At 33.8% G+C, this 72,089-nt stretch overlaps 1 protein-coding gene across 1 annotated transcript; it reads left to right on the forward strand.

The window, feature by feature from the left end:
- Nucleotides 1–19,114: 19,114 nt before the first annotated feature.
- On the forward strand, nucleotides 19,115–45,283 carry LOC149153607 (uncharacterized). The gene is made up of 5 exons (XM_089443869.1): nucleotides 19,115–19,344; nucleotides 42,972–43,169; nucleotides 43,412–43,465; nucleotides 43,632–43,741; nucleotides 44,765–45,283. The coding sequence occupies exons 1-5, from the start codon at nucleotides 19,115–19,117 to the stop codon at nucleotides 45,064–45,066; spliced, it is 894 nt and encodes a 297-aa protein (XP_089299995.1). The 3' UTR covers nucleotides 45,067–45,283.
- Nucleotides 45,284–72,089: the final 26,806 nt, after the last annotated feature.

The raw sequence follows: 72,089 nt of genomic DNA on the forward strand, positions 1-72,089 counted from the left end.
TTTATGGTTTATAACACTTTAGTAATTTCTTTTAATAAACACATAAATAAAAGTTACAAAACCGTTTTTAAAATGCTATAAAATGTTAAGCGTTTAGGGTTTGCGTTTTAGGGTTTAGGGTTTACAGTTTAGGGTTTAAGGTTAAGGTTTTATGGTTTACAGTTTAGGGTTTAGGGTTTATAGCTCATTAGTAAATGTTTTTAGTAAGAACTTAAATAAAAGTTACAAAAAGTTTTTAAAATTGTTATAAAATGATTAGGGTTTAGGGTTTAGAATTTAGGGTTGAGGATTTAGGATTTGTGGTTTAGGGTTTAGGGTTAAGCATTTGTGGTTTAGGCTTTAGGGTTTAGGGTTTATAACACTTTATAAAATGCTCAGGGTTTATGGTCTTCGCTTATTATAGATATCGAGAAAATTCTTAGTGTTTATGGTTTAGGGATTAGGGTTTGGGGTTTAGGGTTTAGGATTTAGGGTTTATAACATTTTAGTAAATTCTTTTAATAAGAACTTAAATAAAAGCTATAAATAGTTTTTAAAATGTTATAAAATTCTTAGGCTTTAGAGTTTAGGGTCTAGGGTTTATAACAATTTATTAAATGCTTTTAATATACATTTAAATAAAAGTTACAAAACACTCTTTAAAATGCTATAAATTAATTAGGGTTTAGGTTTTATGGTTTAGGTTTAATGGATTAGGGTTTAAAGTTTATAACACTTTAGTAAATTCTATTAATAAACATGTAAAAAAAGTTACAAAACACTTTTTAAAAAGTTATGAAATGCTTAGGGTTTAGGTTTTAGGGTATAAGGTATAGGGTTTAGGGTTTGGGGTTTAGGGTTTAGGGTTTAAGGTTTATGATGGAACCCAACCCACAATCCAACGTATAACTTGACACAAGTTTGTTGAGCGCTATTGATGAATTTGGGTTTGGTTGATGATTTGGCTTTTGATTAATGTTATGATCAATGGATATTTATGTTGGTGGTTGCAATCATTTAATAAGGATCGTAAATATGAAACTGACCTATCCTCCTGCCTCGGTCCTCATTTCCCACTTGGTCATTATGCAAAACCCTTTGGAATTTGGTCATTTTCGCCATTTCATTCTGCTGTGAGAGCTCTGCAAGGGTTTCTTTGCAGATGTTCTGTTTTGGTTCTGTTTGCGAATGACTGTGGTCCGTGAGCTTGCCTATGTTGTTGGCAACTATATTCCTTGCTGTATGGTCCTGTTATGCATTATGGAGGTTAGTTTGCTCATTTTCCTCAGCACAATGATTAATTTCGTCTACTGGTACCTGGAATCAATTTCTACTTTGGTTTTTCCGACTTTCAACCGTTCCCTTCTGCTGTTGGTTATTTTTGTTACTGGTCTACTGGTAAAATCATTTTACTACTATTCCCCTGTGCATAGGTTACAGGCACAATGGCTCGCTTGGCTATGTCTTTCAAGTATTTTCGTCTTTCCTTGATTTATCTTTGCCTTCTCCTAGTTTAAAAACTAACGATGTCTGCTCCTTTTGTCTCAGTTCGTTTCCTGTGTTCTGTGGCTCTGTAGCATGAGGGTTCTTGTTCAATTGCACTCCCAGGTGAGATTATGTTCTTCCCTTACTCGTATTGTATCTCTGCTCATTCTTTGTTATGCGTGATGTGCTTGACACTGGTTTGTTCTGCTTAGTCCAAATCAAATAACCAACCATTCATACAGTCCCTCATTTGTCTTAAAGGTTGTCTTCCACTCGTCCCCCTCTCGTCTTCGGATCTGATGATACCCGCTCTTCAAGTCTATCTTAGAAAAATATGCTGCCCCGCTTAAACAATCCATCATGTCGTCCATCTGTGGCAGTGGAAACCTATATCAGATGGTGATTTTGTTGATGGCCATTGAGTCTGTGCACATCCGCCACTCTCCTCCTTTCTCGGGAGCGAGAACCATTGGAAATTCACAAGGGCTCAAACTCTCCCTTATTAATCCCTTATCTAGCAGTTCCTACACTTGTTTACTAATATCTTCATTGTCCTTAGGGCTCATCCAATATGCTACCTTATTCGGCAAAATAGATCCGAGTATGAAGTCAATATGGTGACTTATGCTTCTTTTGGGGGGCAGTTTATCTCGCAAGTCATCCACTACTATGTCTGTAAATACCTGCAACATCTGTTGAATTTCTAAGGGTAAATATGATGCCTCTCTATGCAACAGTATTGTTTTTGCTCTTTTTACAACTGCATAACTCACCTCACTATCCTCAACTTGATTCAGAAACTGTTTTCTGCTGACCAAAAATGCTCTTGGCTCACTTGTCCCTGCTGTCACTTCCTCATTGATGGGCACAAGCGTGTGTTTGATTCCATCCTTGACAAACTTATAACAGTTCGTCAATACATCATGTACCACCTTTCTGTTGTACTGCCATGTCCTGCCTAGTAGTATGTGACATACATCCATCAGCATGATGTCACAAATGACCCTATCCTTATATCTACCTATTTGAAACTCCACCTCACATTGTTCATCCACCAGCAACTGATGGCCTTTTTGCAGCCATGAAACTTTGTAAGGGGTGGGATGTTTCAATCGCTTCAATTCCAACTTTTCCACCATCTCTATGGCCACTAAGTTATCTGTACTACCGTTATCAATAATTAGCTTGTAGCACTTACCATGTGACTTACAAACTGTTAGAAACAAAGCCTTCCACTGCAGTTGTTCGGTGGCTTCCTTGGTTGGTTTTAATAACACCTTGTTCAACACCAGGGCTTACCCTATTTCTGGAGCATTCTCTGCTTCTTGGGGAGGTGCCTCTGCTTCCTCTGGTTGTGCAACATATGCACCCCTCTGTCCAGCTTGGTCTACCTTAGGACACTAAAATGATATGTGTCCCCACTTATGACACCTGTAACATTGATAACTAGCTCCTCTACCTCAGCCATTTTGCCTACCTCGCTGATATGCCCTACCACCTCTCGCATTATCACCTTTATTTGCTTATCCAGAAGCTCTAGAACTGTTGCCTTCCTCATTACTACTAGCAGTCTGCCCTCTACCATATGACTAGCCTCTTTCCTTGCTGGTTCCTTGTCCTCTCCTGGCATTATGCCTTTTAGTAATTTTCTCTTCAGCTTCCATAGCACTCTAATATGCTTCTTTAATGTTCTTTGGAGACAGAATACTAATTTCATCTAAAATTTCTAGCCTTAAACCATTTACATACTTGGTTGTCTTTTCTGTGGTATCCTCTATATAACTAGCCCTTAGGTTCACTTGATAAAACTCTTCAATGTACTCCCTTACTATCATTCCTTTCTATTTTAGATTCTGCACTTACTTGTGTAGTGCAATCTAATAATCTTTCGGCAGAAATCTACCCTTCAACTTGGCCACCATCATTTACCAGGTCTTGATCGGCAACTTGTTCAATCCACTTCCCTGTGTTTGGACACTATCCCACCAGAGGGCTGTGTGTCCCTTCAACTTCGTCACAACAAAATTAACTTTGCGGTCTTCACTGACCTCCTCACACTCAAAATACTTATCTAGCTCACTGATCCAATCTAATAAAACCGCTATGGATAGGTTGTCGTCATAATTTGGGATTTCTGGTTTGGGTTTATTGGTTGCCACTAAGATCAATTGCAATAGTCTCATTTTTGGGCCCTCTCCATCCGATCCATCTGTTGTCGCTTCAGCTTCCTCTTCACTATCATCGCCTACCTCTGGATCTCTTCTTCTCCCTACCTCAACTACCTCCAAACAGGCAGCAAGAATCCTGATCTCTTCTCTCAGTCCTTCCTCTTACTATCCTTCAAACACCTCTACCACAACCTTACCTTCCTACCTCCATTTCTCTAATTGACCTTAAAAAAAAAAATCTCTGATACCACTATGATGGGACCCAGCCCACAATCCAACGTATAACTTGACACAAGTTTGTTTGGCACTATTGATGAATTTGGATTTGGTTGATGATTTGGATTTTGATTAATGTCATGATCAATGGGTATTTATGTTGGTGGTTGCAATCATTTAATAAGGATCATAAATATGAAACTGACCTATCCCCCTACCTCGGTCCTCATTTCCCTCTTGGTCATTATGCAAAAACCTTTGGAATTTTGGTCATTTTCGACATTTCGTTCTACTATGAGATCTCTGTAAAGGTTTCTTTGGAGATGCTTTGTTTTGGTTTTGTTTACAAATGAGTGTGGTCTGTGAGCTTTCTTTCCTGTGTTATTGGCACCTGTATTCCTTTTTGTATGGTCCTGTTATGCATTCTGGAGGTTAGTTTGCTCGTTTTCCTTGGCACAATGGGTTATTTCGTCTGTTGGTACCTGGAATTGATTTCTGTTTTGGTTTGTCGGACTTTCAATTGTTCCCTTCTGCTATTGGTTATTTTTGTTACTGCTCTGCTACTAAATCATTTTACTACTGTTCCAATGTGCAAAAATTACAGGCACAATGGCTCACTTGGCTATGTATTTCAGGTATTTTCATCTTTCCTTGATTTATCTCTACCTTCTCCTGGTTTAAAAGATAACGATGTCCGCTCCTTTTGTCTCAAGTAATTTCGTGTGTTCTGTGGCTCTGTAGCATGAAGATTCTTGTTCCATCGTACTCCCAGGTGAGATTATGTTCTTCCCTTATTTGTATTGTATCTTTGCTCGTTCACTGTTATGCGTGGTGTGCTTGACACTGGCTTGTTCTACTTGCACAGATCAAGAATTCTACCTCAGGCGTGGCTAGCTTCAACGCTTCGGTTTGCAAACCCTTCCGTGCCTTTCCGGTAGGCTCTTCCACCACGGTTTTGTTAAACTATAGTTAGGGTTTGTAGTTTTCTAGTGGCCATGCCTCAGCATTCGTTTGTTGTCTCTTGTTTGAGTCGTTACATGACCTAGGCACATCTCTATTTACAATTTCGATTTGTAATTTGTGTCGGTTGAACTTTTTGGTTAGGCTCGAGGGTTTCACGATGACAAACCCTTGACTAGGGTCTGCCATATCTCGTGGTCACTGTTTATTCTATTTGCCTTGACAATGTAACGCTGGACTCTTATATAATAACAATTATATGTTTTCTTTATCTATGTTTTGTTTGGAAAAGAAAAAGAAATGGTATATAGCAAGTTGTAATGAAATACCCTTGTTTGGTTTGTCCAATCGATACTCGGATTCTATTTTCTTCATTCAATTGTTTCGCTGTGTGGACATTGGCCGCGAGCTTGTTTACTCATTTGAATCGGTTAAACAATAGAGAAAATATAGTTGCACAGTATGTAGACGATAGTACAGATGGATGAAAGTTAAATTTGTGCTTTGCCTCTTTTTATTATTTGTATCCAAAAATGTTGAACCTTGTCAATGATTTTCATTATTACATTTATATGCTTTGTCTACAGTTAATGGAATTGTGTAGTTACTTTCAGTTGTAGACCTTATAGTTACATAACTATTAAGTATTCGGTTCTTCCTATATGGCAAGATTCTACATTAGACACTTTTGTATTTTTCCTTTTAGAATGACAAGACAATTATTAATCTGTTGTTAATTAAAGACAACAAATAAATGACCCTAACTGACCAAACTACCCTTGACTAATACTGAAATTAAAAAATAAAACAAAATCCTACACCCTACTTTGACAAACTGAACATGAAGAAAACCAATATGCTAATTCGACTTTCCACCCTGGCAGAGACCAAAACCTAGTCATGGTGCCTTAGCTGGATGCTCCAACATTAGTTTATAAAACTTTAGTAAATTTCTTTAATACAAACTTAAATAAAAGTTACTAAACACTTTTTGAAATGTTATAAAAGGCTTAGCGTTTAACATTTACGGTTTAGGTTTTTTGGTTTAGGGTTTAGACTTTAGGGTTTAGTTTTTATGGTTTAGGGTTTGAAACACCTTAGTAAATTAAATCGATAAAAACTTAAGTAAAAGTTACAAAACTTTTTTTAGAATGCTACAAAATGCTTAGAGTTTAGGGTTTATAAGACTTTAGTAAATTCTTATAATAAACACTTGAATAAAAGTTAAAAAACACTTTTAAAAGGTTATAAATTGCATAGGGTTTAGGGTTAAGAGTCTAGGGTTCATAATACTTTAGTAAATCCTCTTAATAAACACTTAAATAAAAGTTAGAATTTTTTTTAAGATGTTATAAAATGCTTAGTGTTTATGGTTTGGGGTTTGGTGCTTAGAGTTTATGGTTTAGGGTTTATAACACTTTAGTAAATGATTTTAATAAACACTTAAATAGAATTTACAATATTTTTTTTAAACGTTATAAAATTATTAGGGTTTAGGGTTTAGGGTTTAGGGTTTAGAGTTCAGGGTTTATGGTTTCAGTTTTAGAGTTTTGGGTTTAGAGTTTAGGGTTTGTGGTTTACAGTTTAGGGTTTAGGGTTTAATGTCAATGGTTTGGGGTTTAGGGTTTAAGGTTTATGGTTTGGGGTTTCAGGTTTCAGGTTTAGGGTTTAGGGTTTATAAGACTTTAGTAAATGATTTTAATAAAGACTTAAATAAAGGTTTCAAAATACTTTTTAAAATGTTATAAAATGATTAGAGTTTACGGTTTAGGGTTTGGGATTTAAGGTTTAGGGCTTAGGGCATAGGGTTTAAGGTTTGGGGTTTGGGTTTAGGTTTAGCTTTTAGTGTTTAGGATCTACAACATTTTAGTAAATGATTTTAATAAACACTTAAATAAATGTTACAAAACAATTTTTAAAATGTTATAAAATGGTTAGGGTCTAGGGTTTACAGTTGAGGGTTTAGTGTTTGGGGTTTGGGGTTTAGGGTTTAGGGTTTACGTTTTAGGGTTTATGGTTTATGTTTTCATGTTTAAGGTTTAGGATTTTGAGTTTATGGTTTAGGGTTTATAACACTTTAGTAAATTCTTTTAATAAACACTTAAATAAAAGTTACAAAATTCTTCATAAACTCTTATAATATTCTTAGGGTTTGTGGTTTAGGGTTTAGGGCTTGGGGATTAGGGTTTTGGGTTTAGGTTTTGGGGCTTAGGTTTTAGGGTGTATGGTTTAAGGTTTATAATGATTTAGTAAATTCTTTTAATAAACACTTAAATAAAATTTACAAAACGCTTTTAAAAATGTTACAAAATGCTTAGGGTTTAGGGTTTAGTTTATAGGTTTTAGCGTTTATTATTTAGGGTGTAGGATTTAGGGTTTAGGGTTTATAACACTTTAGTAAATTATTTTAATAAACATTTAAATAAAATTTACAAAACTCTTGTTAAAATGTTATAAAATTCTTATGGTTTAGGGTTTAGGGTTATAACTCTTTATTAAATTGTTTTAATAAACACTCAACAAAGTTACAAAAATGTATTTTAAAATGTTATAAAATTCTTAGTATTTAGGGCTAGGGTTTTTGGTTTAGGGTTTGGGATTTATAACACTTTGATAAATTCATTTAATAAGAACATATAAAAAAGTTACAAAACGCTTGTTAAAATGTTATAAAGTGCTTAGGCTTTAGGGTTTAGGTTTTAAAATTCTATAAAATGTTCATGGTTTAGGGTTTAGGGTTTATAACACTTTAATAAATTCTTTTAATAAACACTTTAAAAAAGTAAGAAAATGCTCGTTAAAATGTTATAAAATATTTAGGGTTTAGAGTTTAGGCTTTATGGTTAAAGGTTTTGCGTTTAAAATGTTATAAAATGATTATGGTTTAGGATTTAGGGTTTATAACATTTTAGTAAATGCTTTTAATAAACACTTCAAAAAAAGTTACAAAAATCTTGTTAAAATGTAATTGAATGCTTGGGTTTAGGTTTAGGGTTTAAAATGTTATCATATGCTTAAGGTTTAGGGTTTAGCATTCACAAGTCTTTAGTAAATTCTTTTTATAAACACTTTAAAAAAATTACAAAACACTTTTTAAAATGTTATAAAATGTTGACGGTTTAGGGTTTAAAATGTTACAAAATGCTTAGGGTTTACAGTTTAGGGTTTAGGGTTTATAAAACTTTAGTAAATCCTTTTAATAAACACTTAGAAAAAGTTAAAAAACACTTTCTAAAAAGTTATAAAATGCTTAGGGTTTAGGTTTGAGGGACACTTTAGTAAATTCTTTTAATAAACAATTTAAAAAAAAAGTTACAAAACTCTTGTTAAAATTTTATAAAATTCTTAGGGTGTAGGTTTTAGGGTTTAAGGTTTATAACAACTTAGTAAAATCTTTTAATAAACACTTAAAAGAAGTTACAAAACACTTATTAAAATGTATAAAATGTTTAAGGTTTAGGGTTCTAAAATATTGTAAAACACTTGATAAATTGTAATAAAATGTTAAGGGTTGAGGGTTTATAGCAATTTACTAAATTCTTTAAATAAACACTTAAAAAAAAGTTACAAAGTCTTGTTAAAATGTTATAAAATACTTCGGGTTTAGGGTTTGGGGTTTAAAATGTTATAAAGTTCTTATGGTTTAGGGTTTAGGGTTTAGGTTGGGGGTGTGGGTATTAGGGTTTAGGGTTTATCGTATATAATTCTTTAATAAATTCTTTTAATAAACACTTATAAAAGAGTTTAGAAATGGCTTTTAGGGTTTAGGGGTTTAGGGTTTTTTATGGTTTATAATTTTTTTAGGGTTTTTAAGGTTTAGGGTTTGTGGTTTAATGTTAAGGGTTTAGGGATTAGGGGTTTAGGGTTTATAGCACATTAGTAAATGGTTTTGTAAACACTTAAATAAAAGTTACAAAACACTTTTTAAAATGTTATAAAATCCTTAGGTTTTAGGGTTTGGGGTTTAGGGCTTAGTGTTTAGAGTCTATGTTTTGGAGTTTTAGGGTTTAGAGTATACAAGAACTTAGTAAATGCTTTCAAGCTTTACGCTTTAGAGTTTATAAGACCTAAGTAAATGATTTTAGGGTTTATCATTTTCGGCTTTAAGAATTAGGATATAGGGTTTTGGGTTTGGGGTTTAGGGTTTAGGTTTTATAACACTTTAGTAAATTCTTTTAATACACACTTAAATAAAAGCTACAAAACGCTTTCTTAAATGCTATAAAATTCTCAGTGTTTAGGGTTTACCATTTCGGGTTTACAATTTGGTGTTTACGGTTTGGGATTTAGGGTTTCGAGATTAGGGTTTAGGTTTTAGGGCTTATGGTTTAGGGTTTATGGTTTAGGATTTATACCACTAAAGTTACAAAATGATTTTTAAAATAAAGTTAAAAAAATTATCGTTTAAGGTTTAGGGTTTAAAATAAGTAAAAGTTCTCTACCCTACAATTCTCTGTCTCACAAAAACAAGTGATATGAACTCGCTAGAAGGGAAGAAACCCCTGTTCAATTGTGTTTCACCTTTGACTAACTATGGCTAGGGTAGAGATCTTTTACAAGCCCTCTCCACCCTCTAAATTATGTGTCCAACATGATGTTGTAGCATCACTTCCTATGGCCTAAATAGAGATCCAAACACCACACAAACGTAGCACAAAAAATCATCCAAACTTGCCTTAGAGCTTTGGCCTTTTCCATCAAGGATATCCACACCCAAACATAAGAGAAACTCCTCAACATCTCGTGCCAAAGTCATCCTCCTTGTTAGCTTGTGATCTACCTCAAGTTCATTATCTATCTCAAAGGAATACCTAATTTAATTTGCACTTTGAATGTGTTCTTAACCTCCAACACTTAACTTTTATTTTTATGCACACATGTGGCTCCATGTATTTTTCCTTGGAGCATACTTTAGCCCATGCTGACATTTATAGCTAGACAAATTATCCACCAACCACATATAAAAATTAATATCTCTTATTAGAGACCTCTATTTTGTGTGACTTTCACTACCCTTTTTTCCTCTAGGTGTCCTATAATATCTTGAAGTGTCAAATTAGTCAAAGTCAAATTGTTTGTTTCTCAACTCATTTAGGGCCAAAACCCCAAGCTCGGGTTCCAATCCCACATTGCGTTGGTTGTGCTTCTTCCTCCAAACACCAATTTCTAGGGCTTCAATTACTTACCAAGCTACTAAATCTCAACAAAATCTTTAAATATAGATCCATAAGATATTTCCTATTAGACTACAATTGACTGTATGTTCATAGAAATAATTCAATAGGCTAACAAAATATTCCCAATTCCACCATAAGCTTGAGAAGGGCAAGGGGATATAGTTTACCCTTTTCAGACATTGGAAAATAAGAAGAAAGGAAATAAAAATTATACACGAGGCCATTTAAATTCTACATATAAGTACCTATCATGGATTCTTCTAAGAAGATTACAAGTTAAGACTCACAATGTTCGAAACTGATTCAAACATGAACATATAATACCAATTGACAAGAAATTTTGATGGGTATTTAACTAGAAGGCCAAAAATACCTAAAAAATTTAGTCTCCATTCCCTGAGAGGTGTTGGAGAATACCCAAGAAAAGGGTTAAATAGAAAAGAAGCGTAGAATTACAATAATTTCTAGCATCATATATTGGAGGAGAGGAAGCTAGGTCCTTGTCCTCTCCTCCTAGTTTTTTTTTTAGGCTTCTTATTTAGATTTATTTTGTTTGTTTGTTTATATATGTAGGTATTGGTGTCCTTTTTATTTTATTTGTTGTTGATTTATTCTTCATTATAGTTTATTTTCTTGATCCTTCTTGTTTTCTATGTATTTTATTATCCTATTTGTTCTTAACTCTTTTAGTATTTTTGTTATTTGTTTAATGAGCCTCAGCCCCATGATTTATTGTTCACCCTATTTTATTTATTGATTACTTTTCTTTGTATATATATATATATATATATATATATATATATTTCTTTTGACTTTTGCATATTTTTGCTTTATTTTATTTATTTTTTCCATTAATTATTTTATTTATTACAGGATCTTCCCTTGACTAGGGTCTTCACTCCTTTTTATAATTTTTTACTTCCCTCCTTGTGTAGAGTTTGACTATTTTTAAAATAAATTAATTTAAATATTATTTTTCAAGAACTAGTTGTTTAATATATGGGTTACTTATCAATATTTGTTTTCAATAAATTAATAAACTAATATCATTATTTGAATATTATTTTTTGAAAACTAGTAATATTTGGCTTTTAATAAATTATTTTAAATTTTATTTTTCAAAAACTAGTAATATTTTGTTTTAATAAATTAGTTTCAATATCATTTTTCGAAAATTAGCCATTTAATATAGATGATACTTATGAATAGTTGTTAATAAATTAATAAACTAGTCGTTAGTTATTAATATCATTATTTAAAAATTACTTTTCAAAAACTAGTCATTTAATATAGTCGTTAATAATATTTTTTTAATATATTAATAAATTGATATCATAATCTTATTTTATTGTTCAAATATAGTCGTTACTTGAAATTATGTCACTACATTTCTCTCTATTTAAGCCTCTTCCATGGCCTTCCTCTTCATATGGTCCTGATGATGAACCACAATTGTTGGTTCAAAACACGTCGGCCAAATTTTTCTCTTATGTGATTTCTACTGAAAGACTTTGCTAAATTAAATTGATGTGACTATCTCGACATAATATATGGGGAAATGTATGCATCATTTTGTATTTTTTGATTGGATTTTAAAGAGAATATAATATAAAGTAATACTTTGTTGGTTCTATGCTACATCTTTTCTCTTCTTCCATTACTATGTTCCTTATCTTCATGTGATTTCTTGTTTTCCTTTATACTAGTAACCAATGGTCATTGTCTAGTACATTACAACAACTTTATATCAATTTTTTTGGAATATTGTACTAAAATATAAAATATTGTAAAATATTTGTGGATCTTTCAATGAATAGTAAAATGCTATAAAATATTAGCGAATCATTCACTTAATTATAAAATCTTGTAAATTATTGGTGAATCCCTCATTTAATCTTTACATGAAGTTACTTTACCTTCTTATACGTTGATTCTGTAATAGAAAAATAGTTATCCATTTACTTCGCTTCAAATAAACCAACATCTTTAGGATTTTGTGGCTCGTCACCATCTATAAATTTTCAACTCCTTGGTGTCTAACTATTATAGTAACTATTGTGTTTCCTTCTTCAATCAAAACTCTAATAATTATTGATCAATACACAATTTTTTGAAATTACAAAAAATGTGCAATGATATTGACTAAAAGAAAAAATATATAATGAAAATTAATTTCCTATAAGATAAAAAAAATCAATTAACACAAACTCATATAAATCCACAATTTTCTAGTTCAAAAATATAGCCTACGAAGAAAAATTTTCATTGCTTAGTATAACATGTTACAAAATAAGTATCATCATAGGATTTCCACTTCAAAAGTGATAATACACTAAACAATGTCTCATCCTTCACTAATTGCATGTATTTCTCCTTTGGCCTTTCCCTGAAAAGTATAATTTCATTAAAAGAATGTTGTTCCCATGATAATAGATCCCCTTAAATGAACACATAAGGAGCTAGAGCATAGGTAATTTTTCCATAAAAATATCCAAGTAGAACATATTTCCCTTTCCTAATAAATATTTTGAAATAAAATACAAGATAGAGAGTGTATTCTCTAAAAAGTGAAGAAGCTTAGGTCATGCCAAAAAAGTGAACTGTAAATTAATTTTTTTCCTTAAACCATTAGATATATAAAAAATTAATATTAATTACACAAAATATGTGGAATACTTAAAGAATAGAAAAAACCATATATCATTCCTAATATCCTATGTTTCTAAAGTAAACAACAAAAAATAATAACATAAGGCTTCTTAATAAGGAAACAATGCTAATTTTAACACACCACCTTTTAAATCAATGATAATCAGATGAAACAAGTCATTCCCAAACAAATGGTTCATTGGACAATAAAACAAGAACTATAAGTGTTTAAGGTACTAATGGAAGTTTTAAACGAAATAAACACAAAATTTTAATATTTAAAAATGCTTCAAATTGTTTTCCAAGGTACCAGATCTAAATGTTAAAGAAATTTCATGTACTTTAATGACTATATTTGTGCATGGAGGAAATATTCCTAAATGTATTACTTATCATTTAATAGTAGGATATTATGTATGTGAAGAGATATGTTCTCGATTCATGAGACTGTAGCTTTCATTTCCAACTTTCGAGAAGAGAGTGACAATTTAATATTTGAACTTAAGTCATGAATCTTAAATTAACTTGCATATCTCCACCTCCACCTCCATCTCCTCCTCCTCCTGCTCCACCTCCACCACCACCTCCACCTCCACCTCCTCGATCTCAACCTCCACCTCCAACTCCTCCTCCTCCTCCAAACCCACCAACTCCTCCTCTGCTCTACCTCCACCTCCACCACCTTCTCCTCCTCCTCCTCCTCCTCCACCACCTCCAGATCCCCCACCAACTTATCCGCCACCAACTCCTCTCCACCACATTCTCCTCATAATCTTTCTCCTCATCCACCTCCACCTCTTCATTTGCCACCTCCTCTTCCCCAACCTCCACCTCCGCCTCCACCTCCAACTCCTCCACTGGCTCCGCCTCCTCCACCACCACCAACTTGACCACCAGCTCATCCTCTTCCTCCACCTCCATCACCACCTCCTCTACCTCCACATCCACCTCTACCTTCGCCTCCTCTACCTTGTCCTCCACACCCTCCTCCACATCCACCACCACCTCAACCTTCACCTCCTCCACCACCTCCTCGTCCTCCTCCTCTGCTTCCTTCTCCTCCTCCTCCTCGACTTTTCCTCCACCTCCACCTACTCCTCCTCCCCCTCCACCTCCCACTCCTCCTCCTCCACATCCTCATCCACCAGCTCCACCTCCTCCACATCCACATCCTCCACCTCCACCTATATCTCCACCACCTGCTACTGCACCTCCACCTCCACCACCGCAACCTCCACTCCCTCATCCACCTCCTCCTCCTCCTCCTCCAACTCCTCCACCTCCACAACCTCCTCTTCCACCTCTACTTTCTCCTCCCACATCCGCACATCCACCTCCTCCTTCGACACCTCCACCTACACCTCAACCTCCTCCACCACCTTTGCCTCCCCCTCTGCTTCCTCTTCCGCCTCTACCTCCTCCTCCACCACCAGCACCTCCTCTTCCTCCACCTCCTCCACCTCCTCCACCTCCACCACCAACTCCTCTACTTCCACCTCAACCTCCACCTTCAACTCCTCCGCCTCCTTTTCCACCTATACCTCTACCTCCACTGCCTTTGCCTCCCCTCCCCTTGCCCTTCTCCTCAACCACCTCCACCTACACCCTCACCTCCTCACTGTCCACCCCCTCCTCCTCCACCTCAAGCTTCACCTCCTCCTCCTCCTCCTCCAACACCTCCACCTTCACCTCTTCCTTCACCTCGTCCTCCACCTCCTCCCTGTCCTCCACCTCATCCTCTGAGTCCTTCACCTACACCTCCTCCTCAACTTCCACCTCCTCTTCCTCCACCTCATTCTTCCAGTCCTTCACCTACAACTCCTCCTCAACTTCCACCTCCTCTTCCTCCACCTCCACCTCGATCACCACCACCACCACCTCCTCCTCCTCCTCCTCCTCCAACTCCACCTCCTCCACAACCTCCTCCTCCACCTCCACCTCCACCAACACCTCCTCCACCACCTCCTCATCCACCTCATCCTCCTCCTCCTCCTCCTCCACCTCATCCTCCTCCTCCACCTTGTCTTCCTCCACCTCCACCTCTGCCTCTTCCTCATCCTCCACCAAAACCACCACCACCTCCTTCTAAACCTCCTCCTCCTTCACCACCTCGAGCTACTCCACCACCTCTACCTCCTCCTCCACCACCACCTCAACCACCACCACCTACTCCACCAACACCACCACCTCCTCCACCTCCACCAGCACCACCACCTCCTCCACCTCCACCTCCTACTCCACCACCTCCTCCTCATACTCCACCACCACCTCCACCTCCTCCTCCTCCTCCTCCACCTCCACCTCTTCCTTTACCTCCACCTCTGCCTCCACCTTAGCCTCGTCACAAAACCTAAAAAAAATCAAAATTGCGTATCATTTCATTCTCTTTATTTATAATACTTCATAACATATCATTATGTTTATTTACAATATTTATTGATTCATTCTTTAGAGTGATAATTCAGATATTAATATATATATGATAATATAAAAATAACATGTCTAGAAATTTACAATATAAATTAGAAATTATAAAAACAACAATTTAATTAAAAATAAATTGTAAAAAGTATATAAATAGTATTAAAAGCTGTTGACAAAAATCACACCCAATTCAATATTTATTTTTATTGTCCAAAACTATTTAAAATCAATAGATTATCAATATAAAATATTTTAAAAATAAGATAAAAAATAAGATAAACAAAACGTAAAATTACAATAGACATAAATTCTGATAAAATACACACACAACACAAAAAAACTTCATAAAATCTCCACTGGTCATAAGCATATGTTATGGTTTCTATTTTCCTCACGGAAGCCCCTGCGGCTTGAGCTAACAGTTTTAGTTTACATATATAATATATTTTTTTTCAAGAACTTGTGCTATTGCATTTATATGCTGAAAATTCTGATTTTCCAGAAACTAATAATTTACTTTCTTGATAATCACTCCAATGCTTGGAAATAAGAAATTAACCACATCAAGAAATTTTAAAACACAGAAGAAGATCAAATAGTTGATGAAAACCTGTATGGATTCATGAAGAAATTTGACAGCTTCCATGGGATCTTCCTCTCCGGTAGACTTCATACAAATCTTCAATAATTGCTTCAGAGAAATGGAGTAATGCAGCAATCCAAAATTTTTATTAGAAAAATCGATCCACACGATAACGTCCTTCGTAGATATGTTCAGATGCAGTGGTCTCTCGCATATTTATTCCTCTTGCCAACGGTTGTCATGGATCACCATGTGTCGCACATGGTATTGCGCGAGTATAACCACTCGCCACCTTTGCAAAAAGCACAACAACAATGTGGATCGAACACGACCTTCATATATTTTGTGTGACTTATTTTCTCTAATCGGCACATCTTGAAACAATTGGGAGAGATTGCTTCATACAAGAAATTTTAGTGGTAGTATGAGCCCTGCACGAGCGATTGTAATGGCTGTGTCACTCACAATCCTTCACTTTTTCTCTTTTCTTTTCTCTCCAGGGTCTTGACTTTGTCATAACGGCAAGCTCATTAGCTTTTTCACTTTCCTGTCCTTAAATATTTGCTTTTCTGGGTTTTATTTTATTTTATTTTGTGTTAAATCTTTTGACTTTGTCATAAGGGCAAGCTCATTAGCTTTTTCACTTTCTTGTCTTTAAATCTTTGCTTTTCTAAGTTTTTTCGCTTTATTATAAACAGGGTCACTTGTTTTTGTTTTTTTCTTATCTTTGTTTTTGTTTCTTTATTTTTTTATTTTGCTTTCTGTTGTGGTCACCAACAACCCCCCTTCTTTCACTTGACATTAGCAATAACGTCAAGCAAAGAGGGGACCCTCAATAAAAATCCCAAAAAATATTTTTCTAAAGTTTTTTGTATTTCTCTCCCTAAGGCTTAAATCGCATCGCAAAGAAAGGCCGAAGCATTGCTCGAGCGCGAAAAGCAAAACTGCGACGGAGCGATGTGAAGTTCATCGCGTCGCATACATCACACTCGCCCCTTTAAAAGAAGACCTTCGAGAAATGCCGATCGCCGATATGCGATATCGCAAATCGCAAGCATCGCGCTATGCGGCATAACCATTAAACGAGATTTGCGATATCTGCGATCTGCGATATCTGCGATCTGCGATGGCAGCGATCTGCGATCTGAAAAGACTTATCACACGATAAACCCAGGATTAAGTGCGCGCCTTGAAGGAATTTAATGACCGCATGCTTGAGTATCTAGGAATGATTGCATTACATTTATCGAAGAGTCAAGTCATGATGAATGTCAGGGTTATGCATTTATTAGAGTTTAATACTTTCACGTCAAGTCTTTTCATTTCCCTTCTTATTTGCGTAGACTGCAAGACACGCAACTAATATAAGTTTATATGCAGGAAACATTTGAAGGAAAGAGGAAAGCGCCAATCAGATAGCAAAGAGAGAATGCCGCCGCAAATGGATGCCGCATGCAGCAGAACCGCGGATTCCAGACTATCAGCCAACCGGCACTGATGAAATTAGACCATCGAGGACTTAGAGTCAAAGGCGCACAAAAGCGGCATGTTCAGGAAATATCCTGAAGCTCAGACTTGGTAAAGCAGAGAAAGAAGCGCATGAGAAGGAAGACGCTTCAGGAAAACCTGGAACAAAGAACGGAAACAATTCTAAAAATAGGGAGATATCCATACAGCACGACTCCTAACCCACTCAGTCATTCGCACGACCGGAAACCGAAAATAGCAACAGCAAAATCAGTTCGAGAAGAACCTGGGTTATGCTAAAAATACACGCGGCGAATACACCCAGCTAGAGAAAGGTTTTCGAAAATATCTTCTGGTCTGCCGGGAGGAAGTGCCAGCTCCTGTTATTTCCACTTTTATCTCCCGAGCGAAAGAAGGAAGCGGCCAGCCGACTCTTCCTAGGAAAACGTTGCACTGTTGACAGCACTAAAGAGATATACAGAAACGGTCAGAAATTAGATTTTAAGTTTAGAAATAAAGTTGCTTTTAGTAAAAGGGCGGTCATTTGAAGCCGATTCCCTAATTTCATGTAATGAAGATTGATTAGTTAGTAGTATTTAACCCTTCTCGTTGCATTGGAGAAGGGTCCGTAATTTTGTCAAAAAACTTGTCCTCAGAACATGCACTTCTGCACCCTCGGAGGGGGTTTTTGATGAATGGACGGATCGAGATTTATTTATGTTTGCATTTTAATACCTGCTACTGATGTTGCACTTCTGTAATCTTAGTAGATATTAGAAGCAAGTAGAGATAGATCATTATTGCTTAGGGTCTGTAGGTTTAAATCAGTCATAAATGGTACTTTTATCTCTTGACTAGTTTTTACTTGCATCCTTTGAGTAATATACAGTTGATGTTATTTATATGTTAACGTATGAATGAGTGGACTACCATTTGGCACTTTTGTACGGTGGAGTCGTTGATTTATGCTTGATACATAAATAGCTGATTATGCAATATGCTGTTCACAATCGTCTTGCTTAACTTTTTATGCAAGAAGGTTCATCTTTATTGATTTATATTTTCATAATAGCTGAATAATCTTCATTACCAGTTATTCTGAGAAATCTTTCTAGATTGCATAATGGAAAAATTCTGCCCCGGGTTAGTGTAGATTAGAAGTATTGTCTTTATTAGATTAAAGTAATATAGAATCATTTCAGAATTCAGAACTAGATTAGTTAAAGAATAGCTAGAGATTTCCTATTTTCATTCCCCACACACATACATCATTATTTCTACACACACACCCCTTAGAACGGGAAGCTGGTCCCGTCATCCCCAGAGGACCCGCTATACCAAACGGATACGGAGCCGCCAACCAGGTTCCCGACCGGGTGGGTATCCCCCTTGTTGTCGACCCGATTTCGGGGCCCCCAACATATTTGGCGCTAGAAGGAGGGCCTGAACTATGAATAGCACCAAAATCAATATCTAAAAACCATTCTGAGAGTAATACACCCTCATTAACTCCCCCGACTTCTCCTACACGGTTTAATCCGGAATCTGAAGTCGCTCGAGTATCTACCACTGCTACCTATTCACATATATCAGACCAATCTATTATTGAACCCCCTGAAATTCAAACTTTGATTCGTAAACTCCAGGGATTCTCCATTTTTAACCAGAGGTCTGATAGATCTAAAAGCAGCGTGACTTCGCAGTACAACCCTGCTCATCCCCTTACCAGATTTAAGAGTGAAAAATTTGGCATACCGCCAAGTGAACTCCCTCTTCCTACCAGAAAAAGAGCAAGGAGAACACCCCAAGAGTCTGACAGTAAGACTCTTTCATTCACTTCGTCCGTATCAACTCTCTCACCGCGAAGTCAACCACCCACTCCTCCATTCCAACTCACTTTCCCATCTCCTACGAACCTTCCTCTTGAAACATCGAAGATCCTGATTTCTTCACCCTCTCAGTATCAAGGGTCAGTTTCTACACTTCCATTAGCTAGCAACTCCGCGATGGCTCAGTCTCCTTGGAACAATCCGGGGGCGGTTTTGATGCTACCTCCCTTGAGTCCTATACCAGCCCATCCAGAGAAATGGCTACCTAAATTTAACCCAGAAGCAGGAATGTTAGCCGAAGAACATATCAATAACTTCATGCTTTCGGTCAACCTCAACGGAGTTACTAACGAAGACGCTGTCGTCCGGCTCTTCCCCTATACTATGCAGGGGACAGCCGGGTCATGGTACTTCTCGTTACCTTCCGGATCCATCACAAGCTGGGACATTTTCCAAAGTCAGTTCCTCACTAAGTTTGGTGATGATCGATCCACGGCAACATTGATTAATGACCTATCTAATCTTAAGACTGAGGCTAGGGAACCTATCAAAGATTTTAACTTACGGTTCAACAAGATCCTCAACAAGATCCCCGCTGCCTCACAACCCAGCGAGGAAGTTAGATGTGAATGGTACATCACAGCTTTACCTCCAAACTTAGCTATCTTCGTAGATAGGGCGAATAAAACCACGCTGGTTGACAATTTGACAGAAGCGTTAGCAGTGGAAAAACGCGTAGTAGCCCTAGAAAAGAGATCCGCTCTGGAAGAGCGCAAATCAAAGAAGATCTCTTTCAAAGAAGATACCAAGAAGAAGCAATCAAAAGATCCTTTCGACTTGGAAGGATTACAAAAAGTTTTGAAAGCCATGTCCAATGAGATGGTCGATATCAAGAAGCAAGTAGCTGAGACTTCTTCAAAAAAGCCCTTTAGGACTTTTAAAAGAAATCCTCCCATCGAGGTGAAACCACCCAGTATTGTCGCAAACGTTGAATATGAGGAAGATGAAGAAGAAGAGAATGCCACTGAAGGGCAGACCGACGAGGAAGAAGTCATAGAACTTCAAGGAATGTGGGATTTCATCCTCCCACAGGAAGAGGATCAAGAAGCACTCCCTGTTAGCACGAGAAACAGAAACCAGCTTGATCCTCCCCAAACTACCCCAAAACAAAAGGGCGCAAGCCCTCCAACAAAAGACAGGGTCGTAAACAAAAAGACAACTGCTAAAGCGACCCAGATTAGCCCAGTCCAATCTGAACAGACGCCTCCATCAAGAACACTAATAGTGTCAGATGAAATGGACTATAACATCATTGATGATATGAAGAAGACTAGGGCTAATATCACTTTGTACGAATTGAGTAAACTGAAACACCAGCAGAAAATCATGATGAAAGAAATGCATGCTGTGCCTACTACATCTTTACCTACAGCTGCAGCTTCCCACAATTTGGGAAGACCTCCAATCAATACGATCAATAAAATTGATCCCAATGACATCGCCTTGGTTGGAGGTAGATCAAGATCTCATACTCCTCCTTTTCTCCTCACATACGAAATCTTCAACAAAAACGTGCACAATTGCTTGGTCGATTTTGGTGCTTCAATAAATATCTTACCAAGGTCAATATGTGCCAAATTAAGTGTGCAACCTCAAAAGTCCACGGTACGAATAGTTCAGCTTGATCAATCACAAGTCGAAGTGATTGGTGAACTAAATCAGGTGACTATAAGACTGTCGTCTAACCCAAGAGTGTGTCAGGTTATCGACATTCTAGTAGCCGATATCCCTGAGTTCTATGGCCTGATTCTCAGCAGGGATTGGTCAGAGAAACTTCACGAATATTTTTCAACTGACTGGTCACACATGTGGTTACCATACAATGGTAAACCGAACCAGATAAAGGTTGAACGAGAATTGCACCAAAAATACATAGTGACGGAGCTAGAAGGAGAAAATGAAGCCATCACGTACAATAGCAGCATTGTAGGCAATTACGCAACAGATTCTTTCTTAGGCAATTTCAGTGCTCATATTTCACCTTATTTAGAGAATTCAGATTTATCACAAGTTGAAAATTTCTCTCAAACTGATGACTCGAAATGTTTTAGTTTTTTAGATAATTCTGTAAATACTTCTTTATTTTGGAAATTATATTTTGATGGATCTAAATCCAACGAGGGAGCAGGAGCAAGATGCGTTCTAATTAGCCCGGACGGGAACAAGATTATGCTCACATGCAGACTTGAGTTCGATTGCACGAACAACACAGCAGAGTATGAAGCCTTGGTTCAAGGCCTATACAAAGCAATCGGACTAAATGTTAAGTATCTTCAAGTCTTTGGAGATTCCGAGATCATCGTAAAATAGGTACGTAACACCATACATTGCCTGTCTAGTCATTTAAAGCATTATCAATCGTTAGTGCAAGATCTCACTTCGCATTTTATAGCATTTAACATCTCGTCAATTCCAAGAATTCAAAATGCAAACGCAGACCTGTTGGCTAACGTAGCCTCTAGACTTATCCCTTCTGAAGAGTTTAGTCCTGATAGGTTTTCCATAGAATTAATTTTTAAGCCTTCCATTCCTGACAATATCACCAACTGGAGAGTGTTTAACGACAACCCAGACATCGTAAGCTTCCTCACCTCTGAAGGATCTTACACAAACCAGATAATCGACGAAGACTGTCACGATCACCAAATACAACAAAGTAGCACTGACAATGCTATACCCAAATCGGTGGTCAAATTAGAGGACTTATATGACTTGAAAAGTCAGTTCAAAAGGTCAGCTAACGCCAAACTTTACAGTTCAACGCTGAACTACGAATCAGTGAACTTGGTAACCGATGAGAAACCCCAAAATGTCAATCTAGGCCAAGGCCTAGCTCCTGAAGAAAAGTCAGCACACATTGGGAAATGAGGAATGATGGTAAATTACCTGTTGATTCCTGGTGGATGTTCACATCCCTTTTTGTGAGAAGTTTATATAGCAGTCATATTCCTTACAGCTTGTCATTTCAAAGGATTAGCAAGCCAGACCAAAAAAATTGATATGCCAAATACATCATACAAGCATAGAAGAGATGTTATTGTTACAAGAGAGTTCTGTAAGAGAACGAGATTGCCTTTATACGCAGAGTCGGGGTCAACTATTAATAACATTTCCCTCCGGACAGAAGGAAAAATAGTCTACTTTGGAATGCCAGATGGTGAAACCATGGAACTGGTGGAACCACAAACACTTGTTATCTGCTCTGTAGGAGATGGAGAAATGTTGTAGAAAGTTCGGGTCAAAAACCCTCTTTCAGAGACGACATGTCGACAATCAAAAAGAAAAAACATGCAAAATACTAAGATGATTTTTGTGGTAGTCCATTAAAAACTCTTAGAAATCCTAAGTATAATGATAATCGTCAATTTCATACGATTATATCTGACTGTTGTCACTTGAACACAGAGGAAAGAACTACGTGGCAGTCACAGTAGTCGTCTCGCCTAAGCTTGGAGTAATGCCACAAGCATTTTGATGGCTTCAGTGTAGATCAAAAGAACTCACCAGAGTTAGGAACGAGTACACAAAGCTGAAAGGCTCCTCGCAGGGTTCTCTGCTTGTGATATAAGCTTTGACAGGGTTCCATACGCTGACAGGTGGTCAACATGCAAATATCTTTATGAACAAATGTCTAAATTAGGTGTTGGCTTAACATGGAACAGGCCCCAGAAAGAACTTAGGATAAGATGATATTGCAAACTTTGCCTCCACAGCCTACCACAGCGTACTTTGGATAAGATGAGATTGCCTCAATATTTTTGCATCGAGCAACGTGAAGGCTGCAATTGGCAGTCAACTAATTCATCCTTGAGGTATTTAGTACTTGTGTCACATGTGAGAATTTCTTTTTCGATGTATCATTGAAAATTTGTTATATGTTATCTAGATGTACTATTACAAATGATTTAATGAAAGGGTGTAGACATCATTCATTAATATCATGAAAGTTGCAAGTGTATCACATAAACCAAAAGGCATTACTAACCAGTGGTACAAACCTTGTCTTGAACATTGTCTTCCACATGTCTTCAACTTTGATTATCACTTGAAGGTAACCTTATTTAAGGACCATTTCACTAAATAATTTAGCTTGTTATAATTTATCTAATAATTTATCATTCCAAAGTAGAGGATATTTATTTTTTATGGTCATTTTATTCAAGGCATGGTAGTTAATGAACATTATCCAACTGTCATCTTTCTTTGGCACCATAATGATGGGTGAACCACATGGTGATGTACTAGGGCTAATGAATCCCTACATTATAGCTACTTCTTTCACTTACTTTACTTCAATGATGGACTTCTTATACATTCAAATGTTAGGCAACGATGAATTCGACAACAACTAAATCTTGTGCTCAGCCCCTCCCTTAGGTGGTGGCCCCTGATGTTGTTAAAACACTTCTTTGTAGGTTTCAACTAATTGTTGTAATTGTTAGTTCTACTTGCCACCACATCCTTCCAAGAATGCCTTCATCTCTAGGTGTTTTCCTTCTCCTTAGCACTTTCCTTCTCTCAAAAAAAATTGAGACAAACTTCTTCATGATACCCATGATTATTTTAGCTTGATAATCAATGAATAAAGAGAGTTTTTCTTCATCTTTGTGTGCATTTATGGCATATGCCTTTCCATCCTTGATTAGCATATACTTATTTTCTCTCCTCTTAAATATGGTAACAAAAGTTGGAATTCATCCTTGGGATCATTGTTCTTTCTTCACCTTTTGAAAGGTTATTTTGTACCATGTTGGTCTCTATTAGAGAATTATCCTCAATTATGAAGACTATGAAGAATTTTGAATCATGTTGGATCATTATGGAACAAGTTTTAATAGTTTTTTTTTAGATTAATCTTAGTGAAAAGTTGTTAAGTTAATCTTGACTCAGTAAAATAGTTGTTAGGTCAACAATGATGGTTTTGGGAACATGGTTTTGGTGATTCGTGGCATTGAGCCTATGAGTTACATGTAATGAAGCCTTTAAAAGGCTTGGGGATACTTCATTGTAATGTTCTTAGAAGTGAGCAGTGAAGGGTTGCTTGGTCAACTTGACTAGGTTTGGTCAAGTGAATAATAGATCTATTGCCTATTTTTTCTCATAAGGGTTTTCCAAGATAAATCACATGTGATTTGTGTGTCTTTTTTTATTATTTGTTATAATTATCGTTCTCTTATATTTTGAATTCTTGCATTACGAAATATTTTGGCTTCAGAGATACACCTTTATTTTTAAGGGTTTGGCTTGTTTTAGGTTTATGACAAGGTATTAACTAGAAGATTGCAACAATAAAGGGTAGATAGTGGCTAGGAAATATGCATTTTGATGTGAGAGTGATGATATCTAGTGTTGAGGTCGTGGATTACATGTAATGAAACATTTAAAATGATTGAGGATACTTGATTATAATATGCTACGAAGTGAGTAGTAAAAACTCGTTTTGTCATGTTTGGTAAAAGGAATAATAGATCTATTTTTTTTTTCCATAAAGGTTTTCCATTATAAACCATGCATGATTTATGTGTATACTATTATAAATTTGGTTATTAGATAAGGAAAATCTCTTATTTGACACTCTCATGCACATTTGTTATCTTATACAAATGTGAAGTTTTTGGATGAAGTATCTCTAAAGGGTGTTTAAGAACGATAGATTAAATCCAAGACCAATTGATATCTTATAATATTAATATTAGAAGTGTACACCATAACCTATCCTCCTCATAAAATCAACCTTCACCCCCATTGAGTGCATGGGCTAATATTCTTGAATTGATTAATTCAGGTTAAATGACACATTGTCTTTATGAAGATTCAATGTCAAATTTCTACCATGTTTTCAACTTCCAATAAACCGATCCTTTGATTCTATTGAATCAATAAATTCATAATGTTGACATGCTACTTGGTATAATGGTTCTCTCATTCATTGATCTTAGAGGAGGCTCATAGACGAATCTTCTCATTACAATGAATTAGCTCTTTGCAATTTTTAAAAATTCTTTTGGATTCATTGATATCCATTTTATCCATGTTGGGATGATTTTCTATCCAATAGAGGTAATATCAATCCCTATAGAGGAAAACCTTTTGATTATATCTTCTAAAGAGAAACATTTTTGGCATATATAGATTAGGAAAGCACTTGAAACAGGGTTATGAACTACAAACTTATATACTTCTATCAAATTTCATTAAAATTTTTAGCCCAAGGATGAATTCCAAATAGAAATGAACTAAGGAGAGGTGAAATTATTTTGAATACAAGAAATAGTAAGGGTTCCCATAAACTAGAGAAGCCTCAAGATAAACTTGTGTCTTGTTCTCTTTATTTGTTCACAATCTTGTTAAAATATCCTTCCCCAATTTTTTCCTAGGGATTATAGGCTTAAGAAGACACCAAATAAAGGATGGAAAAACCAAATGGGCTAAAGGTTAAAGAGATCCCATAAATGAAAATAAGTGACTTAAATGAGGGAAGGAGCTAGTATAATATGGCTAGACTCCATATAAAATTTATCAAACCAATAGAGTGATGTTCCTACCCCAAAAGGACAAATCTAGGTTTATGAAAGGAAAGGGAGATTCAAGAATCATCAAATTGAGAAATGCATTATATAAGTTGGTGTTGATTCCCCAGAAGCTAGGAAATTTCCCTTATACCAAATCTTTATAGAGGTAGTTGAGCCCTGAACTTGCATAGACAATGTTGGTGGGATGTCCAACGAAAAGTAACATGGATACTGAGGTTGTTATTCCCACCAAAAAAAGGATGTGCTACTACCCAATTCTAACACCTACACACTCCATTATCCCATTAATGAAACACATAATATAATGGGATCCTTAAATATTCACAACCAAAAATAATGAACACATGCTTAAGGTACTACAAAAGATCCTTCAATCTTCCAAACTATGGAAATGCAATGATGAAATATCTGCTCACTCATGAGAGAATAAATGTGCTTTGAAAAAATCAATTTGGACACAGAGCTATGGGATATAAACTGTAATGCGCCTCAATTTTTCAATAGTATTCCAATCTCAAGGTCTGAAGCTATGTTAGATCACTTGTTCCCCACATTGTTGGGGTGTCTTTTGACATGGAAATAAGAGGAATGTGGAAGGAAATTAGAATCATTTTTCATATTAACGATAGTGTTTGTCAAGCTCTTATCCTCCAACATCACAAAACATTCATGGCTTTGAAGACATCCATGGAATCTCTATCAATACTAAACAAGTTTACCCTTTCCTCCTTTGTGAACAATATCCCTTACATGGTGAGTAAGTTTTTTCCTAGTTATAGTAACTTATCATAATCCCAATGCAAAAGTGGGACTATTTTTCCCCCAAGGTCAAGAATTTCTCCCCTCACTCTTGCATCTTTAAGAAAGAATTAAAATATATAAAGTTACTACTTTAAAAGTAGCATTACATATTTTATTAGTTTATTGTAATGAAATTTATAAAATTTATAGTTTTACAAAAATATATAAAAAAATATATGTAGTTGATATTTTTAAAATATGTGTTATGTTTTTTTATTAGTTTTTGGTAATGAAAGTTGTAAAGTTGTTGAATTGAGGCTTTTGTGATCCATATCAAATTTATGAGAGATTTTTCAGTGTAAATCACATGATATTTCATTTGTCGACGCGTTTCGAACCAACCATTGTGGTTCATCGTCAGGACAAGTTGAAGAATCAGATCAAGCATTGCATGTTAAATAGTCCGAGCAGAACCTCCAACGGCTATAATTCTTGACCAGGCAACGGCTATATTGACTAACGGCTAAATATGATTGGGGGACAGTTAGACGGACCAGGGGCATAAAAATAAATTAATGTCATAGCTAGTTAGTTATATTATTATTAAATTAAAAATCAAAGGGACATATGAATTTTCTTAGGGGTTTAAATATATATAAAAATATTAAATTAATTTTAAATGATTATTAAGTTGATAGTTAGTTATAAAAAGTATTAACTATTTAATAAAAATATATACATATAAATATTAGAATAAGTCAAATGTTAGAAAAATAAGATCTTTGAATATTCAGATTTAATTAATTTTTTATCTAATTGTTAAATTAACCTAGAGGTATTAGCTAATTTAATTGTTTACCTAAAGGTCTTTACTATATATATATATATATATATATATATATATATATATATATATATATATATATATATATATATATATATATATATTTATATATATATATTTATTAAGAAAATCGTTAGTTATAAATAAAAATATATTATTAGATTTAGTCAAGTGGAAGGAAAATAGTATTATGATATAATTAATCGATTATCTTAATTGTTAAATTAACATAAGATTAAAGTGAAAAAAAAAAAGAGGCCAAAGGATACGGGAAAACAAGAACAAGCCAAAAAACGAGGGAGGGCAGAGAGGGAAGAAAACGACTAGGAAGAGAGTGCTGGGACCCAGCAACTACTAATCTTCCAGCCATCTTCTCTATTGAGATTGCTCGACCTTTTTTCAATCTCAAGGGCTTCCCTAAATTTCCGATGATGGAATTGCGAAACTCTAGCAATCACACTAGCCTCCTCAATACACACATGATGCTTGGTTCTTTCCACATGTTCAGCTAAAGCGGAAGACTTGGTTCTCCTATGTTTAAGGTTGGCTGCATGCTCACTAATCCTTTGATTAATGGAGCGACCAGTCTCACCAATATAGGGGGTCCCACGTGCCTTGAATACAATTGTTGGGTCCTCTTGCCTCCCAATCTATAACACCTCAATCTGCCTCTATCAACGTACATAGCTCCTTTAGGTCATTAATCTTAGGCTCAACACAATATACCCTCCAATTGTTACTTAGTCCATCAAGGATCTACTTTTCATCATTACGTTGATTTTGCGTATTATCCTTCATCTCAGGACAACCCACCACACAATCCTAAATCTTATTTTTCTTTCATCAATTTGAACAAGGTCTCGCCACCTATTTCTATTTGAAATTTCTGTGTACAATTGCAACCATTATGCCTTAAGCATGTTACACATGGATGTCTCATTGTAAGGGTTTTGAACTTCATATTGTGCATAGAACCAAGCCACTTTGGGACTGAACCTTCATCACGATCTAGGAATAAAGAATATCCCTCACCCAATCAATGCTTGACTGGTCTAGGGCTTGTAGATTTTCTACTACGAGACAACCCATCAGTTAGGCCATTCTCTCCTTGTTTCTTCTCATTCATCGGCCCTATTCATCACGCCACATTGTCATTCACTTATGCCCTAAATTTGCACTCCCATAGAGAAGAATAATAAATTATCATCCAAGTATTATGGTCCTTACAAGGTGTTGTAAAATATTGGTACTATGGCATACAAATTGGAGTTGTATGTATCTTCTCAAGTACACCAAGTTTTCCTTGTTCCATGCTTAAATAAGGTTATCGGTGACAAGCTCCTAGCTCAAACAATATTTCCAGAACTTAATGAAAAAGGAAAAATCACATTTGAGCCTGAAGCAGTCACAGAAACAAGAACCCAATAGCTACATAATCGATTACTTTTAGAGTATCTCATTAAGTGGAAGAACTTACCTATTGAAGATACCATATTGGAGGATGAGAATTTTATACAGAAGCATCCAGAACTGCTCAGGGATTGAGGACAACACTTTTTTGAAGGAGAGGGGCATGTTAGGTCCCTATAATACTAGTGTAGCCCCCTTATTGTTATTGCTAGTGTGGCCCCTATTGTTATTATTGTGCCCATGTGGCCCCCATATTATTATTGTTGTGTCCTTACATTATTATTGTTATGTGGCTCTGATAATATTGTGACCCCTTAGACTCCTATATATAGCAAGGAGGTCTTATCATTTGTATCATCCAAGAATTGTTCAATCATGTGATGTAAAGGAGGTTGCCCCCTTGAAGAGGCTAATTTTCAATTCATTGATCTATCTTTTCTTCTCTTTTGTGATTGTTGAAAATAACAACAAGAAATGCTAAATATAGAAGTGCTAAAAATAGCATTGCTATAAATAGCATTTCGGGATACATTCCAATTTTAGTTAGTCCCTGAACTAAAATTGAGAATTCAAATTCAAATTTGATCTTAGCAACTATTTGAAAAATAATTAATTAATTCATCTTGAGTTAATTAGTTGGAGAAAATCAAACATGAAGTCTATGTGAAGACATGCAACAATTTTCCCCTTGATTGAGGAAGTTATCCCTTAATTAAGGAGATCAGGATGAGTTGTACTTTGAGTTGTAATTAGTTAGCTCAGTTAACTGAGTTAAGTCCAATTAGATTAGTTCCAACAGTTTGTGGAACTGATTGTGAGTTCAGTTAGTTAATGCATGCATTCATGTAACTAGTGTACTTCAGATAACTGAATATTATCTCATAAATAACTCATGCATGTCAGTTCAGTCAGAGACCCAGTTGATATCAGAGGATGGGACAGTGTACTATCAGTTGCAGGAATATTCCATTGAGGATATCTCTTGCATGAAGAAGGAATTCATTCCTTGAGGATTGCGCAGTTATTTCTGAGTTTGGTGAGTTGTGTGAGAGGTGAATTCACACAGGTGGCAGCCAGAGGACCTAGGGGAAATTGCACAAGGAAATAGGAGGCTTGGAGGACTGAGGGAAGGCATATGTTGTGTTTATTCAGTCTATGAGCAGCATTGAGGGATTGTACTGAGAGCTAGATAGCTTGTGAGCTAAAGCTTTGTGTAATCCGGAGATATTTCCACTTGTATGATAATACAGATAGCGGGGTTTTTAGCTGAGGCTTTCCCCAATGTATTCTTCTGTGTTCATGTGTGATTGATTTCTTATTCTCTGTTATATGTGTTCTATTTGATCTTGCTCAAAATCGATTAAGCTTCCGCATGTTTGTTTGTAGAAGTAGATCAAGCTTTAGTATATTGCATTATTAGGTGATCTACAGTGAGAATTTCTACAGTGATATGGTTTCATAACAAATTGACAGTATTAGAAAGGGCATGTGATCAATGCTTAGAATTCCTTCACGTGAAATGAGTTAAAGCCCACGATGTAGGCATGTATTATGCAAATAACTACAATAATGAAATGATGTGCTCATAAACCTTAAATTAAATTTTATTGCTTTATTCTAGTAAAGTAGTAAACTCTAATCTAATGAAGGTAAAGACAAGTATGCTAAGAAAACATTGAAATGTATTCTATGCAAATAAATACAAGTATTTAAATTTTATTCTAATGAAAATAGGAGAATTTAAGGTAGAAAGTAGTAATCTCTTCTAATGGAAACAAAACTACTATCTATGAAAGCAATAATGATTGTTTGTGAAAACAATAGCAATTGATCGATGAAAGCAGTGAACCTATGCTTTGAATTGTCCATATTAGAAAGGGTGTATGATCAGTGCTTAGAATTATTTCATGTGAAATGAGTTAAAACCCACGATGTAGGCCTGTATTATGCAAATAACTACAAGAATGAAATGACATGTTCATAAACCTTAAATTAAGGCTACAATACTAAAGAATGAATGGGAGGTCAAAGAATGGAAATGAATGTGATATAGAAGGTTGTAAATGCAAATTTTTTTTTTTTTTAATGTTTTGAATATAATTCATGTTTGGTGTGTGTTATATTCTTTCCATGACTAGTCACACACACATGATGGTTTTTTGCCCATGGTATATTGCAAATTCGGTCAAGGGAAATACGGTTATGTTCTAATCCAGTATTAATGGATTGGGGTTTATGAATTCTTTGGCATGTATATATATGTATTGTAACATTGAAAGGAACATAATGAAAAATCAATATGGTAGTCCCGATTTTGGGATCCATGGGAAAATCTCTGTGTATTTGTTTTGTGTTTCTCGCCATTGTATATTTTCTTTTTTTTAAGAATTCGTTTACAAGTAATTTGTGTATAGGGTTAAAACCTACATTTGGTATCAGAGTTGTTTCGGCTTCAAGGGAACGCCTTTGCTGTTGAGGGTGATTACAGTTGTCTTCTCATCATTCCAAGGTGTTGAGATCACTTTGTCCATAATGATGCTAGCACCATCAAGGACATCATGCACGCAACCTATCTATGCTTTGTCCACATCTCTTGGTCCTATGGTATCTAGTATGATTTCATATCCTTGCATGTCTACTAGTACTTCCATGCACCAACATAAATGCCCATTGTGAAGGGAAATAACATATATAACACACTCTCAAATTTCGAAGAGAACCAAGTTAATAATGAAGGAGGGAAAGTGGGGGAGCATCAAAACTAAAATCAAAATTTATGAAGCAATCAAGAAACATCGACTCAAAATAGTGGAGGGAATGGCCAAGAAAAAAAACAACTCACAGGATGTGGAAATGCTATATGAGTGTGAAGAACCTATAAATGTCGAAAAGGCAAGGGAAACAAAGCTATAAAAATTATATCTACAATCATTAGTACCGACCTAGGAAAATTACAACCCATTAAAAATTCCAGACAGGGAGGTGGAATTGATCTCAAAAGCATACATTCAATCCTAGAAAGCATTTCCCTAACACTATAAAGGATATAAAATCCATAGATATTCTTCTTTAGGGGTTAAAAATGAAAACAACAAGGAAAACATAAAGGACAATAGAGAAGAGAAAAAAAGAGCCAAAAAATCTACCAAATAATTGATATAGGAGATGTGAGAAAAATTAGTGAACTTTTGTATGATAAATCCAATGACAAATTCCTACCATCCTATCCCCCAAATTTGAAAACAAAAGTGATATCATAGAATATAGGGGGTCAAAATGGTAATTCCAAGCACAAACTCCTCAAGGATAAAATTAGGATTGACACGCCAATAATTACATATGCTTCAAGAAACTTAATGCATGGATGAACAAATCTCCAAAATTTCATTTGTCTAAAAAGTTTGTCAACATATTGCAGTGGATGCTAAGGTAGCATTGGGGGGACTAGCAATCCTATGGGACCCCCCAAGGACATCACTCTTTCATATTTTATAGGTGTTCAAAGAACATTTATATGTAAGTTTCAGAAGGTTAGGTCAGAAAATTTTGGAAATATTACTAATGTTTATGGCCTCAAATTTTAGGGGGACAAATATCTTTTTTTAGAATCTTGCAAAATATGTATGATCAATTGGGGAAGGTTTTCTAGATAATCAAAGGGGACATTGATTTAATAAAATCTTTGTCAAAAAAAAGAAGGGATATGTATGCATATTAGAGGAAGGTTCCTCCAATTTTAAGGATTTTATTTAAAACCTCAAGCTGGTAGATATGGATACCAACAATGTAGTTTATACCTAGAATAATAAAATAGGAGGAAATTCTTAGGTGGATTCTTACCTAGATTGCTTTTTATTGTCAAAATCCCTAGCCTTCACATGCATGTCAATTAAAGCTTCAATTTTTCCAAGTTTTGGATAAGATCATTTGCTTATATGTCTAAGTATTAATTGAAAGTAGTTGAAACAACATACCATTTATATTTGAAGCTTTCTAGGTAAGACATCATTCATTTAAAAACAGTATAGAGAAATTGTGGAATGGAGATTCAGTAACTAGAGGAATTATCATGCAAAACTTCTAGGAGTGTCTGGAGTATGTTAAAAATAGTTTGAAAAATGTAATAAACAAGAATTTTGTAATATCCACAAAACAAAGGAAGAAATATCCAAAGAAATGGAAAAATCTCAGGAACAAATAATGGTGGAAGGGAAATCATAAGAGATGGAAAAAAAATATAGATTCAAACACTACTAGAAGAAAGACACAACCAGGAGAAAATATTATGGAAACAAAATTACAGATACTAATGGTTAAAAGAAGGAGCAAGAAATACCAAGTTCTTCCATAAATCTATGGTGTATTACAGGCAACATAATAGGATTCCTTGCATCAAAGATCCACGAGGGAACATGTTATAAAATCATCAAGATACAGAAGAAGAAGTAATATCCTTCACAAGAAACTACTCATAGAGCCATTCTTGGATCAAAGACCAATGATAAGGAAAATCACTCGAAACATTCTTTCTTTAGTCACTCATGAACAAATTTGTGTTTGTCTTGGTGAAATATCTCCGGTGGACATTGAGAAAATAGTGATGGGGATGCAAAAGGACAAGTCTCCAACATTGGATGGATTCGCAGGAGATTTTTTTCAAACATGCTAGCCAATCATAGGAAAGGATGTGTGGAAATTAGTTGAGAATGAAAGAAGAACACACTCATTCTATTTGTCTTTGGGTATTTCTTCCTTAACTCTTCTCATTCCTAAAGAAATCAAATGTGAAAACCTATCTTCTTATATACCCATTGCATTATGCATGTCATTTACAAAATATTCTAAAGTCACTGAAAATAAGCTTAAGTTGATGCTTCCTAAGCTCATATCTTTTAAGCAAACATGCCATGTTGAAGGAACATATATCTTATATATTATTTCGATAGCTCATGAACTTATTATATCTTTAAATGCTACCAAAAAAGCTTGAATGCATATTAAGATAGGTTTTTTTTAAGGCCTTTGACCACATAAGCTACCAATATATGTATCATATTCTCACTGCCTTTGGCCTCATAGAGAAATGGATCCATTGGGTTCTTTCTCTTATCTCAAAATATTTCTTCTCAATCCTAATTAATGGAATTCCTTCAACCATTTTCATCTCTTCTAGAGTTATAGGGGATCCTATCTCTCCCTTTTTATTAATAAGTCATAATTAGCAAAGCTTGACAATCGCTTCCATGATTCATTTTATGGGAGACTTGGAGAGAATGTAGCAGGAGAATTTAAGAAAAAAAACTCACAATGTAGAGAAGATGCTTGGGGTAAATTTATCAAAAACATTAGGGAAACTATTTTATCCTACAATTGACCCCCCCAAGATTCAATCTGCAACTACCAGGAAGTCAGAATTCTTCAATCAATAGATATTGCTCCCTCTTTGAAAATCTCCTCTTGAGTTCCCTCTTCCAAAATGCAACATTCCTTCTAACTGGAGTCCCCCTCTTCTTGGAGCAATAAACCTAAACATTGATGGTACCTCTAACGGCAACCCTAGTTTGCCTATCTAAGTATGAGCATTCACAGATGCTATAGAAGTTATACTAAATATTTTTGCAGGATTGATAGGCATAGGCATCAACAAATTTGTAGAGTTATATGTGTTGGAATGTGTTGAAGGTGGATATGTTGATTTTTTGCGGCACTTAATAATTAGGTTTGGGTCTTAGAGTCTCTAACACAAAATCCCTCAAATGCCACAACAAACTACTTTGCACAACAAAATATGCACACATAAGTGAATAAGCTAGTGCACATGACAATTTTTAACTTTTTAAACCCTTATTCGTTATATTATAATCTAGAATACAACAATCATTAGGCTCTCGTACCAGGGATATTGGCCCTTACATACAACCCTAATACAAGGACACAACTAAGGCTTGTTGTCAGTCACTTTGACAACCAATCTACCCTGAACAAGACAACACTTGACCTACTTGCTAATGGTGGCCACACACAACCCTTTCAGTCGACGTGCCCTGAACACAATTGTTGGGTTCTCTTGCCTCCCAATCTATAACACCTGAATATGCCTCTATCAGCGTACATAGCTCCTTTAGGTCACTGATCTGAGGCTCAACTCAATCTACCCTTCAGTTGTTCCTTCATCAAGGATCTAGTTGTCGTCATTACGTTGATTTTTCCTGTTATCCTTCATCTCAGGACAACCCACCACACAATCCTAATTTTATTATTCTTTCATAAATCTGAACAAGGTCTCACCACCTATTTCTATTTGAAATTTTGTGGGTGCAATTGAAACCCTTATGCCTAAAGCATGCCACACATGGATGTCTCATTGTAAGGGTTTTGAAATTCATATTGTGCATAGAACTAAGCCACTTTAGGACTGAACCTTCATCATGATCTAGGAATAAAGGATATCCCTCACCCAATCAATGCTTGATTGATCTAGGGCTTCTAGATTTTCTGCTATGGGACAACCCATCAGTTAGGCCATTCTCTCATTGTTTCTTCTCATTCGTTGGCTCTATTCCTCACACCACATTCTCATTCACTTCTGCCCTAAATTCGTACTTCCATATAGATCTTTGGATGCCCTAATATCATATCACAACCATGGAAATTTGGCCTTAGATCTATGGCCTTATCACTAGGTCACGATCTAATTTCTAAGATTCTCAAACCTTTCTTCCATCACAATCTGAGAACATCAAAAACTAGACCTTAGGGAAATGACTTGAGTTTTGTAGCACCACAAAATTAACCCTTCCCATGCCTTAGCCTTTATAGAAAGAGCCTCCTATTCTTGCCTAGATTCACCTTCCTTGAGGACATAATGACATGGAGAACCTTCCCCACAACTATGAGAACCCTTGACCTTCTTTCCAGTCTTGGATCTACCCTTTTATGCTCTCAATCGTCCTCCATTAGGTCGCTATGACTCCTCAGGTAGTTATACCTCTTCCTAGGGCATGATTACACGAGATAAGCCATCCTTTTGATGTGTCTTCTAGTGATCTACCACTTGCTTTCTTATAGTTTCTCTTCGGCAACGTTTAGCCCTCTCTAGGGTCTTCTTCAAGCCTTGCAGACTTGTCCTTTTACAATAATAACCCAAACTAAATTAAGGTAAGGGTTTCTTCCAGTTAATTAAAACCCCATCATGGTTGAATCGGATTACCATAACTCCTTTTAGGGTTCTCCACTTGCTACGACCAATAAATAATAATTATTTTGCTAGATTTCACACCCACACCTTGGGTACAAAACCCTACGCTTGGGGTTCTTCGCCCACAAACCCTTTTTTGGTGAAAACTCACACAAAACCAACTCCTATGGTTGTGGAGTACCTTCCAAGTTACACAATTCAAGAGGATATTCAAAATGGATATAACAATTTATTGATAGAAGGGGATTCAAAAATGATCATAAGCATGGTTAAAAAAATTCAAAATTGATTCCTCCCTTCCAAGTTGTTGAAGTGTTGGATATTGGAGGGAGGACTAGAAAGGATTTACACCACCCTTACGAAAATACTAGCCTCTGCTTTATCTCTTTTGAGAAGATTGGAGAGTATATTCTCTTATAGATAAGAAAAATAGGGAGGTTTGTTGGATGGTGGCTCACTTGATTCACTATGGAACAAAGTCAATTAGTAACCTCTCAAGATGTAGTGTTTGGAATTTGGTACATTGGGTTATATCTTTGAATGACTATGATAAGTGGGCATTCCTCGCTAAGAACTAGTGATAGTTGTCCTCACAATAAGGAAAATAAAAATAAGTCAATTATCAACCAATAAGAAGGACAACCATTAGTTGTTTCTATTTTTGAATGTAATATCACTCGTTACCATTACTCAGGGAAAACCATACCACCTAAGGCCAAACTTTCATTATTACCAGATGTATCTGGGTCGTGGACTATAAATTTGTGTCCTTACATTCTCAGAAGGGGAGCGAAACATTCTTGGAAGGTGAGCTTTCAAGGTTTTGGACTGTAAATACATTTCCTTACATTCTCTGAAGGTGAGCTTTCACTAAGTCAGAAACAATATTAGGTCTTACACTAATCCCAAAAGGTATTTTCAACCTAAGTAGTATTTATAAGAAAGTTAATATCATGTATTTCCACCATCATCAAAGTTAAGGGTAGTGGGATGATATACTTTTAAACAACATTTAACATCAATCCCATAAAGAAAGTAAATACTATCCTTCATTATATTTGACTTTTTATCCATCAAACTTTATGAGTTTGTACCATCTTCATCAAAGCTAGAGTAGGTGGATAATGTGCTTTAACAACATCTAAGCTAGAGTAAGTGGATAACATGCTTTTAACAACATCTAATCTTGATCATATAAATAGAATAAAATAGATACCAGTTTTTATAATTTTATTTTATAAAATATTTTTGCAAATCTAATTTTAGAATTAATTTAAAAATTAACTAAAAACAATTTTAAAATAATAAATTATTTAAAAACTTAAATTGAAATTGAAATTATTAATAAAATTAAATTTAATCTTAAAAAGACATAATAAAAAAACATTATTTTATACCATTAAATGGTTATACCATGAATAATGGTCATTTTCGAAAAAAATTCAAAAAGCAATCATCCTACTTTGCCAACCTGTTTTCGTGCTTAACGGTACTAGGCGAGCCTGTTGCAGAATGGATTTCAAAATTTTTGAAAATCACAAAGTAACGATCGTATTTAAAATTTTCATTGAAACGACATATAATGACTGCAATTCCGTTAAATTGGAATGGAGGTAGAGAAGTGGCCTTTCCCAAGTGAGGATGTGATTGTGGACCACAAGCGAGGAAAAACATTTCAACTTGAGGGGGAAATTCCATTTCTAGGTCCTAGCCAACCAGGGGTGCAGCAGATTCGGGTATGGAGGCCGAGTAATGAGGGAGTAAGCCTCTTTAACAATGATTGTGTCTAATTTTGATCCACCGACCCATACAAGGCAGTCTTCAACATTCGAAAGAATAATCCCAGAGAGCTTTTAATTATTGATATAAGCTGTCCATTCCAGTATTAGATAGGCCGACAGACATATTGCAACTGCATCTTTCCAATGTGTGTAGAAAGGAGTAGACTGCTCTGCATCGGTGATGTCCCAGATCACTTGGAAGCCACTGAAATGAAGAGTAGTAATGAGGGTCAGGGATAAGAGGTGAGAACCTGTCATATCGACCATGGAATCAAATCCGATCTTAGGGAAGATCTGTAGCCAATAGACCAGTGCATGTATCCAAAGTACCAATGCTTGGAAGTAAGAAGACTGTGCCATGAACAAGAGATTTGGGAGGGAACAAAAGCGCCATTTTGAAGCCAGGAGTTGAAGCTCAGGTGTTGTAAATATTTTTCAGTGATGACACACTGCCAAAAGGCCCTTATGGTGAACTTCCCTCCATAAATTTTTTAACAGCAATGCCGAGTTGAAGGTGTCAATGTCCTTCAGTTTCCATCCACCTAGTTTGACAGGGGGAGAGATCAATTCCATTCTAGCCAGGTGGAATTTTCGAGAGGAAATCGGGCCAGCCCATAGGAATTTGGTCAAAATGGTGTTGATTTTTCGAGTGACAGCCTTCAAAAGTTTATAGATGTGCATCCATAAATTGGTATGTCATTGAGGACTAATTTAATGAGAATCAATCGTCCACCCCATGAAATCCACTTGTGTGACCAATGTGATAATTTTGATTCAATTTTTCTAAGGAGCCAGTCCCAATCCATGATCTTGTAGCTCATCAGCTTCAAATTGAATCCAAGGTATGTGAATTCCCTATCCAAGTGTACAACGGTGACAACAAATCAATTTTCTATGTCCGTGGACAAAACTGCCTCCGGGTCACTGGAAATGAGTAGAGATTTAGACTAATTCATGAGAAGCCCGGATCCAGTCCCAAATTCCTGTAGTATCTCGAAAAGGTGGTGCCATTCCAGTGGGTCTTTTTTCCCCAAAGTGAGAAGATCATCCACGAAGTGTAAATGGGTGACGTGGGCTGAGGCAATGATCATACACCCGCTGATTAGCCTGCTGTTGCGAGCAGCAATGAATCTTCTACTAAGACCATCCATGATGGTGATGAAAATGAGAGGAGACAGGGCACATCCCCGACGAAGGCCACAGGAGACCGAAAAGAAGTCAGTGGGAAGGCCATTGATCAATATCGAAAATGAGGTAGATTTTATGCAGGATTGGTTCCAGGCAGTCATTGTGGAGCCAAAGCCAATATTCCGTAGGGTCATCCAAATCAGTTCCTAATCCACGCAGTCAAATTATTTGATCATATTGATTTTCATGAGGCGAGCATCTAAATTGTGGGATTTGATGGAGTGGATACATTCTTGTGCTATAGAAACCGCGTCGTGGATTTGGCAGTGTTTGAGGAAGCCAAATTGTTTAGCTATGACATATGAAGACAAGAAGGGTTTAAGGCGGTTGGCACTAATTTTGGATATAAGTTTGTACGTGGTGTTGGACAATGATATAGGGAAGAAATCAGAAAATGAGATAGGCTTATCTATCTTCGGGATTATTGTGATGAAGGTGGCATTGGTGGCAGTAGAAACCCATCCGTAGATTCTAGACTCTTCCACCATATTAGTGAGATCATCTATCATGATGTCTTGAAAGTGTAGGAATATCTTTGTTGTCCATCGATCAGGTCCGAGACTTTTCCCTCTGCCCAAAATTTTCAGAACAATGATGAATTTGTCCTTTGTGACCGAGCATTCCATTTGTTCTAAAGCTTCCTTGTCAGTTGTTGTGGGATAGAAATCACATTGTTCTAGTTGTTTGTTGAAGGGAACCTCATCTCTTGCCTGGTAGATTTCACTTGAAGGGAACCTCATCTACCTTGAATATGACAACACTTGAACTACTTGTTGATGTGGCCACACACAACCCTTTCAGTCCACGTGCCCTGAACACATATGTTGGGCCCTCTTGCCTCCCAATCTACAACACCTCAATCTGCCTATATCAATGTACGTAGCTCCTTTAGGTCACTAATCTTAGTCTCAACATAATCTTCCCTCTAGTTGTTACTTAGTCCATCAAGGATCTAGTTGTCATCATTACGTTGATTTTGTCTGTCATTCTTCATCTCAGGACAACACATCACACAATCTTAATTCTTATTTTTCTTTCATCAATTTGAAAAATTTCTCGCCACCTATTTCTCTTTGACTTTTATGTGTAGAATTGCAACCGTTATGCCTGAAGCATGTATCATCTTCTGTGTACAATTGCAACCCTTATGCCTTAAGCATGCCATAAGCTGCCAATATATGTATCATATTTTCATTGCCTTTGGGTTCATAGAGAAATGGATCCACTGGGTTCTTTCTCTTTTCTCAAAAGCTTTCTTCTCGATCCTTATTAATGGATATCGTTCAACTATTTTCATCCCTTCTAGAGGTATAATACAAGGGAATCCTATCTCTCCCTTTTTATTAACAAGTCATAATTAACAAAGCTTGACAATCACTTCCATGATTCATTTTATGGGAGACTTCGAGAGAATGTAGTAGGAAAATTTAAAAAAAAAAACACAATTTAAAGAAGATGCTTGTGGTAAATTTATCAAAAACATTAGGGAAACTATTTTATCCTGCAATTGGCCCCCCCAAGATTCAATCTGCAACTACCAGGAAGTCGTAATTCTTCAATCATTAGATATTGTTCCCTTTTTTCAAATCTCCTCGAGTTCCCTCTTCCAAAATGCAACATTCCTTCTAAATGGAGTCCCCCTCTTCTTGGAGCAATAAAACTAAACTTTGATGGTGCCTCTAAAGGCAACCCTAGTCTGGCTTTCTAAGTATGAACTTGCAAAGATGCTATAGAATTTATGCTAAATATTTTTGCAGGATTGATAGGCATAGACAACAACATCTTTACAGAGCTATATGTGTTGAAATGGGTTGAAGTTGGATATGTTGAGTTTATGCAACACTTGATAATCAGGTTTAGGTCTTATAATCTCTAATACAAACTCACTCAAATTCCACAAAAAACCTCTTTGCACAACAAAATCTACACACATAGGTGAATCAACTAGTGCACATGACAATTTTTAACTTTTTAAACCCTTCATCATGATCTAGGATTAAAGGATATCCCTCACCCAATCAATGCTTGACTGATCTAGGGCTTGTAGATTTTATGTTATGAGATAACCCATCAGTTAGGCCATTCTCTACTTGTTTCTTCTCATTCGTTGGCCCTATTCATCACACTACATTCTCATTCACTTCTGCCCTAAATTCACACTTCGATACAAATCTTTGGCTGCCCTAATCTCATATCGCAACCATGGAAAATTAGCCTTAGATCTATGGCCTTATCACTAGGTCATGATCTGATTTGTAAGATTCTCGACCCTTTCTTCCATCACAATTTGAGCGCATCCAAAAGTAGATCTTAGGGAAATGACTTGAGGTTTGTAGCACCACAAAATTAGTCCTTCCTAGGCCTTAGCCTTTACATAGAAAGAGTCTCCTCTTCTTGCGTAGATCCGCCTTCCTTGAGGACATAATGAAATGGAGAACCTTCCCCACAACTATGAGCAACCTCGACCTTTTTCCAGTCTTGGATCTACCCTTTTATGCTCTCACTCATCCTTCATTAGGTCTCTGTGACTCCTGAGGTACTCATATCTCTTCCTAGGGCATGATTACACAAGATAAGCCATCTTTTTTATGTGTCTTCTAGTGATCTACGACTTGGTTTCTTACAGTTTCTCTTGGGCAACATTTAGCCTTCTCTAGGGTCTTCTTCAAGCCTTGCAGACTTTTCCTTTTACAATAATATCCCCAACTAAATTAAGGTAAGGGTTTCTTCCAGTTAATTAAAACACCATCATGGTTGGCTTAGGTTACGATAAATCCTTTTAGGGTTCTCCACTTGCTACGATCAATAAATAATAATTATTTTGCCAGATTTCACCCACACCTTGGGTACAAAACCGTAATGCTTGGGTTTCTTCGCCCACAAACCCTTTTGTGGTGCAAACTCACATAAACCCAACTCCTATGGTTGTGGAGTACCTCCCAAGCTACACAATTCAAGAGGATATTCAAAATGGATAAAACAAATTATTGATAGAAGGGGATTAAAAAATGATCATAAGCATGCTTAAAATAATTCAAAATGGATTCCTCGCTTCCAAGTTGTTGAAGTGTTGGATATTGGAGGGAGGCCTAGAAAGGATTTACACCACCCTTATGAAAATACTAGCCTCTACTGTGTCTCTTATGAGAAGATTGGAGAGTATATTCTCTAATAGATAAGAAAAATAGGGAGCTTTGTTGGACGATGGCTCACTTGATTCACTGTGGAACAAAGTCAATCAGGAACCTCTCAAGACGTAGTGTTTGGAATTTGGTACATTGGGCTATATCTTTGAATGACTATAATAAGTGGGCATTCCTCGCTAAGAACTAGTGATGGTTGTTCTCATAACAAGGAAAAGAAAAAGAAGTCAATTATCAACCAATAACAAGGACAACCATTAGTTGTTGCTATTTTTGAATGCAATCTCACTCATTACCATTACTCAAGGAAAACCATACCACCTAAGGGAAACTTTGATTATTACCAGATGTATCGAGGTTGTGGACTGTAAATTTGTGTCCTTACATTCTCTGAAGGGGAGCGAAAGATTCTTGGAAGGTGAGCTTTCAAGGTTTTGGACTATAAATCTATTTCCTTACATTCTCTTAAGGTGAGCTTTCACTAAGTCAGACAGAGTGTTAGATCTTACACTAATCCCAAAAGGTATTTTCAACCTAAGTAGTATTTACAAGAAAGTTAATATATATGTTTCCACCATCATCAAAGTTAAGAGTAGTGGGATCATATACTTTAAAACAACATTTAACTTCAATCCCATAAAGAAAGTAAGTACTACCATTCATTATATTTGACTTTTTATCCATCAAACTTTATGAATTTGTACCATCTTCATCAAAGCTAGAATAGGTGGACAATGTGCTTTAACAACATCTAAGCTAGAGTAAATGGATAACATGCTTTTTAACAACATCTAATCTTGATCATATAAATAGAATAAAATAGATACCATTTTGTATAATTTTCTTTTATAAAATATTTTGGCAAATCTAATTTGAGAATCAATTTTAAAATAATTTTAAAATAATAAATTATTTAAAAACTTAAATTGAAATTGATATTATTAATAAAATTAAATTTAATATTAAAAATATATAATAAAAAAGCATTATTTTATATCATTAAATGGTTATACCATGAATAATGGTCCTTTTCGAAAAAAATTCAAAAAGCATCCTACTTTGCCAGCCTGTTTTCGTGCTTAACCGTACTAGGCCAGGCTGTTGCGGATGGATTTCAAAATTTTCGAAACTCGCAGGGTAACGGACGGATTTAAAATTTTCACTGAAACAGCATATAATGCTGCGATTCCATTAAATTGGAATGCAGGTAGAAAAGTGGCCTTTGTTAGTAGAGCGGAGCAGAGCGGCGTTTGGGAGTGGAGATTTTTTGTTTGGTGTTTGTTTTTCATACCTGGTGTTAAGCATGGCCATGTGCAGTTTCTTGTTGATCTGTTGTATGCTGTGTTGTGATTTTTTCCATTGTTCTGGTGTTTTCTATTTGTGAGGATTTTTCTTGGGGTTTTGATCTGTGAGAGTTGAAAGGGAGAGGGAGGATATTAAGATATGATGAAATTAGGAGCAGATTGAACCTCAGGTATTCACTCTTTTCTTTTTTTCATGTTTGATTTGTAGATGACAATGTATTTATTCTATTCTGTATTAATTCATTCTGCGGGGTACCTGCATTTTATTTCAGGGTGCAGAGTTCCCGGGCTAGAGGAGAAGCAGGGGCAGAGCTTCAGGGCCACAGGTAAATCAATTTAAAAATGAATTTGTGTTTGTTTTTCAGTTTCTTAATTGTTTATAAGGATATAATAAATTCTGCAGGGTCATAATTTCGCAGGGTTTTTAAGGATATAATTCTGCAGGGTCATTCTGTAATAAGTCTGCAGAGTCATTCTGTAATAATTCTGCAGGGTATTTTATTTCAGGGGCAGAGTTCCGGGGCTGGAGGAGTTGCAGGAGAAGAGTTTCCGGGCCAGAGAAAATGCAGCGGCGGGGCTTTTGGGGCGGAGGAAATTTGCCGGTTAGTGACCCGAGCCCTGATCTGTATTTAGGCTTTATATTTGTAGCTGTATTGCAATTCTTTTCGACGTCTAACCCAATCACAAACATCTCATGCTCCTCTCTGTATGTCAGCTCAACCCCAATTAATTTCATGAACTATTTGTCCATTGATGCATCATACTTGATGCAGCAGGGGTCGGCGGAGAGACGATCCAGTCGAACCCTTTCTTTAGGTACCGGGGACGGCAATCTGCTTGCCCTCCTTTCTTTCCAGGCGTAAGCAGAACCTCCTTTATTGTTATGCTTTAGCTACCTCCATATATTGATGCAGGTGTTAGCACGGGTGGGTTGAGAGACGATCCCGCCGAACCTGATCTTTTCTGAAGCAAACCACTGTAGCCAACCACTGCCATTGAACCCTTTCTTTTCTGAAGCAAACCCCTAAAGCCATTGATGCTGCTTCTTTAGCAGCTAGACTCGAATCCTTTCTTAGGCATCAGGGATATCCTGAGTGTGGTACTGATCTAGCATTATTGGGAGTTATATTCCCAATAGTTTCTCGAACCCTTTCTCTGATTTCTTCTTTAGGTACCGGGGAGGGCAATGTGCTTGCTATGCTTCAGCTACCTCCTTTCTTTCCAGGCGTAAGCAGAACCTCCATATATTGATGCAGGTGTTAGCAGGGGGTTGAGAGGCGATCCCTTCGAACCCTTCTTTCTTTTCTGAAGCAAACCACTGTAGCAACAGAATATACAACCACTGCCATTGAACCCTTTCTTTTCTGAAGCAAACCACTAAAGCCATTGATGCTGCTTCTCTAGCATCTACACTTGAACCCTAGGTATCAGGGAGTTATATTCCCAATAGTGATCCAGCATTATGGGAGTTATATTCCCAATAGTTTCTCGAACCCTTTCTCTGATTTCTTCTTGGAATAACTCATTATCATTTTTTTAATGTTTATATTCTTGGTCTGACTTTTTGTTATTTAACCTTTCTCTGTTTTCTTTCTGGAATAACTCATTATCATTTTTCAATGTAGGTTTATATTCTTGGTCTGACGTTTTCTCATTTGAGCTTTCTCCGTTTTCTTCACCTCGAATTTCTCATAATCTCTGGAACTGCATCTCTCTCTCTGTCTGTTTGGACCAATTGCACCAATTACTTGCCATTGATGCTGCTGCTCGCTTCTTTAGTCGCTATCGATGCTTCTTTAGTGCTGATGGCGGCTTGGTTTTAAGTTACTCTGGCAATATAAATGGAATTACAGGTTTCCAATGGAAGCTTAAGTCATTTAATAGGACTTTTTTCTCCAGATTTGATAGTGAAATCGTAATATGGTAGTTTCTTTAAAGAGTAACTAGATAAAGAAAGTGCATATAAAATAGTAGTATGGTAATCAATAGCTCTTATTTCACGAAGTTAGGATTGTAAGTCTAGATTGGTAAATCCCAGCCAAAGAACTTATAAATAGGTATGACCATAAATGTATCTATGTTTATGGTACAGAACTTCTTTTCCATCACATCTCTATTACACAAACATCTGAATTATGTCTCCACTATGAATTTCTATAAACGCATCCTGCTTCTCTAGTAGCTACCCTTGCTTCTTTAGTAGCTGGTATTGGGTGAATTGCTTATGAGCTTGGTTTTATATTACTCTGTAGCTGGTATTGCGTGAAGTGCTTATGAGCTTGGTTTTATATTACTCTGGCAATATAAATGGTATTACAGGTTTGCAATGGAAGTTTAAGTCATTTATTAGTACTTTTTTTTCTCCAGAATGGAGAGCGAAATCATAATATGGTAATTTCTTTAAAGAGTAACTAGATAATATGATAGTTACTCTTTGAAATATGGTAGTTTCTCTAAATAGTAACTAGATAAAGAAAGTGCATTTCTTATTCCAGAAAGGTAGGGTTGTAAGTCCAGATTGGTATCCTTCATTAATCATTAGTGTAAATTTTAAGTGAATAAATAAATAATAAAGTGAACTTATAAATAGGCATAATCATAAATGTATCTAAGTTTAAATTGAATAAATTTAAATTGATGTTTTTAGTGGCCCCTCAAATCTACACATTTTTCTGTTGGTTAATTATTTCATTTTACACATTTTTTTGTTTGTTAATTATTTCATTCTAGGTGATTTTCCAAATTTATATAACATGTTTATTAAAATGCTTTATTAATATGATTTTTTAAAATGTGTTTCATAAGGAAAATAACAGTTTTTTTGGGTGTGTTATCTAAATTTTAGTTATATAAAATTTAGATAATATGTTTATTAAATTGCCTTATTAATATGATTTTTAGTTTTTTTTGGGTGTGTTTCATGTAGAAAATAACAGTTTTTTTTGGATGTGTTTCATGCAGGAAAATAACAGATGATGTTGATTCAGAAATACAAGGAGGATGAAAACTGATATTAAAGAAGTACAAGGAGTGGAATATTAAGTTAAATTAGAAGCAGATAGATAAATATGTTAGCTTATGATATATAATTTTATTTATTTATCCCTAAATCATGTTTAGGGAAATCCCAAGACTCATATTTAATAAAATCCTTATTCATTTTTGACGGGGAGGGGGTATTCCCTTCCCTAAAGCCCTCATCAAAACCATGGCCATGGTTATTGGTGAGGATTGTCTTTATTGGTGAGGATTGTTGTGGTTGTTGTTTTATTTTTTTATTTTTTGAATTTTTAAATTTATGCATTGTACTATGTAATGGATGTAGTAATATCAGAAATTAATAATAATAATAATATCGTCAAATATATTGATAAAATTTATTGAAAATAGAAGTGAAAAAAATTAATTAGATTATTTTAGAACTTAATTGTGAATTTAATATATATTTTTATGTTGTTTTGGAAATCACTTTGATAATTACTTGTATTTTTAATATTGTGGTTTTGAATTTATAGTATATGCATTAATTAATTGATATTTTATGATAATGTTATAATTTTTATAAAAATAAAATCATTTTACAAACTTTTTCAATCAACCTACATTTCAAAAATATAAGTGACTAACAATCTCATAATACATTTCAAAACACACACAAATCATAAATTTTTTACCATTTTTATAATTACTTGTATTTTATTATTATGGTTTTAAATTTATAGTATTGGTGAGGATTGTTGTGGTTGTTGTTTTTTTTTTTTCTTTTTGAATTTTTAAATTTATGCATTGTATTATGTAATGGATGTACTAATATTGGAAATTAATAATAATAATAATATCTTCAAATATATTGATAAAATTTATTGAAAATAGAAGTTAAAAAAATTAATTAGATTATTTTAAAACTTAATTGTGAATTTTATTATTATGGTTTTAAATTTGTAGTATTGGTGAGGATTGTTGTGGTTGTTGTTTTATTTTTTATTTTTTGAATTTTTAAATTTATGCATTGTATTTTGTAATGGATGTAGTAATATCGCAAATTAATAATAATAATAATATCTTCAAATATATTGATAAAATTGATTGAAAATAGAAGTTAAAAAAATTAATTAGATTATTTTAAAACTTAATTGTGAATTTAATATATATTTTTATGTTTTGGAAATCACTTTTATAATTACTTGTATTTTTAATATTATGGTTTTGAATTTATACTATAGGCATTAATTAGTTGATATTTTATGATAATGTTATAATTTTTATAAAAATAAAATCATTTTACAAACTTTTTCAATCAACCTACATTTCAAAAATATAAATGACTAACAATCTCATAATACTTTTAAAAACACTCACAAAAATCATAATTTTTTTTTACCATTTTTATAATTACTTGTATTTTATTATTATGGTTTTAAATTTATAGTATGTGTGTTAGTGTTGCGTTAATTAATTGATATTTTATGATAATGCTATAGTTTTTTTAAATAATTAAATTATTTTATAAATGCTTTCAATCAATTTACGTTTCAAAAATATAAATGATTAACAATATCACAATACATTTCAAAACACTAACAATAATAATATTTTTTTTACTAGCCTAGTGAAGCACCCTACATTTCAGAATCACATCCAATTTTTCTTCTCTATGTAACACAAAAAAATATCTGTAATTGAAAACAACATTTAAAAATTAATCTTTGATAATTTGAAATAAATATACATTTAAAAAATAATTTATGATGATGGAAGCTTTATTGTTAGTTTATGTGTTTTTTTGTTTGTTATGATGTGGAAGTTTGAATGTTTGTTTCTGTGATTGTGTTTGTTGTGTATATTATGTGCTTGTTTGTTTGTTTTTGTTGTGTATAATAATTTTACACATATATAATACAATACTTGAAAAAATATATTTCAAATCTTATTTGTAAAAATTAGATGAATTTGTATTTTAAATGTATGTAATTTTTTGTGTAATGTGTTTATTAATTGTAATTTATTTTGATTTACGTTTATGTGCAATAATATCATACATAAATAATATCATATGAAAATGTTTATTTTTGTATTTTAATTTATATTTTGATTCAATTTATAAATTTATAATTACTTGTATTTTAATATTATGGTTTTAAATTTATACTATGCTTGTTAATACATTTCAGAACACTAATGATAATAACAAATGCTTTATTTAGTCCAATCAAACATCTTACATTTCAAGAACACGTCACAAATTTTCCTCTCTATGTAACATAAAAAAAATATGTTTAATTGAAAACAATATTTTAAAAATTAATCTTTGATAATTTGGAATAAATATACATTTAAAAATTAATTTATAATGATGGAAGTTTTATTGTTAGTTTGCGTTGTATATGTGTGTTTGTGTTTGTTGTAATGTGCGAGTTTGAATGTTTGTTTTTGTTTTGTATAATAATGTTACACATGTATAAGACCATATATAAAAATTATATTTCAAATCTTGTTTGTGTTTGTCGTAATGTGCGAGTTTGAATGTTTGTTTATGTGATGTGTTTGTTTTTGTTTTGTATAATAATTTTACACATGTATAATACCATATTTTTACAAACAAGATTTGAAATATAATTTTTATATATGGTATTAGTTGATTGTTGTATTTTTGTTGTTGTTGTTGTTGTTGTTTGTTTTTCCCTTATATAATGTGTATATTAATTGTAATTTATTTTTATTTATGTTTATGTTCATATTTATTTTTATTCATACATAAATAATATCATATGAAAATGTTTATTTTTATATTTTAATTTATATTTTGATTCAATTTTACAAATATAGTTTTTCTTGCAAGTTTTAATCAATATAAATAAATAACCATAACAATATAATGATACATTTGAAATATGAGATGAATGTTTAATACATTGGATGTTGATATTCAATTTAATAATGTAGATTTTTTCTTTGAGGTATTATTCATTACTATACATTCAAAAAAAATTATGATATGTATTATATGTTTATTAGTTATATTATTATGTGTTTGTTTATATATAATAATTTTATGCATATATAACATCATGAGCAAGAAATTTCAAGTTGTATTTTGATTTATGTTAATGTTTAATTTAACAAAATCATTTTTCTTTCCACAATTATAATGTAATGTAATGTAATATATGTATTAATTAATTGATATTGTATAATAATGTTATAGGGTTTTTAAACAATAAAATGATTTTACAAATAAATTTCAAAATATAAACAATTCACAATATCACAATATATTTTAAAACAATGGCAATAAGTATAAATTATTTACAGGCCTCAAGCACTCTACATCTCAAGACAATATCACAAAATTTCCCATATAACACAAAAAATAATCTTTAATTGAAATCAATATTCTAAAAATTAATTTGAAATAATATACATTTAAAAATTAAATTTTTATTATGATTGAAGTTTTGTTTATCTGTTGTGTATGTGTGTTTGGAAATTTAAATGTTTGTTTCTAGCATGTATTTGTTGAATTATGTGTTTATTTATTTGTTTTAGTTGTGTATAATATTTTCACATATATACAAAATTTCCCATATAACACAAAAAAATATCTTTAATTGAAATCAATATTCTAAAAATTAATTTGAGATAATTTGAAATAATATACATTTAAAATTAAAATTTTATTATGATTGAAATTTTGTTGTTTTTTTTCAGAAAGAAAAGCTTTTATATTATATTGAGGCAATATACACAGCAAAAAGCCTGATGAGCAACACATAGGAAGAGTAGGCTGTCTCTAGGAAGAAACAGATGAATCTGAAGAGAAGAAAAGGGTAGATAACACATGATAAGACCATCATTTTCTCAAAGATAATCTCAGAGAGGCACATGAGAAAGGCGAAAGAAGCCCATACAAAAAACTGACCATGTCAAACTGCCAAAACAATAAAAATAGCATTTTGACCTTCAGCAAAACAACTGTCCAGCATTAGATGGTAGAAGAGCTAAAACTGTTGATAACACATAGTTAAAGGATAGGTGAGAGTTCTAAAAAATTATTAAGTTCCTCCATTTCCATATACTCCAGATGGTTATCGGGAGGATTTGGCATTTTTGAAGATGTTGTTGTCCCCACCATTTAAAAGCTGCATCCATAGAAGAGAAGTTAGGGATTCGAAGGGAATAAATCATAGCAAGTTCATACCAGATAAGCATGGAGGTCCTGCAGGAGAAGAACATATGGAAATTTGTTTCCTCCTCCATCTTGCATAAAGCGCATTTGCTAGTGTCATTCCAAGCACGTTTCCTTAAATTTTCCCAAGAGAGGTTCTTGTTATAAAGACGAGCCAGGAGAAAATAATCACTTTTAGGGGGCATGAGATCTTTCACCATTTTAGAGGGAAGATCTTCCTGGACGGTGGAGCTTTTTTGTGGATGAGATCCAAATAGATATCTTTGACAGTTGCTGTGGAAGATGGAATTGACCAAACCAAGTGATCCTCCGATAAAGCGCGCTTCAAGGCCACCTGTTCAACGGATAGTTTTTGAGAGGCCCAGGAAGCAGATAAAAGCTGAGGGATGCCTAGATCAGCTGCATTCTTTAGGATAGGGAAGAGGCCATTCAATTTCTCTATGATTCTATTCCACGTGAAGCAACCGGACCTGTGAAGATAAAACAGAAGAAAGTCCAGGATCTTTAGGGGATCTTTGACATCAGCGATGGGGTCTAGGCCTATAAGGATCTTTGAGCTAGAGAAGAAACTCCATTTTAGGTTACATAAGAAATATTGTTCTATTCTCCTGAAGCTAAGCCAGATGGCTGAACCCTGTTTGTTTCCGATAGCTCCCGACCTGTACCAGAACTCCATAGATCTCCCTTTTTGATATTTTTGACGGATTATGGCGCTCCATGGATTTGAGTTAAAACAACCTCTCCAAAGAGACTTGCAAAGAAGGGCATTCCTGAATATCCTTAAGTCTTTTAGACCCCAGCCGCCTAAATTTTTTGGCATCGAAATATGGTCCCATTTAGATAGATGAATCTTGTTTCTTTTCGAATTTTCTCCCCATATAAAGTTGGCTGTTATCCTGTTCATGGACTGAAGAATGCTTGCTGGAAGAGAAAACAAATGACCCCAGTACACCGAAAGCTGCATGAGAACTGTATTAGCTAGAATAAGCCTTCCACCCAGGGATAAAGATCTATTCTCCCATAAAGATATCTTGCTGTGGAAGCGTTCTATAAGCCACCTCCAATCCGCTTTTGAGTATGCCTTTGGCTTTAGGTGAAAACCGAGGTATTTGATTCCTTGAGATAGTAATCTGGAGGAAATGCCAAAGAGATGAGTGATCCAGCGTGCAAGATTCTCGTCAGTACCATTGTGGAACAAGATTGATTTTGATTTGTTGATGGCTAGCCCTGTTGCTGTTTGAAAGCGATCCAGAATGGATTTCATGCAGATCCAAGTGGATTTATACAACATGGCAAAAAGAAGCAGATCATCTACAAAAAGATTGTGTGAGATGTGGATATTTTTGCAAATTCTGATCGGAGCATATTCATTTTTCTCCACAACTTGATTGATGAGCAGACTTAGGGAATTAATGGCAATAATGAACAGAAGGGGCGATAGCGGGCACCCTTGCCGTAATCCTCTTTCCGCCTAAAAGAAGGGAGAGGGAATACCATTTATCAAGGCTGCGTATTTTACATTTTGATAGCATGCCATTATCCAGCGAATGGGACCCTGCTGAAGGCCTATTTTCACCAGGAGACTTTGTAAATATCCCCAATCCAAAGCATCGTATGCATTTTTGATGTCTATTTTCATAATGGCTGCATTTGTATTTTGCTTGGCCATGGAATGGATGCACTCTTGTGTGCAGGCAACAGCATCAAAGATGTTTCGGCCCTTTAAGAAAGCATGCTGGTTGGGGGAGAGAGCAAAAGCCAGAGTCCCTTTGATTCTTTCTGCGATAATCTTTGAAATAATCTTGAAAGTGATATTGCACAGAGATATGGGCCTGAAGTCCAGAAAGGAAATAGGCTCTTCCTTTTAGGGGATAAGCGCGATGTAGGTAGATGAGGTGTATGAATGGATGCTCCCCGAAATCCTGGATGCTTCCACCATGCTGAGCAGGTCCCTTTTGAGCAGATCAAAGAAGTGAATAAAGAAATCTATAGACCATCCATCGGGTCCGGGGGATTTATCTTTTTTAAAAGATTTCATTATCTCAAGTAGCTCCTTCTCTGTTACTGGAGAGAAAAGGGCCTCATTTTTGGCTTGGTCAAACATCTCCGGCACTCTGTCTAAATATCGTTGAATACAACCTCATTACTCCTGTTGTATTGTTTTTTAAAGAAATCCATTGCCAAATTAGAAATTTGCAATGATTTTCATACATACATAACATAATATACCAATGTTTAATTTTGTATTTTAATTTAACAAAATCAGTTCTTTAAAAAATTATCAAATAATATAATAGATATATTAATTAATTGATATTTTATAATAATGTTATAGATTTTTTAAACAATGAACTGATTTTATAAATGTCTTTCAAAAATATAAACGGTTCACAATATCAAAATACATTTCAGAACCATACATTTCCCATGTAACACATGAAACTTTTTTTTTGTGTTAATTGAAATCAATATTCTAAAAATTAATCTTAGATTATTTTTTTATTGTTGTGTGTTGTATATGTATTTGTGCGTTTGGAAGTTTATATATTTGTTTCTATCATGTGTTTTCACATATATATAATACTATATGTCAAAATTATATTTCAAATTTGATCTGTTAATATGAGTTGAATGTTGTATTTTAAATGTTTGTATTTTTTGTATAATGTGTTTGTTAGTTGTAATTCTCATGCATATATAACATCATATAAAAATATTTATTTTTGTATTTTAATTTACCAAAATCATTTTTCTTTAGAAAATTATCAAATAATATAATATATATATTAATTAATTAATATTTTGTAATATAATATATATATTAATTAATTAGTACTTTATAATAATGTTATAGGTGTTTTTTAAACAATAAATACATTTTTAAATTATAAATAATTCACAATATTAGAATACATTTCAAAATAGTACCAATAATTATAAATTATTTATAAATCTCAAACATTCTACATCTCAAAACCATATATCAAAAATTGAAAATTATAAACCTCAAACACTACATCTCAAGACCATATATCACAAAGTGAAAATTATAAACCTCAAACACTCTACATTTGAAGACCATATATCACAAAATTTTCAATGTAACATAAATAAAATAAATATCTTTAATTAAAATGGATATTCTAAAAATTAATCTTAGATAATTTTAAATAATATATGTTTAAAAAATATTTTTTATGATGATGGAAGTTTTATTGTTATGTGTTGTATATGTGTTTGTGTGTTTGAAAGTTTAAATGTTTGTTACTATCATGTGTTTGTTGTGTTATGTGATTGTTTATTTGTTTAAGTTATGTGTATAATATCATAAATGTAAAAATTATATGTCAAATTTTATCTCTTAAAATGAGTTGAATGTTGTATTTTAAATGTTTGTATTTTTCTTGTATAATATGTATTTTAATTGTAATTTATTTTTATTTGTTTTTGCAATAAATTTCATACATGACATCATATAAAAATGTTTATTTTTGTATTTTAATTTATATTTTGATTTAATTTTATAGATTTAATTTATGTACAAGCTTTAATCAATATAATTAAATAGACTTGGAATAATGGAGAAATATAGAGTGGTTGAAATCATGGGTCATATTTAGTTCTTGGATCCTATTTATGAGGAAGTTGTTGTGTTATATGATTGTTTATTTGTTTAAGTTATCTGTATACTATTTTCACACATATAATATCATATGTGAAAATTATATTTCAAAATTTATTTGTTAAAATGAGTTGAATGTTGTATTTTTCTTGTATACTATGTCTTTTAATTGTAATTTTTTTTCATTTGTTTGTGCAATAAATTTCATACATGACATCATATAAAAATGTTTATTTTTGTATTTTAATTTAATTTTACAGATTTAATTTTTGTACCAGCTTTAATCAATATAATTAAATAGACTTGGAATAATGGAGAAATATAGAGTGTTTTAGATTAGCTGTTGTTTGAGATCATGGGTCATATTTAGTTCTTGGATCATATTTATGAGGAAGTTGTTGTGTTATGCGATTGTTTATTTAAGTTATGTGTATAATATTTTCACGCATATATAATATTGTATGTAAAAATTATATTTCAAATCTTATCTGTTAAAATGAGTTGAATGTTGTATTTTTCTTGTATAAAATGTTTTTTAATTGTAGTTTATTTTTATTTGTTTGTGCAATAAATTTCATACATGACATTGTATAAAAATGTTTATTTTTGTATTTTAATTTATATTTTGATGATTTAATTTTTGTACAAGCTTTAATCAATATAATTAAATAGACTTGGAATAATGGAGAAATATAGAGTGCTTTAGATTAACTCTTGGTTGAGATCCTATTTATGGGGAAGTTGTTCTATAATCAATATAATTAAATAGACTTGGAATAATGGAGAAATATAGGGTGTTCTAGATTAGCTGTTGATTGAGATTATGGATCATATTTAGTTTTTGGATCCTATTTATGAGGAAGTTGTTCTAACTACTCAACAGATCAGTAATCCTATATACATATATATATGAACATTTTGATTGATTGAACAATAGTGTCCTATGTAGGCACTTTTCAAGTTAAGCTAGGCCCACCTGAGAGTCTCATTTCCTTCTTATTCTATCTCTCCTAATTTTTAGTTGGTATTAGAGCACATGTTGTGAGGGATTGTTGCCATCATGAAGGTGTTTGTTTGAAACATTAAATATTGGTTTATATTAGTGGTGGAGGCGGGCACGATCTGGAGCGATTTGTGTTCGCTGGTCGAGATGTGCCGTGGAAGGAGAATTGGGAAAGCTGCTCCATATGAGATCTATTGTTGAGGTGTGGAGGGTCATGCAGAGGGAGAACTTGTTGGAGGTGCCCGTGTGCTGTGAGAGCCTGTGAAGAAGGAATTGAGAGGGCCATTGCTACTGTGTGCCAAGAAATTCATTATAGCTTATGAGATCGTCTTAATTGTGATCGAACCAGTGTTGCAGCAAGTCAGCCACACTTAAGGAGCAACGTGTTGAATGTTCCTCATGGAATGTTGAATGATTTGCCTGTTAGAATCATGGATCAAGTCACCTGTGGAACGTAGCCATCATGCATAATTACGAGCAGGCATTTTGTAGCTTTTTTAAATGTTTATTCCAATCATTTACTAAAGTGTTATAAACCCTAAACCCTACACCTAAGAATTTTATAACATTTTAAACCGTAAGCCCTAAAGAGTTTATTTTTCATGGACTTCATAACTTATCTCTGTTATATGGTAGGTGTAGATTGATTGTATGTAAACCTAGAGATGATATAGGTCATAAACTGAGTGGTCAATGCCAACCTATCTCAAGGACCAATTACAAGTCTACCTCACATCACTTTGACAACTCAATCTGTTTAAATTTCTTAACCAAGGAAAATGTAGACAATAAAAGGGAAGATGAAGAACAATGTTTTCATGAACCTAAGGCACATATCTATAATGCACCTAAGGTAACAGTCATAAACAAATTTTCATTAAAAGTGGAGATTGATATTGATATGCACCAAGGGAGCCATGCTTAGTGGTGCAAAAAACACGTGAAGACATTCTTTGAAGTGATGATCGTGTATCCAACCATAAGGAGTTGCATCGAATTTTGGATGCACTATAGTGACACAATGTCTTAGCTAAGGGGTGTATCACAATGATTATTGGAACAAAAATACTAAGTACAGAGACTGAAGTGCCCTCATATGAGATGATACCTCCCATGTGCTATGATGGATCCTCCCCCAAGGTTGTAGGATTCAATTTGAATTTCCCTGGGCATGAGTGGAATTATGCCAATGAAGATTCCCTAGGGTAATATGCCACAAGGAACCATAGGGGATCCACTTGCGTGCCAAGAGGAATGATTAAGAAACCTTACAAAATGAATATTTTGTCTTTAAGGAATCTTTATTTTCCCTTTCTATTGAGACCCCATATGTTCCATAAAATAACTTTCATTGAGAAGGATTGATGGGGGGAAACATCATTGAAAGTAAGTAATACTGTGTAAATCACCGAGAAGATTCCCTACCTATTCCATCAATTCTTGTATATTTTTCCTCCCCAATCATTTGTCTCCTTTGACTGGTTTGAGGGGGTCTCTCTAATCGTAGGAAACAAAACACTAGTTAGGAGTTGTGGGAGTCATCATTCTCTCCGAAAGGGTGAATCAAATCTTGAGATATGATTGTTAGAGAAGAATCATTTGCACCTCGAAAACTGAAATGGGTAATATCTCGAAGAGGGTTTTCTCCTCTACTTCCATTTCATCCAAGCCTTCTATGTTTACCCAATAACTTGTCTCCATTATGATTTCTTCGAACATTAAGTTCACATCATGCATTTCAGATTTCATATTTGTTATGTCTTCCATTGTGTTATATGGGTTCTTCCTTTTCTTTCTAGAAGTGTCTTGGGTGGGCTTGGGTTGTGGCTCCAAGGATTCCTTAGGATTCCTTAGGCAATTTTTAATCCTATTGTAGAGGATCTTGCTCTGCTAAGGGTTCATTTTTCATATCATTCTGTGTGGATCTTTCTATGCTAAGCCAAAGCATTTTCTTTGTCTCGGTTGAAATGAGGCATCTAGAATGAGATGAAGAATGACCATGAACGATCTTCTAAATTAGTGAAAATCATGGTAAGAAAAACTTTGTCTCCAATATGGAAATCAAAATGCACTTATGGGTTCCATTTAGCCTTGATCCATGCTGCCAAATCTAGTTTTGGTGGCCAAGCACTAATAAATTTGCACATTAAAGTGCGGTCATGCATGAACTCTATCTGCTCCAAGATTTTATCTCACTTCACCTCACATGTGGGGTTTTCAATGAATTTAGAGACACAACATTTTGATCTAATTTTGTACATTGTAGTGCCTAAGATTGAGGCATCTTGTCGACCTCCTTGGGATGAATTTCTAAGGAGGTGGGAGGATTGATAAGTTGTTGTTGTTGCCACCTTCTTGCTACGTTTAGCATCTCCTAAGACTGCACTTCGATAGGAGGCTGACCACACCCTCTTCCTTAGACAAGGAAACCATAAATTGATTAGAATCAAGCTAAATGTGAAGTACTAGCCAAAAATTAGAATTGGTTGTAAAATGTCTTAAATCTTATTAGTTAATTTGATTAATTAATTGAACCCCTCTTTCTTTCCTTAATTATTCTATTTATATAGAATTATTTAGTACATTTTATTTATTTATATTTATATTAATTACAAAAAAAAATAATAAATTTAATATTATTACAAAAGTATTTATTATTTATTATTTAATAATAATGAAGAAACCTAATTCTATACGATAATAAACATGATATGAAACCTAATTTTATATTAATAAAAACCAAACGCTATATTATAAACATTATATAAATAATCTGAAAAAACAGCGAGCAACACGTGGCCTTCATGCTGGTGAGCCATCGCATGAGGCGGACGTGTGCCGCTAGTTCAATACGAAAGCAGTTTGCCGAGCCATCGCATGAGGCGGACGTGTGCCGCAAGTTCAATACGAAAGCAGTTTGTGCTAGCAGTTTGCCGCTAGTTCAATGCGAAAGCAGTGGTGGTTCAGTTCTCCCATAGCCTTAATCCAGCTATCCAGGTTGAATCGAGTGCCCAAGTTTGATCAACGGAATGAGTCAATTGCCTGAATTCGTTTTCTTGACGGGATAGGTAATTAGGTAATACACCGGTTTTGAGTTGAAAATTGTACGCTGATTTTTACTTACGGGAGTCATGGCAGACACAGAGAGCAGCAGGTGCGAGACGTTATTGGCATTCTTCAACAAATCAATCAAAGATGACAGCGGCCTTGGGGTTCTCAACGAATATCTCGCCTGGTATGTGGGTATTCTTTGTAGCCATACAGAAAGTGCCATTGGCATATATTTTGGACAGCTGAGGCTAATGAATATGCATATTGACCGAGACTACTGAAATTCTATGAGTGTAATTTGTATTTTAAGACTGGCAAATTCTCACAATTACCCTCGCGACGCTAACTGATCGGTAATACATATGCTAATTACCCTCGCAATGCGATTATCTGGTGCGATTGTCAGAATATCCATGTATTTTCACGTATGAATGTTTCGTATTAGGGCTTCCCGTAAGATGTTTCGTATAGGGTTTCTTTATATATTCATTATTAATGCTTATGGAAAAGTGGGTGGTTGGTTATAAACGCCGTATGCATAAGTGGTTTATTCACTATCAACGCGGTAGTGATAATTCAGTTTTGCCAGGATACACGGCCCGATATGCGAAATGTCTTGGCTGATATGCGATGTTTGCCTAACCGTAACAATTCCCGGCAGGTATCTCCTCGAATACGCTAGTAAATTTCTCGCTATCCGAGCAATCTTTGCTGGATACGCTCCATATTTCCGGTCAATGCAGGTTGGTTATGCTGAATATGCGAATTATTTATCAGAAATGCGTCTTATCTCCATCGGAAATGCGACTTATGGTTAGCGTTATAGGCGCCGGAGATAATACGCGTATCCGGCAAGATAAGTACCATATCCAGCATTGATAAGTCGCATATCCGGCATTCTGTCTCCGGTCAACCGGAAATACCTCGCATAACGGGCTATGATACCACGCATTGCCCAAAATCAACTCGCGCATACGCTGTCGGGAATCGTTCGCGCCGGAGGCAAATCGCATATCCGGCATAGACATTTAGCATACCAGCCTAAAAAGAACCGCGTATGCTCTGAATAGGTCACTTATCATACGCGTTGGGGAATGGCGATAGTGACTAAGTCTACTTATCTCGCGTTGCAGATAATGGCGTATGCTCTGAATAGGTCACTTATCATACGCGTTGGGGAATGGCGATAGTGACTAAGTCTACTTATCTCGCGTTGCAGATAATGGCCGTGCCGTGGTAACTAACGCGAATTATCTCGCTGTGCAGATAATGGCGGTGGTAACTCACACGACTTATCTTGCCGGAAGAAACCACATGGTCTAAGACCTCTCTGAAACCTGACTGAAGCGTCTAACGATAGTTGGTACCGCAAGGGAATGGCCTACTATGGCGTACCAGCCTTCTGAAATGGTGGATACATTTGTAATAAGTTACGTTTCAATGCCATCTGACGAATTGCACCTTCCAATCAATGTCAATTGCTGTTTGGGTTATAATTACGCAACCTTCATCTGTTGCACATTATTACGCATGTTGCTCATATGCGAAGCCCTCGCTGCCCACGCTAGTGGCATGGGGTTCGATTTCCCGCATCCTGCAAATTATTTGGATATCTAGGGTTTCGATATCTCTGTTTTATCTGCAATCTTTGGTTGCTTTAGACAAATACTTTAGAATGTATGCAGTTTTGTGGCCGGTTACAGTGAAATTCAAATCTAGGTTTTGGTTCTTTTGCATTTCGTTCATTTTCTGCTTCAAAATATCGACTAACATTAATTCGTTCATCAATGTATGTTGCCTTATATTTTTTCTCCTTACATGCGAGAGAGATTCGACCTCGGCACCAACGGTACATGGTTTGGGGCTTACGCACTCATTGCAAACTTTGGAAGAACTCAATGATCAAGTGAGACTTTGGAATGCGTTATGATACTTGGGCCATGAACATACAACATTAAATCCATCCAAAACGTTTCATAATCTAAATGTCTAAATGAGAAAAGTAAATGCTTTTCATAGTTTCAGAACAAATCTAGTTTTCCTCGTCATTAACCCTTTGACAATGAACTGGATAATACAATTTTAGAATTCTGTAACTAAATTCATTTCCTTATACCAGTAGAAAAATGGATTTGTTGTCACTTGGAAAAACATTTCATTCCCTTTGACAATGAACTTGAGAATCTGATTTTTAGAATTCTACAACTAAATTCATTTCCTTAGGCCAACAGAAAAAGGATTTGTTGTGATTTATGCTTCCCTCTTAGCTATCCAGCATAGTTTTTCGATCCAACTTGCTTCCTTTGAGCTAGGGACCATAACTTGCTTGTGCCCAAATTGGTCTTGCAATAACAAAAACCAACTACATTAAAACCTAGTAACCATATCAGGATTTTTGCACAAAAATCAATCGAAATTAACTCCCAAAGTGGAAGAGGTGGCAAGGATTAATGTTGAATACAAGCCTTATGCTTTCACCCTTTTAATATTTCTAGGTTTATTTAATGTTGAAGTTTTGGTGAGGTGTGCATCATCGAACAGAACGTAGGAAGAGAAAAAATGTAGTATGTATGAAGGCAAATTTTCCCATACCCAAATTTGATGTTTAAGCATTAGGTGCCAGCAGATTATGATGTGTTGAATTTTGGAACGTTCACATTTGGTGTTGTGAGCACATTTTAAAATTTTCCCAGACTACATTAGTTATCCAAATGTGTCTATCCTTCATTTTATATTAATCATTGCCTTACATTTTTTTTCACTCTTTATGTGCTCATTCCTTTGAAGTATTTAGAATAAGTTTTATAATATAACATATTTAGATATACTCTATAGGATTTATTTTTGCAAGGGAAAAAATGAAATATACACTTGAAATTAGATAAACTATAATTGTATAATTGTATTTATACATACACTATAAGCTTTATTAGTTCCTTATTTTCTCATTTTTTTATATGGTCCTAAAAACCTTTTTCATATCATGTTAAAATGCAAAAAAAATTAGGAATAAATGCAAGAAATTTTGATTATATTATCCCCAAAGAGAAATCGAATGATTCATATTTAGGTGGCCTATTGTATGAGTGTAATTTTTACTTTTATGAATATGTCGGAAGAAAAAGAAAAAAGAATATATATGTATATGTATACACATAGGCAAATATAAAAAGTATGTAATATAGTTATCATAGTAAAATGCATGGTTATGAAATTATATTATAATGGATTGGCACTTTAATGAGGTTAGGAGATGGAGAGAAAGTCTAGATTAGCACAAAACTGCTCATCATAAATCAACTATTTAGATTCATTAAGGGCTCTCTTTCGCTAGAGTTCAAGACAAGTGATACTATTAGTTTAATAAAAGTAGTTTCTTGCCACTATGCAAGCATATAACAAAACAAGAGTTGTGGAGATAGGTAAGCACAAACACATATGCGTGAACACAATTAACATATTGACATATAGTTAAGGTGAGGTGGATGGATGACGTGGAACTTTAGCTTAGCATGAATGACATTACTAGAATTTTCTAAATTTGATTCAAAGAAAAGGAATGTTTCCCCTCATAAGGGGAAAAGAGGGGAAATAATATTATTTTACCATCAACAAAGAACACAATGGTTCCAATGACAACACTATGATCTCATCTAACACATTCCAAACACTGTACATTGATCTCTTGGTCAACAAAAATTTCAACTAAAAATCCATGTAGTCTCTTTCACCATTCTCTATCCTTTTAAAACAATGACTAAGTATATGAGGTCAAACCCTCTACCCCATGAGTTTGTAAATTTTGAAATATTGGAGGCTTAGACAAATATCTCTGATAAACTATTGCAAATTTGACTTATTTCAAATCAAAGAAGGAACATCTAGAAATTGATTCTTTCCTCGTATGTAACAAACTAGTTTGGAGTTTGTTACCATTCCCAAACATATGATTTCCCTAAATTTATTTCTTGGTGTCCGATGTCAAATTTATCCACCATTAAAGACATCATATCTAGATAAGGTCACATCATGGTCCATATTCCACCTAAATTTATTTCTTGGTGTGGGATTTTAAATATATCCAACAATCGAGACATCATATGTAGAGAAGGTCACATTGTCCTCCAAATTTCAACTTTGTATTTGTAACATGTTATGCCTACTACCTATCAAAAAATTCCATACCCTCACTAAATATAATGCAATTCAATTACATACAAAGTTACCAAAGGCTGAAAAGAAGGCCATACTAATGATGGAAATGCTATGAATGAAAGTGTTTAGGGAATTTTCAGTACCCTTCTTCCTATAAGAAAGAACAAAGTGAATTATGAGATAGCTATATATATATATCTCACATACCATTAATTTTCATTTTCCTAATTTTAGAGAAACAAGATATTTCCAATATCCATCCTTTTTGGTATATCTCCCATTATTCTCCCAATTTACCAAATTTTCTAATTGGAAATTGTAAGTCTAGATTTTTGAAGACATCAAGAATTAGTGGTTTACTGAATCACTATAATGAGGAAGAGGATGAAAAATGAAGGATTTTTTTAATACCTTACTCACTTCAAGTCTATAACATTTTTGGTCATACTTGATGAGCTCCTGCCAAAGAGTTTTCCAAAAATTATATATATCTTGTAGCTAAGTCCTAACACTAATGTAGAAGATTGGTTTATATAAAAATATTATAGAGAAATCAGAATATTAGAAATACCTCCCTACCAATTTCCATTTTTCTTGACATGAAATTTTTTCATATTGGAGTATATATTCTCCAAATTGTTGCATTTTGTTCCAAGAAAATAAGAGGTAAATTTCAAGCTCAAATAGCTTATGGGCCTAGGGCATGTTTATTTTAATCACCAAAAATGCATTTAAAGTGGTGGGCCAAATTTTAGCCTCTACAAACTTCCCTAAAGGAAAGTTTGTGCTTATGATCCCCACCACATAAACTTATATAAAATATAAGAGTCCCAATAAACACCATATCGACATGACAACTAACCAAACATAAAAAAGTTTACAAATATAGATTCATGGATAGAAGAAAGCATCCATATACTAAAATCAATATATAAAAACAAGATATATCCATTAATAGTCCTCTACCGAAGGAGAAAGATGAAAAATTAAGAGAAACAAAGAACCAAAGAAATGAATCAGATACCCAATGTGCCAAAACACCTAGGACAGAAGAGGTAGAGATAAAATTTTATTCAAAAGAGATTTCAAATAAACCACTTGGGGAAGAAATTTCAAAAGAACCTCACTTTATGTTGAAATTTCTAAGTCTTGAAGCAACATATTCTTCCCTAGTGGAGTAGGGAAAGGGAACTTCAAAGTAAAAAAATTATCTAGAATAAAATATTCATTCATAATTTCTAGATATTAAGGAGGAGTTTGGAGGTTAAAGTTGACTTGGGGAATCTTCTTCCCTAGCGGAGTAGGGAAAGGGAATTTCAAAGTCTAAAAATCAAAGAGCATAAAAGATTCATTCATTATTTCTAGATATTAAGGAGTTTGGAGGTTAAACTTGATTTCTCAACCCAAATATGGGCATGTGTTACTTCTCATTCCACAAAAAGAGTTATTTGTTACTTCTCATTCCATGAAAGGTATGTTCATTCGACTAACATTCATTCGTTCATCAATGTATGTTGCCTTCTATTTTCTCTCCTTCCATGCGAGAGATTCGACCTCAGCGCCGACGGTACATGGTTTGGGGTTTACGCAGTCATTGCAAACTTTGGAAGACCTCAATGATCAAGTGAGACTTTGGAATGAGTTATGGTACCTGGGCCATGAAAATACAACATCAAATCCATCCAAAACATTTCATAATCTAAATTTCTAAATAAGAAAAGTAAATACTTTTCATAGCTTCAGAACAAATCTAGTTTTCGTAGTCATTAACCCTTTGACAATAAACTCGAGAATCCGATTTTAGAATTCTGCAACTAAATTCATTTCCTTATGCCAATGGAAAAAGGGATTTTTTATCATTTGGAAAAACATTTCATTCCCTTTGACAATGAACTCGGGAATCTGATTTTTATAATTCTGCAACTAAATTCATTTCCTCACGCGCAACAGAAAAAGGATTTGTTGTCATTTGTGCTTCGCTCTTAGCTATCCAACATAGTTTTTTTGATGCAACTTGCTTCCTCTAAGTTGGGGACCATATCTTGCTTGTGACCAAATTGGTCCTGTAATTAAAAAAACAAACTACATTAAAACAGAGTAACCATATCAAGACATTTGCACAAAAATCAATCGAAATTAACTCCCAAAGTTGAATAGGTGGCCAGGATTAATGTTGAATACAAGCCTTATGCTTTCACCCTTTTAATATTTCTAGGTTTATTTAATGTTGAAGTTAATATTTTTAGGTTTATTTATGGTGAGGTGTGCATCATCGAACATAACATACCAAGAGAATACATGCAGTATGTATGAAGGCACATTTTCCCATGCCCAAATTTAATGTTTAAGCATTAGGTACTAGCGGATTATGGTGCATTGAATTTTGGTATGTTCATGTTTGGTCTTGTGAGCACATTTTAAAATTCTTCGAGGCTACATTCTTTATCCAAATGTGTCTATCCTTCGTTTTATATTAATCATTGCCCTGCATTTTGTTTCACTCTTTATGTTCTCATTCCTTTGAAGTATTTAGAATAAGTTTTATAATATATCATATTTATATATACACTATAGGCGTTATTTCTGCAAGTGAAAAAATGAAATATACACTTGAAATTAGATAAACTATAATTTTATAATTTTATTTATATATACACTATAGGCTTTATTAGTTCCTTAATTTCTAATTTTTTTATATGGCCCTAAAAACCTTTTCCATAACATGTTAAAATGCAAAAAAAATATTAGGAATAAATGAAAATGAAACTTTGATTACATTATCCCCAAAGAGAAATGGAATGATTCATATTTACGTATCCTATTGTATGAGAGTAATTTTTAGCTTTATGAATATGTCGATAAGTGAGAAGAAAAAGAAAAACGAATGTATATGCATATATATATACATAGAAAAATATAAAAAACATGTAATATAGTTATAATAGTAAAGTGCATGGCCATGAAATTATATTATAATGGATTGGCATTTTAATGAGGTTAGGAGATGGAGGGAATGTCTAGATTAGCACCAATCTACTCATCATAGATCAACTATTTAGATTCATTGAGGGCCCTCTTTCACTAGATTTCAAGACAAGTGATACTATTAGTTTAATAAAATTGGTTTGTTTCCACCATGCAAGCATATAACAAAACAAGAGTTGTGGAGATAGGTAAGCACAACCACATATGCATGAACACAAGTAACATATTGACATGTAGTTGAGGTGAGGTGGATGGATGACGTCGAACCTTAGCTTAGCATGAGTGACATTACTAGAATTTTCTAAATTTGAGTCCAAGAAAAGGAATGTGTATTTCATAAGGGGAAAAGAGGGGAAATAATATTATTTTACCATCAACAACGAACACAATGGTTCCAATTACAACACTATGATCTCATCTAACACATTCCCAACACTGTACATTGATCTCTGGGTCAACAAAAATTTCAACTAAAAATCCATGTAGTCTCTTTCGCCATTCTCCATCCTTTTAAAATAATGACTAAGTATATGAGGTCAAACCCTCTACCCCATGAGCTTGTAAATTTTGAAATATTGGAGGCTCAGACAAATATCTCGCATAAACTATTGCAAATTCGACTTATTTCAAATCAAAGAAGGAACATCTAGAAATTGATTCTTTCCTCATATGTAACAAACCAGTTTGGAGTTTCGTACCATTCCCAAACATATGATTTCGTAAATTTATTTTTTGGTGCCTAATGTCAAATGTATCCACCATTAAAGACATCATATCTAGAGAAGGTCACATCGTGGTCCAAATTCCACCTAAATTTATTTCTTGGTGTGGGATGTTAAATATATCCAACAATCTAGATATCATATGTAGAGAAGGTCACATTGTTCTCCGAATGTCACTTTTCTATTTGTAACATGTTATGTCTACTACCTATCAAAAACCTTGACACCCTCACTAAATATAATGCAATTCAATTATATAGAGAGTTTCCAAAGGCTGAAAAGGAGGCCATGCTTATGATGGAAATGTTATTAATGAAAGTGTTGTAGGAATTTTCAGTACCCTTCTTCCTATAAGAAAGAACAAAGTGAATTATGAGCTAGCTATATATATCTCACATACCATTAATTTTCATTTGCCCAATTTCAAAGAAACAAGATATTTCCAATATCCGTCCTTTTTGGTATATCTCCTATTATTCTCCCAATTAACCAAATTTTCTAATTGGAAATTGTAAGTTTATGTTTTTGAGGACATCAGGAAATAGTGGTTTACTAAATCACTATAATGAGGAAGAGGAAGAACAATGAAGGATTTTCTTAATACCTTACTCACTCTAAGTCTATAACATTTTTGGTCATACTTGATGAGCTCCTGCAAAAGAGTTTTCCAAAAATTATATATAACTTGTAGCTAAGTCCTAACACCAATGTAGAAGATTGGCTTATATAAAAATATTATAGATAAATTAGAATATTAGAAATACCTCCCTACCAATTTCCCCTTCCCTTTTTATACCCTCCATCTCTTCTCCATCTCAACCACCTCTCATTAATGTCATTAACTTCGCATCCATCCTTACAGTTGACTTCTCTTCTCCCAGGTAAAGTTTGGAGTACATTTGGAAATGTGACATGAATATAAAATTGGGAAATTAATGGGAGAAGACCATGTCTTCTCCCAAGTAAATTTGAAAGTACATTTAGGAATGTGAGATGAATATATATATTGATAATTAAATAGAGAGGACTATGTCTTCTCCCAAGTAAATGTGAGGGTACATTGGGGAATGTGAGATGTAATTAAATGGAGAGGACCATGTCTTCTCCCTAGTAAATGTGATGGTACATTGGGGAATGTGGACGAATATATATATTGATAATGAGTTGGATAAGACCATCTCTTCACCCAAGTAAATGCGAGGGTACATTGGGGATGTGAGATATATATATATATATATATATATATATATATATATATATATATATATATATGGAGAGGACTATGTCTTCTTCCTAGTAAATGTGAGGGTACATTGGGGAATGTCAGATGAATATATATATTATTCGAAATAATTGAAGGAGACCATATCCTACCTAAGTTTCAATTTGAGACGGTAAGTTGGGAATTTGAATAACAGAAATCATGAATTTTATATTAGACCAATATTTCTTAATATTTTTAGATAATGTAAACATTAACAAAATTTGCAGGATAAGATTTAAGTGGAGCATTAAGAATGTGGTATTGATAAGCCATCATATTGGCCCATAGTATTGTAAGAAGAGATATTTACTTAAGAATTCTCATGGTAAATTCAGGATAAAAATTTAAAATAAATTTATAGTTTAGTTAAATTTTATGATTTTTTTAATCTAGGTAATGTGAGATATATAATGGGGTAAGTGTTTTGATGATTATCATGGATTAACATGGATGCAATTAATTTAATTTATATGGTTACATTACTTAATAATAATAATAAAAACTCGTAGAATTTCTTATTCTGGGGGTTGTAGTTTTGTTGAGTTGTTTCTTGTTACATGGTATTGATGTGAAATACAACATCAACCCATGGGTAAAGATGTATAAATACAAAATTGTTCTGAAAATGGCAATGAATCTACTCTATAGTGGACATGCATATCATGCAAATATATTTGTATATGTCAAGTACATAATCTATGGTATAGTGAAAAGGAATGATCTTTTAGATAATAAAGTGCTCTAGAATAAATTATAGTTGTTTTAGAAATATAAGGATGCAAGATTGGAGAATAGTTTTGTCTAAGGAATACATTCTCTAAACTATGAATTTTCTTCATCGTCTTCTAGGATAAACTTTTAGTTGTTCAATATTGTATAAAAACTAAAAAAAAATAACAAAATATATCTAAAAATACAACAACATAAAAAGGTCAAGGCAAAACAAGAAGCAAAAATAAGAAAAAATATTTCTACACTTTAAACCATAGAAAGCAAAGTGTGCATGTTATTTTGAGAAGACCCTATACTAAAATAATTTAAACAAACGAATCGAATAACCAAAATAAGACAAATTATCTCACTCTACATGTCATTAACGAAAAGATGTAAACAAGGGAGTAATTCACTATAGAATGTATTTCCAAATATTAAAAACCTTTAGTATGAATGTAGATTTAAAATATTTAAAATGTATTCAAATTATCAATATTAAAAAAAATAACACATTTTTAGTAGAAATTTACATACTAGAACAATTATATAAATTAAATGACTAGTACATCTCAGGTTGGTAAAATTTTAAAAATTATGAAATTAGCTATTATTATTATTATTAGTTAAACATATATTTATTTGAGAAAGCATGGAAGAATATTTTTAACAATGAAGATTTATATCCGCTTTATTAATAAGTTTCTTAATCTATAAATAGGATATGCTACAATACAATGGGCGAGAGGCATTGCTTTTGAATATCACATGAAAAATCCATAACTCATTTAATATGAAATTTGCTCATATGATATTTTTTTTTAATTAATCAATTTCACTAAAATGACAAAAAAACATAACTAGCTTGCACACAAATCTAATTCCTTAATTTGGGTATACCACTAAAAATGTCATAGAATATTTAATGGTTCTACCATAAATATAATAATAATTAATAATTAGATTAAAATTTTGGAATCCCTATTCTATTTTAAAATAAACATGTTTATCGATATAATTAATATTGACTTCATCTTAACTTTGAGTCACCAATCACATTTGAAAGACTAAACATATAATTTGATATAAAAAACTTGTGATTTTCAAATTAAAAAATGCATGTCAAACATAAGAGTAAATATATTACTATTGAAACCTAAATAAAAACATGTAAAAAAATATATTGAAACCTTCATGAAAATATGCTATATATTATTGAATACATAAAAATGGAAGAAATAGAGAAATGCAACTAGCTTTCTTTGGCCTCTTCGGTCACTTATAGTAACTTTGAAGAAATATTAGTTGTTGATAGTAGAAAGAACAGAACCAAAAAGAGCTTACACTATGCTAGATTACATGAAGTATTTGTTGCCTAAAATATAACTTCCAATGAAAAAACTTGCGATTTTCAATTTAAAAAAAAGGTTAAAAAAATATTTCAATTATATTAATATTGAAGCTAAATGAAGAGGGTCAAGTATATTGAATGAATTGAGATATAAACAGAAAAATATAACGAGCTGTGTCTCTAAAAAGGCATGCTGCCAAGATTATAGAAAGTACTGCGTGTGGCCAAGATTATAAAAAGTACTATTTACTAAAAATTCAAATTCAAGTCTGAACATTCCAAATTTGCACCTATGCGGATGGATGATGTGGTTGTGTAATTTCTTCAAAATCATTTCTTCAAAATAAAACCCAATTGTCTGTACAAAAATTTCAAGAAAAGCATCTCACGCTTTGCAACTATGGGGATAGATGATGTGGTTGTGTAATTTCTTGAAAAGAAAACCCAACTGCTTGTATGGAAATTTGAAGAAAAGCATCTCATGCTTTGAATATTTATGTCGTTTGAAATAGATGATGTTGTTGTGCTGTGAATATATATGGGTGCCTTTAAAACAATAGTTCAAAGTTCATATGTCTCTAAAAAGTCATGCGAAAAAGGTTATAGAAATCTCTATTTATTAAAAATTCAAATTCAAGTCTGAATATTCCAACTTTGCACCTACTAGGATAGATGACGTGGCTGTATAATTTCTTCAAAAGCATTTCTTAAAAATAAAACCCAACTGTTTGTACAAAAATTTCAAGAAAAGCATCTGATGCATCTGATGCTTTGCAACTACAGGGATAAATGACGTGGTTGTGTAATTTCTTGAAAAGAAAACCCAATTTCTTGTACGAAAATTTCAAGAAAAGCATCTCACCCTTTGAATCTTTATGTCATTTGAAATAGATGATGCTGTTGTGCCGTGAATATATATGGGTGACTTTTAAATAATAGTTCAAAGTTCATTTGTCCACATCTTCCTCTTTTATCTATCATCTGTATTCCTCTTCTCTTTATCATCTGTATTTGCACTTCTAAAACACCAGAGAAAACACTTCCAAATTGAACACACTTACGCTTCTATCTATCATCTATTTGTCTTCCTTTCATTGTTTGGGAAAGGATGATAGGTACTTGGAGTACGATCTCCATCTTCCAATTCATACAAGCTATGATGCTGACATTGCTCAGTTGCGTGTGCTTATGAAATTTCAATAGCTAAGTCTTGTGAAATTCTTAGCTGCCCATTTAGAGCTAAAAAAATATGTATATCAAGAAAAGGTGCGTTCTTTGGTTATTTTCTATTTTGATTCAAATAATTATTTACCCCATAGTTAGTCATATTTACGTGTAAGTTATTCATTTCTTTTCCGATTTCCATGGCAAAAAAAAAAGTTATATACAGTGAGGCATCCTTCTTTTGCATTCTTGTTCTCCATGTCAATCTTGAAATCTTAAATAGTTGATAACTGTCAAATTTTCTGAAATATTTGTGCAAGGGATAAACTCCAACAAAAGCGAGACGAACAAATAAATAATTGATTTAAATTCATGAGTTTAAAATGGTAAAAAGACATCAGGTAACACCCCATCTCCCCATCTGTTTATTACTTTGGTTGAAATTTTAGATTTTATTTTATGAAGTATATTATTTAGTATGGATAATTTTTATTAAAATTTTAGATTTTCTAATATATATGTGAATGATAGTGGATATATAAAAAGTAAACTATTTATATATGTTTATTTTTAAAATTAATAAAAAAAGTTAAATAAATAAATTAAATATAATATATATTTTTTATAATATTATATTTATATTTAAGTATGGTTGGAAAAAATATCAAAATTACTATAATGAAATCGTAAAAAAATAATTATAGATAAAAATATATTTAAAATGTGTAAAGAATAATGAAATCATAAAACTAAATAAAATTATATTTACATTTTCAAAAATAAGAAGATATTAAATAGCAATAATGCTTATTTTTGATTTTTTTCTTTAATTAAAGATTTTACAATTATTTTATGGGTAATGCTTATTTATTTCCATGTTTGTGGGCTTTTTCTAGTTAAAAAGTTTTGCACCAAAATACATTTCTTATAACTTGTGATAACAAGTATGACTAAAACACATGACGACTAAATTTATAAAGTTTAGAAAAGCAAAAAGATAACAGCTGTCACTTCTTAAATACATCCAACTATTAATTACATTATTAAAATCTTAGAAAAGCAAAATGATAACCGCTATATTTAGAAACAAGAATATAGTATGCATTCTTGAATACTTCTATCCGCTCTAAACCAAATCCAATTGTTGAATTAAAGAAATATTAATTAAATTCTTGAAACTTGAAAAAAAAAACAAAAATTTAACAGCTAAATTTAGAAATCAAAATGCTAATTATATTCTTGAATACTTTAACGAAAACAATTAAATTTAAAAAAGCAAAAAAAATCTCCAAAAAAAATAAAAGAAGCCAAAATTTCAAACTTAGAAAGTGCACAAAAAATAAAAAATCTTAACGAGTAAATTCAAAATGTGATTCCCATCCCAAACCATCGGATGAACCACATTAGCTGATTGGAAACTTCTTTCAAATCACAATGATGTGATTATACCAAAAGAGAATCTCATTATGAATAAAAATTTACAATACAAAAATTAAAACTATTAATATAGTAACAACATGAATTAAATAATAATAATGATTATTATATTAGTAAAACATAATACATAATATTTCAAATATATATTTTATTTGTTTTCCAAAATAAATAATAAATTGAAATTAAAACCTATTTTAAAATATATAACAAAAAAAATCATAAAAGAAAAAATAAAAAAAATATCTAATTAATAAATAAAATCTATGTGTTATATCTATATTTAAAATAAATATATAATA

This window comes from Pinus tabuliformis, chromosome 9 (genome assembly GCF_031772625.1).
Source record: "Pinus tabuliformis cultivar Carrire ecotype Pingquan chromosome 9, CPIR1, whole genome shotgun sequence".
NCBI classification, from domain to species: domain Eukaryota; kingdom Viridiplantae; phylum Streptophyta; class Pinopsida; order Pinales; family Pinaceae; genus Pinus; species Pinus tabuliformis.

Bases quoted from the DNA above. Each gene is read 5' to 3' on its own strand.
- LOC149153607 (XM_089443869.1), top strand. From the start codon at position 19,115: ATGGCTCAGTCTCCTTGGAACAATCCGGGGGCGGTTTTGATGCTACCT. The intron at 43,170-43,411 runs GTATGCTGTGTT...ATTTTATTTCAG, and splicing joins CAGTTTCTTGTTGATCTGTT to GGTGCAGAGTTCCCGGGCTA. The intron at 43,466-43,631 runs GTAAATCAATTT...ATAATTCTGCAG, and splicing joins GCAGAGCTTCAGGGCCACAG to GGTATTTTATTTCAGGGGCA.